Raw genomic sequence first — 52,990 nt, forward strand, 5'->3', positions numbered from 1 at the left:
CAGGCGGGCTCTGCCCTTCCCTCCGTTTACTCTGCAGGGACGAAAAGGCCTCTTGCTGGACTCGAAAATGGATGTCGGCAGAGGCCGAGTTGGACAGAGTCAAATATTTACCAAGAAGTGAAAAAAAAAAAAAAAAGAATGAAATGTGAATGTTTTAACCTATGCCGTTTTGTCTTTTGTTCTTGTCCCTGCAATCCCTACAGTTCGTTCCTCCTTCAAACTGGCCTCTGGCCTCTGCCCCAAGGAAGGAGCCCATTTTGAAGATACAAGGAGAAACACAAGTTACATCTTGGCTTCTGAATTTCTCTAGGTCTCAGTTTTCCTGTAAATAATAGTTACGGAAAATACTTAGACAGTTATTTATCCTATTGTGTGCCCCTGCCGCCTCTATCCAACAGGAAAGGTGTAACAGAGACTCTTGGGACCCCTTACTGGGGAGTACATGTGCCCTGCTTGCCACTGACCTCAGGGGGCTGCAGCTTCGCAGAGGTGCCCTTTGCCCACCGAGAGTAGAGGGAAGAGGCCAGGGCAGACTCATGACCCACGGAAACTCCCCAGGGCTGCTGGAGGGGTCCTGGAGGTCGAGAGCAGTGGACATGCAACGGATGGCGGGGTCATGTGCGCCAACAGTGGGAACCGTTCAGCTGGGGGTGCCGGAGGCTGAGGCCCCAGCTCAGTGAAAGGCACACGAAGGGGTGCTGGACGACAGCCCAGCGGGATGACTGCACTTTTGCAAAACTGATCACTTGGAGAATTGACTTTTACTCTTTTACTTTGAAAATCAACTTTATTGAGGTATAATTTAATATAATCAAATGCACCTATTTGATGAGTTTTGACAAATACATAAAACTGTGTAAATGGCATCACCACAAAGACATAGATCATTTCCATCACCCCCTGAATTGCTTCATAGCCCTTTGTCGTAAATCCGCCCCCTTTCCCCTGGGCCCCAGGGAACCACTGGTCTGTTTTCTGCTGCGGTAGATTAGAAGCGTCTTTTCTAGGGTTCACGTAAATGAAATCATAGTGTTCAGTCTTTTGTGGCTGACTTCTTTTATTTAATGAAAGATTTTTGAGATTTATCCACGTTGAGTTCATTCTTTTTTGTTGCTGTGTAGTATTCCATTGTAAAACTATTACAGTTTATCCATTCATCAGTTGAAGGAAAAATTTGTTTCTAATTTTTAGAAACAAAGAATAAAGCTGCTGTAAACAGTCAAGCATAGATTTTGTGTAAATGTAAGTTTTCATTCCTCCTGGGTGAATACCTATGAGTAGGATGGCTAGCTAGCTCTGCCTGATTTTTTTCAAAGTCACTCAGAGCTGAGAGTGATGTCAAACCTGGGCTCTCTGGCAATCCCAGTCCCCTGGACAGGAGCTCTGTCCTCGACCCTTCTCCCCTCTTCCTCCTTTCTCTCATTTTCTTTTCCTTTTCTCTCTTCATCCTACTCTTTCTCCTGTTAGTTTTTCTTTTGTCTTCCCATCCCACAGGCCTTTGCAGCTGAGTTTGAGGGAATCCACAGGGCAGGTGGGGGCAGGGGATTGAGCTCCTGGCTTTGGGCACAGAGGGGTAGTAGAAATGAAGCCCTCACTTTTCTTGGTCCAAGATTGGCTGACCAAGCACCCCCACCAAACTCTGCCAAGTCTTCTAACAGCTCCTTAGATGGGGCACCTGGGCATCTCCCAGCCTTCACAGGGAGATGGCCAGGGGGCTTCTACCAAGTTGAGCTCCCAGTACTATTGTTTTAAGAACTGTATCCAGTGGTTCTAGTCTACCCCACTTTCTGATGCTCTGTCTTTTGACTAAATTTGGTTCTAGAAGTTTTAAAGAGGAACATAATTCTCCACTGGTTCCATGTGTCTCAAGCCCCTGAGCCAAGGTTTGGTGAGAGCTCCTGAGAGCCCCTGTCCGTCATCTTGCAGGGCAGGGCGATGTTGGCCTGGGGTGGCCCATGAATTAGAGATGCCTTCATACCAAGTCTTGGATTTTGACAGGGACCAGCAGAGTTGAGGAATGTCCTGACTCCTTGTTGGTTTCAAGGTCAGTGACCACTCGTATTCAGGAAAGTACTGTGGGGCAGTGGGCAGAGCACTGGACTGGAAGCCAGGAGCCATGGGCTGCAGTTCTAACTCTGCCATAGGATATAAAACAAGTAGCTCCCCTTCTCTGGGATTCACTTCCCTCTTCCGTAAAGCGGGAGGTTGGATGAAGTCAGCACAGAACCCCGGCAGCAGGGCCTGGCCCCCGCATCTTTTCACTGTGTCAGGTGAGTCTGACGAGCCACAGAGAGACCATTGACCCGAGTGGCCTCAGAGTCTCTTCTGGCTGCTGACTTCTGGGGTCTGGCCTGTCCTGCTGCCCACAGAGGCCGCACCATGCTTGGGCACCTGCTCAGAACGACCTTCTCTGTAAGATGTGACTGGCGTCAAACTGTGAAAACAGGGCGCTTGATGCCAGAAAGGAGAAAAGGCTAAGAATCAGGTCAGGCAGACATTTGGTGAAGAGGACGGGAGATCTTATAAGGGGCACATTGGGGGGATTTGGAAGCAGAGCTTAAGGCCTGTCTTCAGCAGGATCCAGGGCGCGTGACTCCTTTTAACGACCCCGTCCCCGCACTGTGCGCCCATGTGTGAGTGTAAAAGCGTGTGTTTTGTGTGTGTGAGAGTATGTGTGTGAGTGTGTTTTGTGTCTGTGTGAGTGTGTGGTGTATGTACACCCACCCCTTGGAAGGAGGCACGTATGCTCTGTCTTACAGTGCAGACCTCTGGGAGGAAGAAGGGCCCTGAGCCCCAAATGGGGAATGAACTCCTGTTGCACCGAAGTCCGTTAGTGCATCAGCCCCTGTGGGCCCTAGAACATGACCCTGAAGACCCACTTCCAACTGTCCCCACAAACCTCAGCCCTGCTTACCCTGCTAGATTCTAGCTTCATGTAAGCCTTGAAACTGCTTCAGGCAAAATGCCCTGAGAGTTTTTTAGTTGCATGTGGTTTATCTTAAGGTACTGATGCAAGTTTGAGTTAAAGATTTTTCACTGAGGAAGTGGAAAGTGGCTGAGCTGGCTCTGACACAGTGGGAACTTCTGGGAGGCTGACGCCCACCTGGCTGGCTGCCCAGCCTCCTTACAGGCTCTGCCTGGTTGGTGGCGGGAGAGAACCAGTGCCAGGGCCTGGAAAGCAGAGCTGCCAGGAGGATGCACTGGGACAAAGGGCATCTTAGGGTGGTGTGCTGGGTGGGGCTGGCCCTTGGGACTGATTGTGTAATCAGGTTGCTTTAATCTGGGTGAGTCTGAAGACTCAGGTGACCTAAGCACAGCGGGCAGAGGGGGGCCTTTGACCTGTGGGGAGCAGAGAGGGGCTGGGGCCACTGCCTGCGGCCTGGCCCGGCCTGCCTCCGGCAGTGTGGGAAAGCTGCCTCCTGTGGGCCCTCCAGCTCTGTCCACAGTCGGCCCTAAAAGGGGCTGGGCTCAGGCCTTACATCCCTATGTGTGGGAGCTGAAGGCATTGTGACTATCCCCTACCAAGTTCAAGTGACATCTTCTCCTTCTAAACATGCAGTTGTAGGGGTGTGGTTAGCAGGAGTAGGGGGTTCTGGTCCTTTTTCTGGTGATGCAGATCTTTAGACAAAAGAACTCTGGTGTCCAAGAGTGCAGATCTGATGCCTCCCACCTCTCCGCTGCAATTGTCCTGGAGCCCTTAGCTCCCCTTGGCTGCAAACAGTAACTGAAGACTCATCTGAGGGTGACCAACCAACCCAGTTTGCACAGAATGAGGGACTTTCAGTGCTAAAACCAGAGTCCTGGGCAAATTAGAATGATTGGTTATTCTAGTCCTAACTTTCCTTCAAAATACATTTTGAAGTAGAGATTAAGGACCTGGTATGACAGACTGGGATTTATAATTGTTTATATTTAGGTGGCTTTGCCTCTTAAGAGCATGTCCACATCTTTTACTCTCCCCTTTTCATTCCCACCCCCAAGCACGTTACCTTTACCCTTCTCTCTCCTAAGACCTAAGGGCCCCCCTTTTGCCTCTGTAACCTGTTTCCTGAGCCCATGTCCTCCACGGCTCACTTCTTCTACCTCTGTGACTTTCTAAATAAACTTTCTCTTATAGTTTGAATATCATTATTTATATCTATTTATAATTACTTCTAAGCTTTATAATTATTTGAGTCAAACAATTATTGGATTGTTTTCTAATTTCATTTTGGAGTATATGAACAAAATCCACATGAGACAACTCCAAGTGTTAGGGTCAATTCTGAGGTTCAGGGATGAATGAGTCTTCATGTGGGATCCTGGTATAGTGGACATAATGATTCCCACTATCTCCTTCCCCTTTCTCTGATAAGAGAACACCCTTTTCCTTAAGGATGTTATAGAGCTGTCAGTCCTGGGGAATCTCACCACCTCTGCCTAAGGACAGCACCTGACCAATCTGGCCAATGGGCATTCCCATTCTTTTAGTCTCAATGATTTATACAGGAACAATTCAATCTCCTCTTCCCTCTCTTTAAAACTATATAGATGGATGTAGATCGTTGCTTTTTTTTTTTTTTTAATCACCTTGAATACTTCTTTCTAGCCCCTTCTGGCCTGCAAAGTTTTTGTTAAAAGATCAGCTGACGGTCTTATGGAAGCTCTCTTGTAGGTAACTAACTGCTTTTTCTCTTTCTGCTTTTTAAGATTCTCTCTTTGTTTTTAAACTTGTACATTTTAATTATGATGCGTCTTTGTGTGGGGCTCTTTGGGCTCATCTTGTTTGGGACCCTCTGCGCTTCTTGGACTTGTACATCTATCTCTTTCACTGAATTAGGGAAGTTTTCTGTCATTATTTTTTTCAAACAGGTTTTCAGTTTCTTGCTCTCTCTTCTCCTTCTAGCACTCCCATGATGTAAGTGTTGATATGCTTGAAGTTGTTCCAGAGGTTCCTTACACTATCTTCGTTTTTTTTAATTCCTTTTTCTTCTTGCTCTTCTAATTGGGCATTTTTCTTCCTTATATTCCAAATTGCTGATTTTATTCTCAGGTTCATATACTCTACTATTGATTTCCTGTAAATTATTCTTAATTCCAGTGATCCTTTTTCATGCTCTTGAGGTTTTCACTAATTTCCTTGAGCATCCTTATCACCATTGTTTTGAACCTAGTAACTTGTTTGCCTTCATTTAATTTAGTTATTTTTCTGGAGATTTCTCCCATCAGCTAGGTATGAGATTTGGGGGGGATGATCACTTAAGTTATATAATGTCTGATTAATTACCTGGGTGTACACCTGAAGCTAATATAATATTGTATGTCAACTATAATAGAAAAATAAAAAATGATTAAAAGGCAAAACACAAAAATTATATGGATGGAGAGAGAGAGAGAAGGATTATTCTTTTCTCTGGATTATGTGCTCTGAGGACACTGGTTGTCATCTTTGTCACCAGGTGGAAAGACTCAGCCTAAGAAACAAAGTTGTCATAGAAAAAAAAGCAAAGTTGATGGGGAGAGAAATAGAAAGTTCTGAGGACATGGTCTGAAACACTATATCCAGCTGTATCTAAAACCCACATAACATTTGGACTTTCCTGTTACATGAGACGATAAAGGCAGCTTTTCCTCTCTTACCTTTATTTGAATTTAGCTTTAGTTACTCTGTCACTTGTGACTGAAGGAGTTCTGACTAATACAGTTGGCTGTCACATCTGTGGCAGGTCTCCACTTGTGGTCCTCCAGCAGGGAGAGGAGAAGGGAGGATTACCCAGGATGTGTCCTCTCTTGTCTTCTCCAATGAGTCCCTACCACTTTTAGACTAGGGAAACCATATCTCCTCCAGGATACATCTTGGGTGGGAGGCAAGTATCTGTGCTTGTGCCTTTAGGAGCCTCTTCTGGGGATAATGGGGCAAGAGCTCTTCCAAGTCCTCTCTCTCATCTGCCCCAATAACTCCCCTGGATTTGCTGGGGTCTCTCTCTGGTCCCTGACTCTGGAAGTCAACCCAGTAATGTGTCTACCTCCCACTCACATACCTTCCTGCTTTTGTGACATTCCCAATATAGGAAAAGCCTGTTACAGTCATGGGAGGACCACCCATTGCCTGAATCATTCCATTGCAACATCTGGTAAGATGGGATGGCACAGAGCATTGGTTACTGCCCCTGCTAGAGCCAGGAGAGGGGGGGCTGCTCCCCGGTTGGAGGTGGATAGAGGCAGCCACCCTCTCCCTGTGAGTAAGGCTGCATTGAAGGAAGGGAAAGGCAGCCAGGATGGGACAGGCCCAGGAGATAAAGCACAGGAAGAAGCAGTAGTGGAAAGCCCACACGGAAATGTAAATCATATCCTATGCAATCGGGGTGAGAATTCACAAATGAACTCAACACTTGACCCTCAGGATGACTTCTTAACCTGAAGATATGCAGCAAGGAGAGAACGGGAGGAGAAGAGGGGTGGGGCAACTTGGGGGTCAAGAGATTGCTTTCCTACCCAGATAAAGCAGTCTCTCAGAAAAGAACACTTTCCCTGCTTAACTTCTAATTTGAATTTCTCCTTTTAAGAAACTATTAAGCAATATTTATGAAATATAAAATGTATAAAGAGTAATAAAATGAACATCCATGAACTTCAGCTTAAAAAATAAAACATTGGTAACAAAAGTTGAAGTCTCCTTGTCTGGTCACTTCATGTCTAGTCTCTCCTTACCTAGTCACTTCCTCTTTCCCTTCCTAGGAATAATCACAAACCTCAGTTCATAGCAGTCACTCATACGCACTTCTTTATGCTTTTTTCCTGCATAGGTATGTATTTCCATGCTTTACTTGGTATTATTTTGTATATTTTAAACTTTGGATGAGTAGTAGCATATAAAGGTTATATATTCTGTAGTAAGCTTTTCCCCCTACTAGATATTATGTACATTAGATTCATCTGTATTGATAAGCATAGATCTGGCTCATTCATTTTCAGAGCTGTGAATTATACCACAATTTATTTATTTACTTTCATGTGATGGACATTTAAGCTTCCACTTTTTTCTATCAATACTATATTTCATCAACTCTAAGGCACATGCTCTGCACCCCATTTAAAAATCTCTAAATTAAGGGATACTTCTTAAAAACGATGATGTGCAATCCTTTAAGCGGCAGTGTTTTTCCGTTAGTGATTGTACCTCGCATTTGATGAAGAATAGTACAAGCCATGCTATCGTACATGTCAGGCTTTCTTTACATGCCAGGTTTCTTTAGTGTATATAAATCGTTGGATTTAAGGTATATTATCACCAATTTTATTAGATACTGCCAAATTTTTCCCCAAGGTAATTTTTATTGATTTATACTTGCACCACTATGTAAAAGAATTTCCATTAAGGCATACCAAGGTGTATCACCTGCCTTTTTGAATTTTGCTAATTTGGTGAGTATAAAATAGTATCTCATTGTGATTTTAATGTTTTTCCCTGATTATTAATAATCTTGGACACCTTTTCAAGATCATTTACTTTCTCTAACTCATATTCTTGGGGCACTTCACCAACTCCCTTGTTTTAAGTCTCCTTACACTCTTTTACTTCAGTCAAACCCCAAATCCATCAATACTTATCAACACACTATAGCGGTAGCTATCAAAAGCTATTGATGCCCAAGTAATTTCACTCCAGGAAACTCACACTGAGAGAAAAAAAATGCTACTTAGCTTAAAAATGTTAAATGCATATAAAATTTTGATGGTTAAGAACCAAAAATCACCCAAATGCTCAATATTGGTAGATATATTAATAAATTACGGCATATTACTACAATGAAATTCTATGCAGTCATTAAAAAGAAAACTATAAAGACAATGTATCTATCAATCTATTTATCTGAATTTAGGACATAATAATACTCGCTGATTATAAAAATAAGTAAGCAAAAATCATAAGTAAGCTTTCCTATAAAAATTATAACCACAAAAGAAAATAAGATCCCATACATAATAGCAATTAAAAATAAACATATCTGGGTGGGGGGGGAATAAACAAGAAATTTACATGTGAAAATGACGGCCTTACAAATTAATAGGGAAAAGATGGATTATTTGACATTGAGTTGAAAAATTAAACATTTTCTAAAAAAAGCAATTTACCATTTGGAAAAAGAATAAATATTCCATACCTCACTCCTTATACTAAAATAAATTCCAGATGTAAATATAACCTACCTGGTTATTGTTTTATCATCACTAGTGAGGAAATAAGACACAAAACTTAGATGTGTAAAGAAAAACAAATGAATAACTCTGACTATATACAGCTCTATGTCAAAGCAGCTATAAATGATAATAAAAGACTAACTTGTAAAAATATTTGCCATATTTATGATGATGGGCTAATTTTCCCAATAAAAAAAGGTCTTTCAAATAAAAAGTGAACAACTCAGTAGAAAAATTGGCAAAAGATAAAAACAGGCATTTCATTGTGGTAATGGATATTTCTACTATTTCAACTGTTTCCCAATTTTGCTGAACATTGTAATCACCTATTGATCCTAAAACAAATATTAATGCCTGGCTTCCAGGTATTCTGATATAACTGATGCTGTGTATGACTTGGGTACTGGGATTTTTAAAAACTCCTCTGATGATTCTAATGTTCAACAAAGTTTGGAATCATTGGCATATGCAGTAAGCCTATAGAAGATTATCACTGATAATAAGAATGTAAATTAAAACAATAAAGAATATAAATTAAAAGAGTGTACATTAAAACAATGAAGAGATGTCATCTTCCATTGATCAGATTGGCAAGGATGAAAAGAGGGCAGTCCTCACTGTCGAGAGGGGTGTGAGGAAGTCGGCAAGACTATGTTGATGAGATATGAATTAGCACAAACTTTTTTGGGGGGGCAATTTGTTAATCTCTATTAATATGTAAAAACATTTCTAAAATTTATTGTACATAAACTCTTGCACAAATCCTCAAAGACATTCAATTTAGCTATTCCTGTAACTGCTTTTTATTCTTGTTGGTGTTGTTTGTTTATTTGGCTTAATGAGGGCTATGGCTTCAAAGTTGTTGGTGGATGGAGGTAGCAGTTACCCCCTCCCTAATATACCCATGGCATCTGGGCCTTGGATGTTGCTTGGTGGAACTGGATAGCACTCTCTCTTAGGAACATGGTGGCATCCATAAATTTACATAGGAACATAGAAGCCTCTTGAGGAGGAAAAAAGGAGGTTTGGACCTTGACATCTTCCTACTGGGAATTCAAGTTACTGAAATGTATATGATGAATCAAGAGATCATCAAGTAACTGTTGAGATTAAGTGGCCAAGAAACACAATGGAGTCCCAGAGAGCAAATTGACCATAAGGATGAGAGAAGGTTGTGCTAGTGGACTCTCAAACTCAGTACTAGGGTTCAGCTTGTTGGAAGCAAAGGTACAAGGATAATGCTGAAACTCCTCTGTACTTATTTACCTTGCTATCATGGGTCTATTTTGAGCAAACTAGCTCCCTGTGTGTGTAGGACTGAGGGAGCAGTATCATTACTGCTAACCAGGTAACCAGGTAACTTTGCTGGAGGACCCTCTTCACTGATCCTGACAGAGCAGGCGCATTCCTTAGCTGGGCAAATCAGAAAAGATGTTTTGGAGAGAAGTCTAGAGTCAGCGAACAGGTGATAAGAGGACTGACTGCCTCAGGGACAAGGGCACTAACTCAGGGAGTTCTCTGGGCTACTTGAAGGAAAATCATTGGGAAATATTATGTTCTCTGCCAACTTGGCAGAGAGGAATCACTGTGATTTGGATAGCATTGGAAACAACTCAGATCAGGGGTCCCAAATCCCCAGGCTGCGGACTGGTACCAGTTAGGAACTGGGCCACAAGGGAAGCTTGCCTAAGCAACACCTCCTGTCCCCCGACCACACGTCTGTGGAAAAACCGGTCCCAGGTGACTCAGCCCCCTATAGCCCAGATTTGGGCCCTATGACTTCTGGCTTTTCCCAAAACTAAAATCACCTTTGAAAGGGAAGAGATTTCAGACCACTCATAAGATTCAGGAAAATACAATGGGGCAGCTGATGTCGATTAGAACTGTGTGAGGTCCCAAGGTGTCTACTTTGAAGGGGTCTGAGGTGTCAGTGTCCCATGTACAATATTTCTTGTATCTTCTCAAATAAATGGCTCTATTTTTCATATTACATGGCTGGACACTTTCCGGACCAACTTCACGCTTTATAGTCCAACAACCAATTTAAAAAAATAAGATTATAAATTCTTCCTTTGAGAAAGAACTTGGTCACCTGGGAGGTAATACATTTTCACTGCTGCAATTATGCAAGGGATACCTGCCTAGGAGGCACAGAGCAGAGTCCACAACTGGGCAGGCGATTGCTCTGTTTCAGCTTTGAGATTTATCAGTCTGTGCAGCCATGCCCCCGATCCAGGAACAGTTTGCTAATACCAAGCTTGAAGCCCCTGTGGGAGACGCCTTCTGAAGGTCAGGCCAACGTTTGTTGCCTCATATATAAGTGACTCCAATGGTGGAATTTTTAGTAGGTAAAGAGGAGAAAGCAGGGCCGGGCCCGCCTGGCCTGGTGAGGTGGACGTTTGGGGAGTGGGTCTTGGGTCCCTGTAAGTCAGGCTCTGTGGAGAGCCATTCACCCTCCCTTCTCAGACCCAGGCCTGGAAATCACCTTGCAGAGCAACTTGGACACATGGAACCTTTTGTCCTGGTTCTCAGCCACCCACAGACAGCAGGTAGTTAGGAGGCACTTTCAGTGGTGGAAGATACCGGAAAAAACAAGAACAAGAACCAACCAGACCGCACATCAAAGAGGCCACCAGCAAAACACTTACTACAACAAAATTTCACAGGCTGGTCGGAGACAATACCCACATAGAAAATACAGAAGAGAGGAAAGCGTTTTGGAGTCTGAGACCTGAATTCCCATCTCGGTGGTGGTTCTTCCCAGCTGGGCAGCGTTAGGCAATTCCTTTCTCTCTCTGAGATTCACTTACCTAATCTGTGAAATGAGATTAATAGTATCTATTTTGCAGGACTATTGTAAAGATTAGAGATTATATACATGTGATTGGCATGCAGAGCCTAACATATATAAGAAACCTTAATAAATTATAGCTATTGCTGTTTTTATTATTTTTGCTAAAGGACAAACAAGTTGGGGAGAACTAACTATAAGTGAACATGGAAGGCAAAGAACCTAAAAGTAGTCTGAGTTGGTCAGGGCAAGTTTTGCTCACTGATGACAACTACCAAGTGCTAGGCACTGTGCTACAGTGGAGCTTCCAGTGAAGAACTGGTGGACAATGAACAAGTAAATAAAAAGCAGTTTTTAATCATTCATTGTGTCTAATCAAGGAGAAGAACTGGGTGCTGTAAAAGACACTAACGGAGGGTACCTGACTTAGATTGGGGGAGGAGTCACAGATGACTTCTGGAAGGAAGTAGCCTTTAAGCTAAACCTTAAAGAAAATTAGAGTTAGTTCTATGTGGGCTACTGGGAAGAGCCTCCCAGGCTGAGGGCACAGCATGTGCAAGGCACTGAGAGGTAGTGAAAGTTGGTGTGTGTTTAGGAGCTGAGCCCGTGTGTCTGAGGCATCACGAGTAGGGGGAATGAGGTGAGAACGGTGTGGGAAGGTGGGAAGTTGGCTGAATCTTATGAGGTTTTGAAAAAACCAGGGTGAGGATTCGATATTTTATCTTAAGAGATTGGATGCCACAGGCAGGTATTAAGCAGATAAGTGATGTGAATAAGATCACTCTTGGTCCTGTGAAGGGAATGGATGGGACAACTGGAGGTGGGGAGATGGTTTTAGTGGTTCAGATGGGAAACCAATGGTAACTCAGGACAGGGTGAGGGGCAGAGATGGTGGGAAGTAATGGGACTCAGGAAGCATTTCGGGGTAGAACCTACTCAGTACGATGGATTAGATATGAGGGCGAGGCGGGGATGTCCATGGGCTTTAGCAACCTGGTGGGAAAACGGTGTCATCCATAGGGTGGCCCTAAAGGGAAATCTATCAAGTACCGAAGTAGAGGGCAGATGGGAAGAGACTGGGGAACTGAGCCTTGAGCTGGGCCTGAGACGTGGGCCGGGCTAGGAAAGACGGGGAGTAGGGAAGATCACTCCAGGAGAGGAGCAGCAGAATCCAGCTGACAAGGTGGGAATGAGCTTGCCTCATACCACGTGGGTGGCACAGAGTAGGGTGAGTCCTGCCATGAGGAAAGGGTGGACGCTGGGCCAGAGGGTGTGCAATAGGACTAGGGAAGGAGCTGGGGTGAGGCCTGATTACTCCAGACCTCTGAAGCCAGAGAGAGGTATCAGCCTTGATTTCATAGATAATGGGAAGCTGCATGAGCTCTTAGACCAGCAGCCAGCCAGCTAGGCAGCCACCAACACCCAGCAGGCCGGGTCTGTGCCAGGGGCTGCAAAGACACTAATAAGCAACCACAAAGCTTGAAAGTATTTACTGACAACCTGCTCTGATAATAGTGTGGGGCATTTATAGAGAAAGCCTCTTGGCTCTCAAGACACCAGTAAATACCCTTGGCTTCTCCCTTGGTTTCTACTGACCTCACTGGCTATCCATCGCCTCTCCTGGCTCTTTTGCCTCCGTGAGGCATTGAGACGGTGGAGAGCAGGAGGGAACAGACCGTGCCTCTTCTCTTCGGCCTCTTCACCGCATCCTTTGGAGATCTCATCCAGTTTTGTGGCTTTAAAAACTGTCTATAATCTGCTTCATGTATTCAAACTGATTATATCCCCAACCTATCTCCTGAATCCCAGCGTGGCATCTTCAGCTGCTCACCTGACATCCCTTAGATATATAACAGGCAGCTCAAATTTAAAATGTCCAAGACAGAAACTTCCACTCCCCTCTACTCCAAACCATTTTTATGTTGCTGTTCCCCAGCTGATTACAGGGCACCTCCCAGTGATTAAAGAAAAAAAAAAACGAGGAAGCATCTTTGATTTCTCATTCTATACCCAATCGATTAGCAAGTCCCATAAATTCTGCCTCCAGAAAAATCCAGAATCTATCCACTTCTACCATCCATTAACAGCACCCTAGTCAAGCCACTGCCACTTACTCCCAGGCCGCAGCAGAAGCACCACTTGTCCCCTGTTTATGCTTTTGTGCCCCAGGCAGTCCGTTCTCCCCCCGACCAGCCAAAATGATCTGAGGAGAACGAATCAGACTTAAGTCCTCCGAAGGCTCCCCAGGCTGCAGCACAGGCCAGAGCTGCTTCCTGCAGTGCCCTGGCCAGCAGAGTCCGACTTCATTTTCTACCCCTGACTACTTCCTCCTGCTCTTTGCTCCCCAGACACATCGGTTTTCTCTCTGTTTCTAGAACAAATCTACCTGGTGCCCACCTCAGGACCTTTGCACTTAGGATTTGCTCTATCTGGAACTCTTTTCTATCAATCTTCTCCCAGTGCAGACCTTGGTTCAAACGTTACCATCTTCTCCGATGTCTCCTCCCTGCTATTCGGCTCTCTCTATCACGTATTTTGTCTCCATATCTTCGATGGAGATATTTATTCAATGTCTCCTCCATTGAAATGTGCGTTTCAAGGGAGCTGCGTCCTGTCTGACCTGCTCAGCGCTCTGTCTCCCACTCCTGCAGCAACACTAGGTGCGCAGTGGGAGCTCAGTAAATATTTGTCCAATGAATGAATAAATGCTTTGGGTGTGCTTCCTGGTCTTCTTGAAATGGAAGATATGTAACAAGACACAGGAAGCATTACCTAAGAATACAGTGCAGGAAATGGTAACTGAGCAGTGATTCACAGCTAATCTGAGAAACTCATTTTTACCCAAGTGCTGTCGATGGGTGACAATATACTGCCCGGTAATGCCAGCCTCCCATGGGGCCCTAGACAGATAAAGGTGTAACCCATAGGGTGGTCCTGGGAGGAAACCTCTCAAGGACCAAAGTGGGGGGCAGATGAGGAGCTATTTGAAGATTGGTAGGTCTTTGTGGTTCCCTCCAAGTTTTTCGTTAAAGTAGTCGAGGACTCACCAAGTACACACGCAACCTTCCTGATCAACCCCCATCCATACATACGTCCCCTCTAGCCGAGCTCGCTGTGATTCTTCTTATCTTGTTCATATTTCATAAAGGGCTTAGAGAATGACCAACTGGCCAGTTTCTGAGATTCCACAGAAGTTTGCAAAAATAAAGCACCTATAAAAACTCTGACGTTTCACCATAAATCTTAATAAATTATAGTAAAGGCACACAATGGAATATTATTTGGCCATGAAAATGACAATGATAAAGTTTAAATATCAATCTAGAAATCATTTGTGACTACAAGTTTAGGTTAAGAAAAAAGCCCGGGCATAGCCTGGTATGAATATTATGAGCACAACCATGTCAACATCATCTAAGGAGAAAAAAGACAGAAAGGGAATTGTTACTGTGTTGCATTAATGGGATTATCGTGGATTTTTCCTTTATGCTTCCGAGTAGTATTTTTTAAAATTACTTTTACATATATAAAAACAAAATGTAAGGATTAAATACAATGCCTTTATGTGGTTGCCTCTGTCCCAGCCATGTGGCCTTTCTGCTCTTCCCTCAGGCAGCTGGCACAAGTCAAGGAGCTGTGGGCACAGTTGCGTCCCCACACTGTGTCAGGCATCGGGATGGCGGGGGAAGAAGGGAAGAAGTGATCATAAAATCATAACAACAACAGCAGCAACAATGGCTGGCATTGTTCCAACTTCGTGAGCACCAGGCACTCTGCTAGGCGTGTTATTGATGAACTCCCATTCTCTCCCCCTTAGGTGAGGACGCTGAAGTGGGGAAGGAACTGGTCTGAGGTCATGGGGCTGGCAAAAGCCCCGTGATGGAGAAAGGTGTGGGCCCCTGGTCTGATTCCACAACCCAGGCTCTTAACAGCTCTAACAAGGACAACGCTGTCACAGATATTGATCCACTGTGTTTTAATGGCTCTTGTACCTCTGGGCCCGCCACCTCTAGTGAGAATCAGGAGCCTTCTGAAGGCAGGGCAGGCAAAGGCAGACCCCTGACCTCTCCGTCAGGACGAGGGCCAGGCATAGCACCCCCTGTGGCCTTTCAGGAACAGGCCTGGCCGACCGGACCACAGAGACTTCTGGACAGGAGGCAGACTCAGGAAGAGGAAGGAGAGGAGAGCCAGGTCACTGGGGGCTGGAGGGTTGCAGGAAGGGTGGGAAGGTGTGAGTACTAGGGTGGGGATCTTGATCACTGTTCTCCTGTGGCTCTCAGAGGGGTCACGGCAGAACCCTGGTGTTTCCATTTGGTGGTCTGGTCAAGGGGTGGGCAGTGACCTTGGGAGGGTTGGTCAGCCTCCAGCAGCCCTCAGTTACCTTGTGTGGTGGACAATAGGTTGACAGCCACACCATAAAGTGGGACCTACTGGAGCCAGGCAAGCTGACCTCGTGCTCGAGGCCCGGTATGGACCCACCAAGCCAAGGGTCCAGACAGAGGATGAGACAGAGACAGAGGGGTCTCTAGGAAGCTGAGGGGCCATGACCAGTGCTCCCTGTAAGGCTTAGGCTCACAGAAGGAAGCAAGGCAAGGCCCCTGCAGAACTCAGCCTGGTGGGGTCAGTGAGGCTGTAGTAACAGAGGGACACACGGATACTGCCCCCTCCTTAGTGGCTGGGAGCCTACGGGACGCTCACACACCACCCAGAGGAGAAGCTGGGGGAGGCAGATCTGGATACACCAATAATCACCTAAAGACACAGTTTTTGTAGCCCACTAGATTTACCAGATGGGACTTGTTTAAGGTTTTCTCTTCACTAACCAATAGGTGGAGGCCATGAGGAAGGCTCCCTCTGAGCTGCACACGATGACGTTTATGTCCCTGCCCTGCCACCATGCTAGAGCGCTCAGTTGGAGCCTCTGCTAGGTCTTCCACATACGGGATCTGGTCCACTCTTCTCTGGACCATATTAATAGAAATATCTTCAATCTCAGGTTTCCCATCAAGTAGCTGTGTGACCTAATCCCTCTGAGTCTCAGTGTCTTCATCAAATGGAGATGCCAATCCCTTCCTAGCTGAGTGTCAGGCACATAGAATACACTCAGTAAAAAGTCATTGTTTTAGTTAACAGTTTTTTGGGGCACAGAGGCAGGTAAAGACAGGTAGATGATGAGGGTGGGGGCTGAAGGAACTCTTCTGGGAAGGAAAGGAATTAATAAAAACACAACCTCTTAACTCTGCAACAGTGCAGGTGATTTTACTCAGAGTCAGGAAAATGGGGGTAAAATCTAAGATGTCAAAAGCCCTCTGCCCAGGAACGCAGACATACCTGATAGTCCCACGGGGCCTTGGGAAGGAAAGGTGGGAGACTGGGAGTCTCCGGGTCCTGCATGTGCTCAAACTCACCGACATTTCTTTCTGAATTGTCGCCTTCTTCACCCCTTTGTGGGCTCTGGGAAACAAATACATCAGCTCCCAGGCCAGGATGGCCTCCCAGGGCCTGGAGAGTCATCCCAGCCACACCCACTCCTCTGGGGCTGTGTGCAGTTAGCGCTGCTTCTTAATGGCGAAGTGTCCAAACATCCTCGGAAAATTTCAAGAGAGTTCTGCAAAAAAGTGAAGGCAATGGCATTGGATTCCTCCTGAAGTGAATGTCCTGATGAATTATTAAGAAGGTGGAGGAAGCTGGGGCTTAGCTCAAGGAGTCCCACGTCTCTGAATATTTTAAACAACCAGAGCCTACTTTGGTGGTGGACAGAACTTTCTTGTGCTAAATGAAAAGTAAGCAGAGAGGTAGAATTACACTCACATAGGGCAGCTCTTGGTCAAGGGAGGGCTGCATTTCCCTGCTGATATCCAGGCTCAGAGATACCTTCTTACTGGTCAGATGCTATTTTTAAAGTCATGAAACTCAATATATCAGTGGGGAGGGCTGGGGAGCAAGGGCTGGAGGTGACGTGGCTGAGGCGCCCAGGCCCCCGGGGAGACTCATTTTCCTGGGAAGATGAAGCCACTTGCCCAGCTCTTGGCCGACACTCCCAGATCTGTCTTTTGAGCCCTGAAAATAAATGCATAGTCTGGTGCTCAGAGCCAGAGGTGAGGCCGGGCACCAGAAGAGAATTTAGTAATTTACTCTGCCTCTCATTTCTAGTGCTTTCTTTGGTTTAATTGGTGCCATGTCTGATAGCTAAAGGAGAATGTGTGTGATAAAGCTATTTGTCTGTCGAGACTCACAAAATGGAGGCTGCCGGAGTGGCCCAGGCCACAGCACAAATCTAACCGGAAGTCAGCTGTGCTCACCGGAAACACCAGTCAAGGTGTGGTTGGCAGTTAGACAGACGGGAGCAGAGCAAGGGCAATGGGCCAACTACAAAGGGTCACCAGGCAGGAAGCCCTGGGTGCCCAGCAACGGGCAAAACTGGGAAAACAAGGACCTCACCCCGGGTAACCTTTCACCCTGCTAGCACATCACTGGTCATACGGCTCGGACCCTCCCCTGGCGTGTTGCTAGTCATGTTCCCCCCTCAGAGGGGCAATGAGCCAGAGAGCTGCAGACCAGCCCTGAAGCATTAAGCCCCCAGGACAATGAGGTTCTGACCTGCATCAGATACATCTAGACCTCGGTTGTGTTTCAGCTCCAGGCCCAAAAAAGCAGCAAAACCAGACAAAGTGAAGCCACAGCTGACGCTAGAACCAGCTGCACCGACTAAGGACCTCTTGCTTAGCACAGACCAATCAGTAGAGACCGCGACCCTGAAAGGACACACCTGGACACACCTGACGACTATTCGCTCAGGATCCTCCCCCTGAGACCTCCAGATAAATGCCCTTGAACCAGAGGACCCAGTGCGGCTTTCCCTACAAAACTCCTTGCCACGCATCCCTCTGGAACAGTGTGTCGTTGCTCGCGAGGCCCTTGCTCGCCCAGTCCACAGACTCTTTTTCCTCCAATGAAGGACATCAAACTTGCTTCTAAATTGTTCTAGTTTTGTCGTTTGACACATCATAGCTTCATGTTAAAGACAAAAATACAAAACCGAAAACAAACCCTGTTTGTGTGGTATTGGCAACTCTTTTAAAATGCACATTCAAAATGCACACCGTCTGTCCCTCTGTGTCAGCTCTGCATGCTCCAGTGTCCTCTCTGGATGGGGACACCCTGTCACCCCCATTTCAGGGCTCTTTTTCCTGAGCTTGTGGTTTTCCAGTGGTGACTATCTCTGGCCTAAACAGCCAGACCCCACAGTCCAACCCACTAGCTGGGGCGTCCAACCTTTTGGCATTTCTGGGCCACACTGGAAGAAGAGTTGTCTGGGCCACACATTAAATATACAAACACTAACAAAAACTGATAAAACAAAAGGTTTCAAGTAAATTTATAATTTTGTGTTGGGCTGCATTCATAGCCATCTTGGGCTGCATGTGGCCCATGGGCCATGGGTTGGACACCCTGGACTAGAGGCATGTGTTTGGGTGGGAGATGTGTGTAAAGTGTCTTTTTCCTAGTTGTGCTGAGGGGCAGCAGAATTTGTCCCCGCCTCCCCCCATTCCACTTAGTATAAGGATTATTTCAAGCAGAAGGCAATCCAGAAGAAGCAGATACCAGAAAATACCCTCCTCCTAATGGCTTGAAAGCAGGACATAAATTTACAAAGGGGTCCCTCCTCCCCTCTCTACCAGGAAGGACAAAAGGTAATGACTGGAGACAGCTCCTGACCCCATCAGTCCAGAGAAGCATCACAGGAGTCCACACACCAGGCTTTCCGAACTGTTTTTATCTTCCGGCAGCTCCCCCATATGTTCACTTTCCTACAATTTGTTGCCCAAAAAACTCAAAGTCATTGTCCTTCATCTTTTCACTTGTCTAAAAAAATGTATTGCCCCTTTGCTAAGATGCTATACAATCCCAAATGCTAACCACTAACTCAAAGAAGTTATTTACTCATCTCCAAGTGCTCCCTGTGTTAATACGTGTCTGTTTGCTTCCCAGTCAGTGTAGTTTACATGACCGGGGGCAGAGAACCTAAAATGAATCCTTTGAGGGGATAGGGGAGGAAACAAATCCTCTGTGACAGCTCCCTCTTCTCCGTGCCTGCTTCCCACAGCAGGTGTTTTCTCAGCTCTGGGAAGAAAGTGCTTAAACCCCTTTCTTTTCCTTAGAGAAGAAAGTTGAAGCGATTTTCAAACGACAAAAGCCCACTTGATTTTTCTCAAAAAAAGGGGGATGGGGCTCTGTCCAAAGGAGCTGATTTTTCTTCAGCCAGGGACACAGGGAGGTAACAGTCGATTAGAGTATCTCCTTACAGGTCTGTGGAAGAAGTGGGGGTGACATTGGGAAGACAGGAAAGGCTTGGTGCTTCTCCAGCAGTCCTCGATTCCAGACTGGCTGGAGCAAGACCATCAGGGAGTCGGCGTGGGCTTGTGGGGCGGGCGGTGTTTTCCTATAGCTGCGGTGCACACTACTGGCAAACCTGCTGGCCTGGGTTTCTTCATTTATAAAACAGGGATAATAAAGATGATGCCAGCCTCACAGGCGTGTCAGAATTCCTACCTGGCAATCAGTGCTAATCTGTTTTCTGCTCAATCCTCTATTACAGAAAGTGTGGCTTTAATAACCCAGCTAACTACCAGAATGGATGTCTATAACTACTACAGATCCAGTGCGACTTCCAAAATTATCCCAATATGACTATAATTTAAAAAATTATACTTGTATGTATAACTCAATACATTTAATTTAAAAATTATACCTATACTTTTTTCTTATTTCATGAAAGGAAGGGAGGCCGTTTCCCTAACTTCCCTTCAAGAACCAGCTTTAAGGGCCGTGCACTTAGCATCACTTCCCCACACCTGCCCCTTCCCATAACTCAGGGGTTCATCGCAGGACAGGGAATAACAGGGTTTGGCTTGACTTAAAATTTTCCTCATTCCAGGGGCCCGAATGCAGAAATTGGAAAAGGAAAGTAGCTCGGGGTCAGCATGTGGCCAAAGCTGCAAAGTAAAACCCTCCTGGACCCTGCCACCCGGCACCAGTGGGCCTTGGGGAAAGTGGCTGTGGGTTGGCACAAACATTAGGAGCCGAGGGGCCCAGGGTGGGTCCGAGCCCGGAAAATGGAAGACAAGGCCAAACCACCTGCTCCAGGGAAATGACTACTCTGGGTGCATGCTCCGCAAAAAGCCCCTTCATCCTCATTCCCCGAGGAGGGCGAAGGGCAAACCAGGCAGCAGATGCTGGCAGGGCCCACGGTCAGTCCTTGGTCAGCCCGACCAGCCGGATCAGTGGGCCAGGAGGACAACCTCAGAGCAGCTGGAGTTTTTGTTTCATCATCAGTGCCATGGACCATGGACGGAGAGCCAGGGGCAGTGACCAGGAGGTAAGGCTGCTTGCGCTTCAATAGCGACACCATGTGGCGATGAGAACACAAACAGCCAAAAAGTCAGCTGAAAAGTGATTGTTCAATTAGGAGATTGTTCAGTTTACTCTCCTTGGGTGGGCCAAGACCCATGTTTGGACTAAATGAGAAACCCTGGGGTGGGGGGAGGTGGGGCACGGTGTGTGTTTAACACTGACAGGAGAAATCCAAAAAGACATTTCTTTTTTCAAATTAACTTAACTTTTACTTTATTTTTTCCATTACCACACATCCCCCCATGCCCTCCCCCCGGGGGAGAGCGCCTTTCCCTTCCCGGATGGGAGGGACTCAGGACGCTCACGCTTTCTCCCAGAGCAAACGCTCCTCCACTTCCTCTGCCCACCATCCGCCCAGTTGCTCAATGCATTAGTCAGGGCTCTTTCATAAATAGTGTTTTGTTGCCTCATCTAGCCTAGAAAGACGCTAGATTAACTCACGAAATTGAGAAATGAAGATGCTGGGAAGCTGAGGAAAGGTAGAACCTGGGATTCGGAATAGCAAGACTCTTCCTCTGCTCGCTTATCCCTGACCTCCTTCTCTCCTAATGTAGATTGTCCCCTCCCACCTGCAGGGTTATAGCCATTGGTGGCCCAAGCTTAGCAAGCCTTGTCTCAGGAGGGAAGTTTTATTTTTCACCTTTATCCTAGGGAAGGGCTCTGATCCATTTGCTTGAGTTCAGTGTCTGCCCCTGAGCCAATCCCCAGGGCCCAAGAGCTGGCATAGATTACAAAGCTCTTGCCTGAGGCTCCTGGGCAGGGGTTGTTGACAAAGGAGCATGGGAAGACGGACACAAATTGAAGGCTACTACAGTCCACTATGCAAATGCTGGTATCTCTGCATTTTTAAATAAACTCTTCATTGAGGCTTAATGTACTTACAGCAAAGTGCACGAATCATTGTGCGCAGATCAAGGAATTTTCACTCTGGACTTCCGCCAAGATGGAGGCATAGGTGGATGTGCCGTGCCTTCTCACACAACCAAGTTTAGAGACGACTAAATATTAGCAACAGAAAACACAGCCAGAACACAGAAAATTGAACTTTTCGGAAGTCCGTTAACAACAAATTCTTCAGCCTGACCGGTAAGGGGGGAAGCCAGCAGCTGGCGGAGCGGGGTTGCACAGGAGGACTCGGTCAGACGGACTCAGGCGCACAGAATCCAGGCGCAGGGTTGGACCTAGTGAGAGACCCAGCGAGCGACCAAGCGAGCGACTGCGGGGAAACAGTGAGGGAGCAGGGCTGCGGGTTGACTATGGTGCGCGGATAGATGCGCGAGGGAGTGGGAGATTGGACGGGACACAGCGGGTCCCCTCAGCGGCAGCAGAAGGCGCCGCCATTTTCCCGCTCTGACCCCGCCTCCACATGCAGCGTCATAACCCAGCGACTCTGAGTGGCCCGGCCCTGGTGAACCACCTGAGGCTCTGCTCCTCACCCAGCTGTGAGAAACAGTAAAGGGGGCTGCCATTTCCCTGCTCTGACCACGCCCCCACATAAGCGTCACAACCCAGCGACCTGGGAGTCCAAAGCTCCGCTCCTCTACTTAACGGGCCTTAACGGGCGCGAACAGACCAAAAATGGCTCAAGAAGATCTCAAAGCCCCAGAGCCTATAAATCTAAGCGATGAAGAAATAGTAAAACTCTCAGACGCACAGTTTAAAACACTGGTGATCAGAATCCTCACAGAACTGGTTGATTATAGCCACAAATTAGACAAACATATGAAGGCGAAACTAATTGAAATGAATGGAATTGCACAGGAAACCAATAGCGATGAAAAGGAAACTGGGACTCAAATCAATGGAGAGGACCAGAAGAAAGCAAATAATGGCCAAACAGAAAAGAGTGAAGAAGCAAGAATTCAAAGAAATGAGGAGAGTGTTAGGAACCTCCAGGACATCTTTAAATGCTCCAACATCCGAATTATAGGGGTACCAGAAGGGGGAAAGGAACAGCCACCAGTGGAAAACTTATCTGAACAAATAATGAAGGAGAACTTCCCCAATCTGGCAAAGGAAATAGACTTCCAGGAAATCCAGGAAGCTCAGAGAGTCCCAAAGAAGTTGGACCCAAGAAGAAACACACCAAGGCACATCATCATTACATTAGCCAAGATTAAAATGAAGGAGAGAATCCTAGAATCAGCAAGAGATAAAGGTACAGTCACCTACAAAGGAGTGACCATCAGACTGTCAGCGGATTTCTCAAAAGAGACCTTCCAGGCAAGAAGGGGCTGGAAAGAGGTATTCCAAGTCATGAAATCCAAAGACCTACAACCAAGATTGCTCTATCCAGCAAAACTTTCATTTAGAATGGAAGGACAGATAAAGTGCTTCTCAGATAAGATCAAATTCAAGGAGTTCATCATCACCAAGCCCTTATTATATGAAATGTTAAAGGGACTTGCCTAAGAAAAAGAAGTTAAAAAAACATGAACAGTGAAAGGACAGCAAACTCACAGTTATTAAGAACCACAGGGGAGTGGGAGGAGGAGAAAGGGGGAGAAGGTACAGAAAATAAGTAGCACAGACAGTAGATAGAAAATAGATGGGGGGGCAAGAACAGTATGGGAAATACAGAATCTAAAGAACTTGAGACACATGATCATAAACTGAAGGGGGGTAATGGTGGGGGAGGGGGTGTACAGGGTGGAGGGGAATGAAGAGGGGAATAGAACAACTGTAATGGCATAATCAATAAAAAAATAAATTAAAAAATCAATAAGTAGGGGAAAAAAAAGGAATTTTCACTCTGAAACACACCTACAGAACCAGCACCCTGATTGAGACAGAAAGTGAGTCCTGGCAGGGTAGCTCAGTTGGTTAGAGCATTGTCCCAACACCCCAAAGCTGCGACAAGCAAGAACCAACCAACAAGTTCTTAAATAAGTGGAACAAATTAATGTTTTTTCCTCTCCCTTATTCTCTCTAAAATCAATAAATAATAAATTTAAAGAAATGAGAACGTTATTATTAGGATCCTAGAAACCCTCCTTATGCTTCATTTCAATCACTACTCCTGACCCCCAAAGGTCAACATTATTCTGATTCCTATCCCGTGAATCATCTCATCAATCTTGGAACTTTATATAACTGCAGTCACTCAGCATTATTCTTTTATGCCTGCTTTCTCACACTCAGCACTACGTTTATGAAGTCCATCCCCATAGTTGTGTGTAGACACAGTGTTCATTTTCACAGCTGTATAATACTCCATTGTGTATATGAGTGCACCAAGATTTATTTAGCTATTTTACTGTTGATGGGGATACAAGAAAGGGGGAAGTTCCTAGTGCTGTTGGATGGTGATACTAGACAGTGAGAGGCTTTATCCAGGCACTGATCTCTGAATTTTGCTCTGAATTATGTCCTAATTAATATTTGAGGTTGCTACGTGAGTTTTGAGGTGTATTTTGTGGAAAGGCGTACAGAGCGATGAGTATGTTCTGTGCACTCAGGGGCCCACTGTGCCACACCAGCCCCTGTCCTGCCAACTGTCGTGGCACCACACACCTCCTGATGGCAGCTGCCTGAACTGCAACCACGACTCCTAGAAGAAGCTAATTGCCGGTTTTTCAAACCAGGCATCATTTGCCAAGTGCTACAACCCAGAACATACTTTACACTTGAACCAGTGATCAGAGTCCATCAATTTAAATGTTAATCTCATTTAAAAAAACACCTTCATAGAAACATCTAGAATACTGTTTGACCAAATCTCTGGGCATTGTGGCCTGTCAAGTTGAGGCATAAAATTAACCATCACAAATAACTTACATTAAGTTAAGTAAATGTCCTTCTTTTTCTAGATTTTAAAGAGCTTTACATAAATTTTGAGCAATTACTTTTATATTAAGATCCTCATTTGGTCTTTGTATTGTTCAATAGACGTGTAAGTTTCATAATATAAAACCATTCTTACGCCGTTGAGATAAATCCAACCTGACCAGGAAGAAGAAGTGCCTCTCAGGCCCCCCCTTGCCCTCCATTCCCACTGCCACCACCTGTGTTGGGCAGAGAGCAGAGCGCCAGCCCCCTTCCAGGCACCCCGGCTCCGGCCTGGCCGGGAGGAGCCTTGTGCAATCCACACACGGAGCCCGTGGGTGGCGCCTGACAGCTGCGGGAGTCACAGTCCTCACCCAGATGGGAGTGGGGCTGCCAGGGCCTCCTAGCCCTGGGGGGTTCAGGGGGCCTGGGGTGACAGAAGCTAGTCAGAGGGTGCGGGAGAGACAGACAAACACACTCACGTGCACACTCATGCGTGTGGCCTTCGGCCTCAGCCCTGCCCACTCTGGGGCCATACAGTACTCTTGGGTTTATTGTATAGTACTCGGGCTTTATTGAAAATTTCCCAAATCAAATGAGTCATTTTTTCCTGCTTGTGCCCCCCTCAATCTTCATAGTACAGGTGACCCGAGTCTATTAAACTGCAAGGCTGAGGGCACAGTCCCCCAGACTGCCAGGTCTGCCCAGGACTTCTGTCCCCACCTTCTAGGGAACTTTCCAAATGGTGCAGTCTAGGGGAACAGCCCACTAGACGGCCCTCCCTCCAGGTACCAGCTGCAAGGTGAGGGGTCCCCAGGACCACCGTCACTTCACACCAGCTGGCTACAAATTGTGGACGTCCCCAGAACCACCCTTAGGTTTGATAATTTGCTAGAACAACTCACAGAACTCAGGAAGACTCTATACCTAATATTACAGCTTTGGTACACACACACACACACACACACACACACACACACACACACACACACACAGTAAAAGGGTACAAATTAAAAGCATCCAAAGGAAGTGATATACAGGGGTAGGATCCAGAAAGGGTGGAAGGGGTTTATTGTCAGATCTGGGTTTGTGTGAGGTGATTTACAGAATGCTCAAGGAAGCCAAGTGTTGGTCTGGACTGGGTGCTACCAGAAAGTGAGGGCAGTTCTGTGACTGGGTGTCTTCATTTTAATCCACATTCGGTATCGAAGCAGCACTCTCATGCTGAACAGGAGAGGGCAGAGCCCGGTCATTTGGGTGGTTTCACGGTGGTCTTGCTTTGTCTGTGCTCAGATGCGCCACGCAGGGGCTTCTTTCCGTCCCGCTGCATCACAGTGGTGTCGTGATGCCGTTGTCCGGCGCCGGGGCCTGTGGAAGTGTGCTCACCATGGCCCAGCAGCCAGGCTCAGGTCAGCTCCTCGCAGACCCGGGGGGGCTGACTTTTTTCCTCCACCCTGAGTTTCATCAGGGATATATAATTGGGGACAATAATTCTACTGAACATATTTGGGCAGCTGTGAGAATTAAGGGAAATAATGAAAAATGCCTGGCATAAAATAAAACACAATCGTTGTATAAAATAATAAGAAATATATGTTTGTTTTTGTCCCTGGTTGTTGACACAGTTCCTGAGACCCCTGTAAAAAGGGGTGCTGGGGGGCACTCGTTCCAGTGTCTACTCTCCGACCCCTCTTCTGACACAGGGTTCCCGAGACCCTTGTAATTCCCCGAGTGACAGGAGCATCTGACACCAAGTTCTGTGGAATTTCTTGGGTAACAGACTATCTTTTTTCTAATGAGATGACTCTTGGTGGGCTTCTGGTTAGGGGCTGGTCCCTGGAAAGAGCAAAGCCTCAGTGGGAAGCTTGGAGCTTTCAGCCCCACTCCCTACCCTCTGAAGAGGGGAGAGGGGCTGGAAATGGAGTTAATACTGGGTCTGGTGTACATGATAAAGCCTCCATCAACATCCTGTTAGTGTGTGGTTCAGGGAGCTTCTGGGCTGGTTAACACTTCCACGCCCGGAACACGATGTATCCCAGCTCCATGGGGACAGAAGTGCCTGCACTTGGGACCGACCCTTCTAGACCTCTCTCTATGTACGTGTTCGTCTGGCTGTCCATCTGTCTCCTTTATCATACCCTTTAATAAGCTGGTAAACAGCAGTAAGTGTTTCTCTGAGCTGTATGAATCATTCTAGCAAATTATTGAACCAGGGAGGGACCCCAATTTATAGCCAGTTCGTAAGAAGTACAGATGGCAGCCTGGGACTTGCGACTGGCATGTGAAGTGGGAGCGGTCTGGTGGGACTGATCTCTTAACTTGTGGGATCTGATGCTATCTCCAAGTAGATAGTCTCAGAATGTAACTGAATTACAGGACGTCCAGCTGGGGATTACTTGGCGTTGGAGAAAAGCTGCTCCCATAGTGGCCAGATGCGCCAAAGCTGTTCTGCGTGAGCAGTCAAGGACTACAGGAGTGTTTTTCCTGCTCCGGCCAGTTCATGCCATTAACATCATCGAAAAACAAGTGCTCCTGATAAAATGGAGAGAATGTAGACTCTGAATAAAGCCAAATACATAAGAGGCAGAGGGAATACGGTCCTGAGAAGGGGTCATCAGATGAGGACAGTCTCAGAACCAGGCTCTCACTGTGATACCCACTTGGGGTCAGGGCAGCCACAGTGTGAGTGTGCGTGTGTCCCTTTGAGTGTGAAGGATCATAAGTGAGTGTGGCAGCAACACATATAAAGGATTATATGGGTGGGGGCAAAAGTAGGTTTACAGTTTTTATATGGAAAATAATATAATAATTAATAAATAATAATAATAGAATCAACTCTGTGTTTTCACATACAACTATACACCTACTTTGGCCAACCCTTCCCCCACCCCCATGTGTCATAACCAAGCTGGATTTATCCCAGGAAGGCACCCCAAAACCAGTTATTTCAATATGTCACATTAATAGAATAAAGGGAAAAAACAGCACAGTTACATCAGGAGACACTAGAAAGCATTTGACAAAATTCAACACCTTTCATAATAAAAACACTCAGCAAACTAGGAAGAGATGAGAGCTTCCCCATCCTGCCGAAGAGCATCTAGGACAAAACCACAGCTGATGTCACCCTCGATGGCTCCAGACTGAATGCTTTTCTTCCAGTACTGGATCCAACAAGGATGTCTGCCACTCCTATTTGACATTATATGGAAGGTTCTGGCTACGACAAGAAAAGGAAATAAAAGGCATTTAGATGAAAAAGGAAGAAGTTAAACCATCTCTATTTGCAGGTGACATGATCTTATATTTAGACAATTCTAAGGAGTAAAAAAAAGCCTATTAGAGCTAATAAATAAGGTCAGCAAGACTATATGCTATAAGATCAACATAAAAGTTATATTTCTTTATAATAGCAATGAATAATCCAAAAGTAAAATTAAGAAAATTAATTTAATTTACAATAGCATCAAAGAAAATACTTAAGAATTTAATTAAAGACATTCAAGGTTTGTGCATTGTTGAAAGAAATTAAAGAAGACCTAAATAAATAGAAAGACATCACATGTTCATGAATCAGAAGATTTTCAATTGTTAAAATGGCAATACCCCCAAAATTCATCTATAGATTTAATCACCATTGAAATTCCAGCTGTCTTCTTTGCACAATTTGAAAAGCTAGTCTTTTAAAAAAATTTTTCAATAGTCTTTATTTATTTTTCTTTTTAAAAAAAAATTTATTTATTTTTCAAGTACATTTTTTGTCTATTTCTCCCATCCCTTGAAAAGCTAGTCTTAATATTGACATGGAAATTCAATAGCTAATACAATCTGGAAAATGAAGAACAAATTTGGAGGACTCATACTTCCTGATTTCAAAGCTTACTATAAAGCTACAGAAATCAAGACAATATGGTATCAGCAAAATGACAGACGAGTAGATCAATGAAACAGAATCAGAGTCCAGAAATAACCCTCACATTTACCGCTAATGGATTTTCAACAAGGGCCTCAGGACAACTCAGTGCAGACAGGAACAGCGTTTGCAACAAATGGCGCTGAAACAACTGGACATCCATGTGCAGAAGAATGAAGTCAAACCTATACCTCACATCACTTACAAAAGTTAACTCAAAATGGATCAAAGACCCAAATGTAAGACTAAAACTATAGGTGTAAATCTTCATGACCTTGAATTAGGAAGTGGTTTCTTAAATATGACAACAAAAGCACAAGCAACAGAAGAAAATATGGAGAACTTGGGTATCATCAAAGTAAAAAACTTCTGTGCTTCAAAGGATATCATCAACAAAGAAAAGGACAACCCACAGACAGAGAAAAGCTCTGCAAATCATGCATCAGATCTGGGATTTCTATGTAGAATATATAAAGAACTCTTACAATGTAACAATAAAAAGACAAATACCTCAATTAAAATGGTCAAAAAATTTGAATAGACACGTAAAATGTCATGTACCTCTAAAGAAGATATGTGAAAGGCCAATAAGTATGTGAAATGATTCTTAACATCATGAGTCACTAGAGAGACGCATAGGAGATACCACTTCATACTCTCTAGGTAATTATAATTAAAAAGACAGCCAATGACAAGTATGGCAAAGGTGGAGAAACTGGAACCCCCACACAGTGCTGACAGGAGTGCAAAATGGTGCAGCTGCTTTGGGAAACAGTCTGGTTCTCAGGATGCTGGGACCCCTGAGCAGCCTCGAGACTGCACCCCTGGAAGTCTGTCCCCCTGTGTCTGGCACTTCAGGACCGTCCTCAAGGCCTGTAGGATGGTGTCCTGGCTGTTCCGAACATTGTAATCACTGAGTCGCAGCAGGCGGTCAAAGTCTTCCTCCTTGTAGGTCATGTTGAACAGGGCGTAGGGTGAGGTGGCCCCGGTGAGGTCCACTTGGCCAGCTGGTAGCTCTGCAGGGCTGCGCTGGACACCTGCTCAGGGGAGGGAGGAGGTTAGGAGCAGCACCCAGAGGCCTCCTCAGCTGGGTAGAACTAAACCCCTGTGCACAGGGGTGGGGTCTCCCCACTGAAGGGGCTCCTTGCTTCTCTCCCAGCCCTCTATGTCCTTTGCCCAGAAACATACATGTGGAGAGTAGGATACTACTTTGAGATATAAAGAGTTTGCTGCTCCACATTTCCTCACAGTGTTCCACTTCTCCCACCACTCAGGTAACCTCATTTATCTATGGCACCTTCAGGGGCAAGCTGGAAGCAGCCAGAATGACAAAGTCAATAGGCTAGTGAATGAATTCTTACCAATGATGAAAACAAGAGACCGAAAACCACAGGACTCTTGCTTTGCAAAAACCAGTCTTTGCTGATAGAAGAACAGAATTCCAAGATATATATTGACCATGCTAGGAGTAAAGCTGGAAGATTGGGAGTTATGGTGGGAGGGAGAAAATGAGGAATAATGCAAAAAGGCAGAAATTTGGTTTTCCCACCAAAAGGAGAGAAAAGTCTGACCAGTTGGTGGAAAGCAAGGATTAAAAGAAATGTAAGAAGGGTTTAGATTTCAGGGGTCCCAGAAAGAGTCTCAGCTCCCTGAGAAAGGACCCTGGTCTGGGCCGGGGTAGGATGACAGAGGCCAGGTGAACACCCCTGGTGTGGGGGACTCTGAGAGAGTGGGCCCGGGCCTCGCACCCTGGCTGTCTAGCCTGGAGAGCGCTCATGAAGCCCTCTAGCCACCTGGTACCTGGGCAGCAGTGGAGGTGGCTGCAGATGGCGACAATGCAGGCTGCGTCTAGATGCAAGGGTCCTTCAAACTCCACCCCATGAAGCAAGAAAGCTGAGTGGCCCAGGTGTAGCTAGGGGAATTTGGGGGTGGGTGGGTAAAGGAGCCTGGGGTCATGACAGAGAGCACAGCAGCATGAAGACTTTGCAAACTGGGGGCCCCTGCAAATATGCGGGCATTAGGCGTCTGCAACAGACACCATGACACTATTTTGTCCAAAATTGGTGGGGAAGACTAACCTTAAGACTCTCCTCACCCTCTGCTAGCCACAGGGGTCTGGGGAGGGCCCAGGGCAGTGCCAAGAGGGGCCAGGCTGCCACGGTGTTCTGGAGGAAGGGGCTGCTTTACCTGGGGCCGAGTGGTCCTTGAAGGAGGCATTGACCAACGGGAAGTGCAGCAGGACAGGGGCATCGGGGCAGGTGGGGTCAGAGAAGAGGTGGCACTCCTTGGGCTGGCATTGGTCCTGTGGGCCAGGCTCCACGTGGGGGAACGGCAGCCCTCGGCCTCGGCAGTACACCTCAGTCTGCTGCAGCGTCTGGTGGGGGAGAGGGCGCCGGAGAGAAGCGCTACTTCCTGGCCATCCCAGGTCAGTGCTCTAGAAAATGCTGAGCACTGTGTCAACACAGCCCAGTGTCAACACAGCCCAGGTCCTGTCTGTGGCCCAGTTCAGCTTAGAGGGCAGCAAAGGATGCCACACTGTTCAGTTAAAGTCTTCAGGTTGGGTACCCACCTCACACCCCCCATCTGGGATTGCTGTTGCTGGATTACTCAAGTCCCAGAGCCTAGAGGACCTCAGTGGGGAACACTTCTGTATCATGGCCCTTCTCCCATACGTCCCTAGAGTCTCTAGGGAAGCTCTGGTGGGACAAATACAGACAGGCCAGGGGCTCCTCCCAGCTCTTATCAGCTGTTCCCCTGGGCCTCCAGCATCTCCACAGCCCTTTCCAATCAAGGACCCTGGCAGGAGCATGTGGGTCAGAGTCTGTCACCTCTCCCTCCCCTTGGGGACACAGGTGGTCTGGGCCAGTGGCCCAGTGGCCCTGTTGCTTGCTCCTGGAGCTCAGCCTGGCTAAGTAACCAGAAGTACCTCAAAAGGCGAGGATAGGCTGTAGTCGAAGGAGAGTATGAGGTCCAGCCTGCGGCCTGGCCGGAACATAGAGGGAGAGCTGGTGTTCAGGAAGTAGCCGGCATCCACCAGGCAGAGGTGGGGCTCCTGTGGGGTCAGCTGGCCAGGGCTGGAGTCCAGCTGGCTGTCTGATGGGGGGCAGAGATGGCTAGGGGCAGCCCCTCCACCACAGATCACCCACACACAGTGCCCCCCCCCCGCCTTCATATAGCATTTGCCTCCACGCCCCTTTGTACCTCTGGTGTCACTCCTGCATGCATGTGACACACGCGCTTCCCAAGACCTGCTCCAGGCCACACCCCAGTATTGAATGCTATGACCTTCAAGGCCTCTGCCAGTCCCAGCCATGGACCATTTCCACCCAGGAGTCTAACCCCGTTACGCAAGGATATACGGCAGTGGCTCTTACCCGCCCAGGTAGAGAAATCTTTCTGGTCAAAGTAGTCCTGGTGCAGCTGCAGGCCCTGGAGGAAGTTGGAGCTGTTCTGGGAGAGTGGCCTGCCTGTCAGAAAGCCCTTCAATGCCCGGGTCAGCGCTGTCCCAGGCTGCAGCCACAAGTCCTCCAGCCACGAGGAGGTCCTCAAGGAGGCAGGGGCGTCCTCTGGGCTCAGAGAAACAGACCTTGGTCCAGTGAGGGGCCTGGAGATGCCTGGTCCTGCCCCCCTCTGACAGCCCCCACCCCCTGCATCTGAAGGGGAAGTGGCCTCATCCTAGGCTTCCCTTGCTGCCTACCTTTCCTTTCTAGGTTCCTGATCTTGTCCTTGATTTGCTGCTTCCAGGATTCACTAGAGCTGGTGAGGTCATACCAGGCGTCCAGCAAGTTTAGGGAGAACACATTGCTCCAGATACCTGAAGGCCAAGCCCCCATGAAAGGTCAGCCTCCGGCCTCAACACCCCGTTCCTCTTGCTTAGAAGCCAGTGATCCCCACTCTCGGCGCAGGTGGAAAATGGGAGGTACAGCAGGCGGCCTCTGAAATGCCTGCTTCCTACAGCCCAGTGCCAGCCCTCACCCAGGGGCTCTGCCAGACCTGAGCACTGTACAGGAGTCACGCTGGTCAGACAGGCCTGGCACGAGCCTGGCCAGGGCCCTCAGAGTGACCACCTCTCACCTTCCAGGAAGCAGATGCGGGGCTCAGGCAGCCTGTTCATCAGCTGTCCCATGAAGAACTCAGAGCCGAAGAGCTCAGTAGGGACAAAGGCTCCGTACTTCAGGAATCCTACCTCATAGGGGGAGAACTCGACCCATTCTAAGGGGCAGGAGGGAGAGGTGGGAACGAGAGAAGAATGGGCATGGGAAGCCCCGGCTCTGATAGGAGCCAAAGATTCTGCCCCCAGCAGGCCTCAGCCTCCTGCCTGCCTGGCTGACTCCTGGGCTGACCACTCCCTCCCCTCCCCACCCCTTGACTACATCCCACCACCACCCCACCACCCCCAGCACCATCACCACCACCCCACCCCACCCACCTCCAGGACAGCGAGCTCCAGGGGCTGGCTCATCAGCCCACCAGGACCACCGCCCTTCCATCTATGCAGCAGTTTCCTGTCTGAATTTTCTAGGGACCCACAGGGTGCAGATCAGGTGTGCATATATGTTATATGTGTGTGTCCGTGTGTGCACATCTGCATGTACACTGACACGTGTCTGCTGGGGGGTGGAGTGGACAGGACTGAGGACTGTACCCTTGAAGTCGAGTGTCTCCAGATTGTTATCTTTGACGTTGAGGCTCAAGTAGAGGGGCAGAGGGTTCTGGCCCCGCTCCAGCGCAGCTCTCTGTCCTGACAGCTTCTGGTCCATCACCTGGGGGGAGGGGCATGGGGCCTCAGTGAGGTGAGGAGCGCCCTTGAGACAAGGGGCTCCATCAGGACAGAAGTGGGGGGAGACACAAGCTGGGGGTGAAGAGGCAGGTCCCCCTTAGGATTTGGGGGGTGTGGGTGGCTGTACACTTTCAGTGACCCCTCCTGCCTCACTGTTCACAAGGACTAGTGTCAACAGTGACACCCCACCCCTGCATCCTGTGGTTCCAGTCTCCCCATCTTTAGGGGCTGAAGGGTGCAGTGAATGCACCCGACGCACAGATCCACAGGTGCAGACGAACTGCTTCCTAGAAAGGACACAGGAATTCCCTCTTAGTCTGGAAGTTGAACTGACAGGAAGGCGAGGAGGGACATTGTGGGGAGGGATGGGAGATGGCTTGAGCTGAGAGGCAGGGGCCACGAGGTTGGAGAAGCACTGGAGGTGGAATCAGTACAGCCCGGCCTGGGTGGATGTGGGGCCTGCCACAGCTTCCGGTGCAGGGTGAAACTCCTGCAAAACCTTCTCAAAGATAGAAAGGCCACACAGATTTCACAGTCAGTCTTAATTAATTTAGGGTTAAAGGGTAGCAGTGGTTAGAGGAACAAGGAGAGGAGACCCCTGGTGCAGACCAGGGGAGCGGGGGAGCACATGGGAAATGTTCTCTGGGAGTAGTCAGGACAAAACATCTTATTCGATGTCATCGACTTTTACCTAAAGAGCCAGTGAGGAGCTCATCTACAAGGGAATTCGGACCTTCGTATGTTTTCCAGATAATTGTAAGAGTGAGGAAAATAAGTTGTTCTTTTAAGCTGGGGAATTTCTCCCAAAAGCATGTTTCTTACTACAAGTAGGAACTGTATATCGAATATGCAAGCTACCTGTATTAGCAGCTGTGCCCATTTAAAAGCCAGTTAAGATACAGCATAGCAATTTTACCTCAATACTAAATAAATAAATAATAAATGAAAAATACAAAAGGAATTCCCTTTAGCAGACGCGAGCTCGGCCAGGGGGTGGGGCTGCCCCTTGTAGGCTCACCTAAACGCAGGTCGGGTTTCAGCCCCTCCCAGATGCCCCCCCCCCCCCACACACACCCTCGCCTCCCCCTCAGCACTCCTTTGCCTTCTGTTTTTAACTTTCCCTCCAACAACCCTCTGGGCTCTGGCTGCGGTGGCGAGGAACGGGGCTCACCTCCTGGGGAGTTCTAGGGGCACAGAAAGTTCTCGTTCTATCCTGGACCAGAGCTGTAAACAGGGTTCATCTCAAGCACCAGCAAGGTGGTGGCTGCCTGGAGCCCCACCTTGGGAGGGATTTTTCTGCCACAGGCCCTGGACTGTGTCCCACGGAGCAGAGCCTGTACCACGAATGTGCCTTCCCTCTTTTAGGCTCTCTGCGCTAGAAGGCGCCTCCCTCAGGAGCTAGACCTGGGGGGTTCCCAAACTGCTGTATCAGCCCTTGTCCTCAGATTTACTTGGAAAGTATGTCAAATACACAGATTACTGGGTTTGTTCTGAGAATCAGCAGAGGCCACCTAGGAATCTGCCTTTTTGAAATCTCCCCAGGTGATTCCGAGGACCGGCCAGGTGTGTGCCCCAGGTTTCTAGCCCAGTCCATCCAGTGAGGACTGCCCCTCTCACTGCGGCAAAGCCTCAGCCCACCGGTGAACCTCCTCTTCCCTGTCAGCCCTCTGTCACTCCATGAGCACACTCGTGTCAACCAGTCATCCTCTCCCCCACTTCTTCGGTGACACCCAGTGTGACCTGAGTTAAAGGGAACCCACAGGGGAACCTCCCCTCCCCCATCTCACGCTGCAGGCCCAGAGGGTTGGTCCTGCCTGCACGTCAGTCCTGTGGGTGTGGATGCGAGTGTGTATTGAGAAACAAGGGGCTTGATTAGTATCTGCGTTTCCCATTCTCAAAATTCTTTCAGTTGGGAATCCTGTTTGCCTGGTTATGACATGTATAATGAGAGCAAATGCATCCTTTTACCGCAGATGCTCAATTTCTGCCCTGGGGAAAGGCTTGGAAAAGGCTCGGCGCAGCCCTCCATGGACTGAGACGGGCTTCTGTCCCTTTAACCTGACCAGGAAGTGGCGGCAGGCTCCGACCTCCAGCCCCAGCCCACCCCTTTCCCTTATGAGGACCCCTAAGCCAGCAGAGGGCACTCTGATGGGTTCCCGCCCAGCAAGGGTCCTGCTCAAGGGTCTCGCCTGAAGTGAGGGAGCCCGGGGGTCGTGTTGGCGGCTCCTCAATGTGGGCAGGGAGCCCTACAGGGTGGGACTAATGAGTGTGTAAAGCCTTCTGTCCAAAATTAAAGAAAACGATGTAAGACCTCAACTCAGGAAAAGATAAGAGAAAAATGAGTTTCTCCTTGTATGGTGAGCAGCTTCTAAGCATTTCAGTGCTTGCCAGCAAAAAGCTTCCAGTTAAAAGTTAAGAGACAAAAAGCTTCCAAGAGATAGTTTGAGAAGCACTGATTGTAACTAGTGTATTTTACCATTTTTTTTTTACAAAAACTGAAGCAATTATTATAGAGGTGAACTAATAAAGTTGTTTTGAGTGAAATTCAAGGTATAATAATTCTCTGGTAATTCTTAATGCTAATGAATTGTAATTTGTTACATGGCACTATATTTTCTGGCATTTGAAAAGGACTTTTGGTATCACAGATTAGTATAATGCAGAGATACTTATTTTTATCTAGAGACAAATTTAAAATCAATGCTAAATTTGTCTAGAGAATTATTTAAAATAATGGATGCTAGCTTTAAGAGATAAAGCATCAAAACAAAGGAAAAAGAAACAATGTGTGAGAAGCTCTCCTGCCTGGGAAGGCATTTTTAAAGCCAAGCGGGAGCTCACTGTAAAGAATACATTATCATTCAGTGACATTGCAAGAATCCTTATCATGGTGAACAGAACAAAATGAAGTTTGTCTTTTTGAAAAAGGATCATAATAAACTGAGTCATTGCTGGAGGACCAGATGGTAATTAAATTAAAGTCTTCTTTATGGCCTGGGGTCAAGCCGCATCTTCCAGCCCCTACACAGGGACCCGTTAACAAGCTGCTCCAGCTTTACGGTGACTGACTGGTACCACCAGCCAGAAAAGTCAGTTAATAAAACTAATGTCCTCAAAGGGAACATGGACTTAAACAGCAGATGCAAAGAACATATAGGATATATTCATAAAATAAACAATATTTCAAGTAATTATGTTGGTTTTGTAAATTCAGTGCCATTTCAATGAAAATCCCAGTAACATTTACCATGAAATTTGACCAGCTGATTCTATCATGTGTACAGAAGAGCAAGGAGCCAAAAATAGTCCAGATCATTCTGAAAAGCACCCAGGGGCAGAGGGGGATGAAGGTGCCCTGTCCGGTGCTGAGATATATTATAAAGGTAGAGTAACCAGCCAGTGCGGTGTGGGCACAGGGGTAGAGTACTGGTCCCACGGGACTGGACCAGGAGCTCAGGGAGAGGCGGCGGCTCCCGGAAAGCTGGCCTGCCACCGAAGTGGTAGGGCGGATCAGTGGAGAAAAAACAGCCAATAAGCGATATTGGGGAAGTTTGCTATCGACATGCAAAAAAATAAAACTAGATCCCGATTCATATAATACCTGAAGACTAACTCTGGGCAAATTAGAGGTCTAATTGTGAAAGATAAATCTTTAAAACTTTTATACAAATATGTAGGAAGATATTTTATAACTTTAGGAGGGAAAAAGATTTCTTAAGACCCTAAAAGCACAAACCGTGAAGGAAAAGAATGATACATTGAATTGTATTAAAATTATGCATTAAAATCTATTAGAACTGATAAAGGATTAATATACAAAATATATAAAGATTCCTATAGGATTTCCACCAAGATGGAGGTGTAGGTGGAAACATTGTGCCTCTCCCAGAACCAAATTTAAAAACAACAAAATTTTAGCAACAAAAATGCAGCCAAACCACAGAAAATTGAACTATATCGAAGTCTGACAACAACAAACCCTTCAGCCAAACCGATAAACCAGAGAAGGAGCGAGCAATAAGATGGACCAGGCAGGCCCCAGTGGTGGGAAGCAGCAGAGGGGACTGCTATTGTCCCTCTCTGACCCCTCCCCACATACAGCATCACAAACCAGCGACCTGGGTGGCCCTGCCCTGGTGAACACCTAAGGCTTTGCTCCTCATACATAACAGGTGCAAACAGAGCAAAACATTATGGCTCAGGAAGAACTCAAAGCCCCAGAGCCAATAACTCTAAGTGATGAAGAAATAGCCAAACTTTCAGATGCACAGTTCAAAACACTGGTGATCAGGATGCTCACAGAACTGGTTGATTTTAGTCACAAATTAGAAGAACATATGAAGGCTAAACTAATTGAAATGAAGGAAAATGTACAGGAAACCAACAGTAATGGAAAGGAAACTGGGACTCAAATCAATGAAGTGGACCAGAAAGAAGAAAAAAATGACCAAACAGAAAAGGATGAAGAAACAAGAATTCAGAAAAATGAGGAGAGGCTTAGGAACCTCCAGGACATCTTTAAATGCTCCAACATCCGAATTATAGGGGCACCAGAAGGGGAAGAGAAAGAGCAAGTGGAAAACTTATTTGAACAAATAATAAAGGAGAATTTCCCCAATCTGGCAAAGGCAATAGACTTCCAGGAAATCCAGGAAGCTCAGAGAGTCCCAAAGAAGTTAGACCCAAGAAGGAACACACCAAGGCACATCATAATTACATTAGCCAAGATTAAACTGAAGGAGAGAATCCTAGAAGCAGCAAGAGATAAGGGGACAGTCACCTACAAAGGAGTTCCCATCAGACTGTCATGTGATTTCTCAAAAGAGACCTTACAGGCAAGAAGGGGCTGGAAAGAGGTATTCCAAGTCATGAAAACCAAAGACCTACAACCAAGATTGCTCTGTCCAGTGAAGCTTTCATTTAGAATGAAAGGACAGATAAAGTGCTTCTCAGATAAAATCAAATTCAAGGAGTTCATCATCACCAAGCCCTTATTATATGAAATGTTACAGGAACTTATCTAAGAAAAAGAAGATAAAAAAGATGAACGGTGAAAGGACAGCAAACTCAGTTATTAAGAACCACACCTAAAACAAAAGCAAACTAAGAGGACAGCTAGATCAAGGGTGAACCATAGAAATGAAGATCACATGGAGGGTTAGCAACAGGGGAGTGGGAGAAGGAGAAGGGGGGAGAAGGTACAGAAAATAAGTAGCATAGACGGTAGGTAGAAAATAGATAGAGGGGAGGGCAAGAATAGTAGGGGAAATATAGAATCTAAAGAACTTGAGACACGTGGTCATAAACTAAAGGGGGGGATGGTGGGGGAGGGAGTGTGCAGGGTGAAGAGGAATGAAGGGGGGAAATAGAACAACTGTAATGGCATAATCAATAAAATATATTTTAAAAAGATTCCTATAAAATGATATAAAAAGATGAATTAAATAGAAAAATGTAGAAGAATTTGAGTAGGTAATCCACAAAAGGGGAAGTCTCTATGGCAAATATATTTGAAAATATGATCAATCTCACTAAAAACTGAGATGAAAAATTACAATGAAATTTCATTTCCCACCCATAAAATAAACAAAAATTTAAAAACCTGAAGAGTGTGTAGAGTGTGTATTACAGGTGGTGGGAGTGTGAACTGATACAACCCTTTGGGAGAACAACTTGACAACAGCTAGGAAAGTGGGGGGTACACACGCCCAGTGGCCTAACGAGAGCACTACTGGGCGCACAACTTCAAGGCACAGAGAATCTCTAACACGTGCGCATTGGGAGACTTGTACAAAACCATTTGTGTAAATAATGTATTTTTCTTAAGGATATATATTTTTAATAAAAGTACACATAGTAAAGGTATATATAATAATATATATAAGCCCTGGCTGGTGTAGCTCAGTGGACTGAGCACAGGCTTGTGAAGCAAAGGGTGTCCAGTTCGGTTCCCAGTCAGGGCACATGCCTGGGTTGTGGGCCAGGTCCCCAGTAGGGGGTGTGTGAGAGGCAACCACACACTGATGTTTTTCTCCCCTCTTTTTCTCTTCCCTTTCCCCTCTTTCTAAAAGTAAATAAATAAAATCTTTATAAAAATAAAGTATATAAGAAAGGTATATAAAATACATGTTATGTAATTATATATTATATAATATAATAAAGCATACAGATTGCAGACATGCGTGTGATCATAAACCTAAACTCAGAATAGTGGTTGCCTCTGGGGTGGGAGGGAAATGGGAGGGGGAGGGGTCCACTGGGGGCTTTACCTCTTTCTGTTACATTTCACTTCTTAGGCTGGTTGGTAAGCTCCTGAATATTCATCACATTATTCTTTATGCTTACACATTTTCTTATGTCTGAGGATTGTCATAATACTTAATAATATTAAGATTTTTTAAACAAATATTTTTAAATTAATAAATAAAAAAATAAGAATGGCTGGTAACGTCCAAGTAGCATTGTGTCTGCCAGCAAGAACAAAATATTTAAAAAAAATTCAGCCCTGGTTCGGTGTGACTCAGTGGATTAAGTGCCGGCCTAAGAACCAAAAGGTTGCTGGTTCGGTTCCCAGTTAGGGCACATGCTTGGGTTGCAGGCCAGGTCCCCAGCTGGGGGCATGTGAGAGGCAACAAATCGATGTATCTCTTGCATATTGATGTTTCTCTCCCTCTCTTTCTTCCTCCCTTCCCCTTTTTCTAAAAATAAATATATAAAATCTTTTTAAAAATTAACATACCACAACATATACCATATTGATAAAAATCTTTAGCCACAATTTCTAAAAAATTTAAAGCAAATTCATTTTTGGTTGGTTTACATACTATGCATTCTTGGCCAAACTCTTGATACCCAAACACTCAAAGATAAGAAAGATAAGACTTTTTTCTCTACTAATATATTTGATAGTTTACTTTTTGTTAGGCATGTTAAATGGACTTTTTGTATTTCAGTTGTTTTAAATGCTTTAAAAGAAACTTTGTTCAGATAATCATATGTGGTAAAAGAATAGCGTAAAAAATCACTGATTTTAACAATTGTATCAGTTGTTGTAAGATTCAGTAGTTAATTTGCTAAGCTTTCCTTAAAGAAGCAATGCATTAAAAATTTATATGTTCAGTTTTGTCTTAATGGTGTTAGGATAATAGTAAAGGAATATACCAGCTAACACAGAACGCTTTTTCTACGCGAGGTACCACTGAGCGATCACACTGATGCTGCTACGTAAACACCAGTCTCATTCCTATTGTACAGATGAGCAAATGGAGGCACAGGGAGCTTAAATAATATGCCTGAGGACACGTTGCTAGTAAGAGGCATAGGGAATAGAACCCAGGGAATCTGGTACTGGAGTCCGTGCTTTTAACATCACCATGAAGATGAAGAGAAAGATATATCTCCTATTGCAGTATAAATAAAATGAAGACTGTTGGAGCAATCTGACTCAAATACATGCAAAAGCTCTGTCTGCTCAACTGACTTTGGTGTCGTCTGGTCCCTAGCTGTTGGGAGATCCACAAATTTCAGTTTCATGGCAATTTAAATGAAGAATAGCCTGACTCACACAGGTGGCATCCCAAATTTGGGCAGACACTGAAACACGGCGGTTCCCACATTATTTAACCAAGGGGCCAGGACTCTAACCCTGCAGAAAATGAGCATGCGCGCCAGCTGGTTGCGAGGGCGCTCCGGCACTCACGCTCCAGCCCACACACGCGGGTGACCCACCTGGCTGTGTAGCATGGACTCCAGCACGAGAGCCCACAGGTCCACAAAGGTTGTGGGCCGCCCCTGCTCCGCTCGCACCTCCAGCTCCCGGTGGTAGCTTGTCAGGCGCTCTAGGGAGAAGGCTTCCAACTTGCTCTTGGCCAGGTGCTCCCGGGCGTGTTGGATAGGTCCCTCAAGGTCTGTCTGTGACCACTCAGGGTTCCCATATAGTTGGGCCATTGTCCTGGAGAACAAAGGGACAGTACAATAGGATCCTGAGGCCCAGCATGGGTCACTGCAACTCCGCCCTCCCACCCTCCACTTCTCCCAAAGCGTTGCTCCTGCAGCCAGAGCCACGCCTGTCTGGAAAATGTCTCAGGGCTTTCTCTCCTAGATCAGCGCTGTCCAATATAAGTATATGTGAATAACTATGTGATTTAAAATTCCCTAGTAACCACACTTTTAAAAAGTAAAAAGAGACAACATTAATCTTAAAAATTTTTAAGAGTAAAAATTAATTTTAATATTTAATTTAACATACTCCCAAATTATTTCAATATGTAATTAATATAAAAAATTAAGATACATTTATATTTTTCCAAACCTACTCTTCAAAATTATTGTGTATTTTATACTTATAACACATCTCAATTTGGACTAGGCACATTTCAAGTGGCCAATAACCACACGGCTAGCAGCTGCTGCTCGGTACAGCACCGCGCTCCACCCCACTCACGTCCCACAGGTCTGTCCTGCAGCCCTTTGGGACTGCTTGTCAACAGCTGTCACCTAAACTCCTCTGAGAAATGACTTCTCTTTTCCTCCTTTAAAGTCGCATTTCAGTAAGACTCAGAGGAATGTATCTCTTAACAGGGAGAAGTTCCAGCTCATTATGGGCAGGGTGGGGTGTAGGGAGGTAATTTTGTCTTTGGGTATAATAGCACCTCTTGATCTCAGTTTCCTCATCTGTACTATAGGGATTATAAGGGAAACTGCCCTAGAGAGTTTTGTGAGTATTAAATGAGTTAATAACAAGTAAAGAAAAAAGAGCTATCAATTTGGAGCTTGAGGAAAATGTCAGACCCATTAAGTGTTTTACTTGGGCTGTTCCACTCCAGTCCTGTGGAGGATGTACTATTGTTACCCCCGTTTTGGAGATGAGTCAACTGAGAATCAGAGGAAATAAGTTGGTGGAGAGCGCCCAGCCAGGAAGTGGTGTTGGAGAGACTCAGACCCGACGCCTTCTGAATCAGCTGCACACAGTGAACATCCTGTAATGCCCCACTCACGGCAGGACCTCTGTAATGTCCATTTCCTCCCTTTTGAGAAAACTGCTTGGCATCCATCAGATCTTACTGCTCACACCTACTCATCTTCCCCATATAGAGGGTCCCTCTAACCTCTACCCCACTCTCTTCTGGGGCCTGGTCACCCTCTGCTGCTCCAGGCCCCAGGTCTCTCACCATGTAGCTCCCGAGATGCCGCTGAAGTAGGTCACACAGTCCAGGAGTCCCAGCTTTTTCAGAGCCAGCAGATGGCCATATAGAGAGGTCATGGCCCGGGCACCCCCTCCCGTGGCCATGATGCCCACGACGGGGACCTGGACCACACAAAGACACAGGCTGGCCTAACAAGGGCAGGGATAGAGCTGCCTCCTGCCTCCAGGAAAGGGACCTGATCAGGACCGTGGTCAAGGCCCGATCGAGTCAGAACTACAGGCAGTGCCCAGACCCTCCCCAGGAAGTGACCACGCTCAGACATGGACAGAGCTCCAAAGGGAGTGAGAAGAATCTCAGGGCTTACCCACACCCCATATCTCCTCCCACATCCCCACTCCCAAGTCTCTGCTGACTGCAGTGTCTCAAGAGGGCATAGGAATCAGGTAGTCCCTTAAGGGCCAGTCCGAGATACCTGCAGCCCCAACCCCCTGTATTCCCCAAACCTCATCTTCCTGTAGGTCTCTGTCCAACTGTAAGGCCTCCTTCAGGGCCTTGGCCACCACCTGCTTCCTCCTGCTCAGGAAAGCTTTCTCCTCTGCACATAGATCGAAGTCCAGGCGCACGGCCAGGTCCTTAGGGCTGGGCAGCAGAGGATCCGAGGGTAAGGAGGCACCTGCAGAGCTCAGCCACTGGTTGGCCAAGCCCACAAGAGCTGCCAAATAACCTCCCTGCTCCCAACCCCCGCACTCTTTCCACAGCGCTCTCCTGCCCCACAACCACCCCTCACCATCCCCAACAGATATGAATGTCCCTTACCAGCTCTCAGCCTTGAGCTGTAGCCTCACTCCTGGGGCCTGAAACCAAAGCAAGAAACCTTGCTCAGAAGGTCCTAGACCCTGAAGGGGATGTGAGTACCCACTGGGGGTCTCGGGCTCCCCCATCTTCATTCTCACTTGCACGTCCCATTCAGTCGAGGCCACTCACCTCTGTCGCAGGAACATCAATGGCCAGCTCCTTCCCCACAGTCACCCGCCTTAGAGGCACAGCGACGTGCCCAGTTGAGCTGTCTGAGTTCCAGCCATCGCTTTTGGAGCTCTGAAGGGAAATATGCCTTCATTCACTCAGCAAATCCGTACTGAGCATCTAAACAGTGATCCAGGCAGACCTTCCCTCATGATACAAAAATAATTACAACAGTCATAATTATTAAAATTATAATAATTCTGATTACAAAAATAATAGCTACTATTTATTTAGTGTAACAATAGCTAATATTTAGTTATTGTTTTAAGTTGTATATGAATTTACAAATAATTTATAAAGAAACAGGTAAAGAACTGTTGTTAATAAGTGTAAAGGAAATGAGTAGTGTGATAAGACAGAGAAACCAGAGGAGGGATGTGTGGGGCCTATTTAAGACGAGGCATCAAGGAGGGCGCCTCTGATGAGGAGCCATTTGAGCTGATATCTAAAATAGGAGGAGGAGGAGGAAGAGGAGGAGGAGCAGGCAGTCTTGGAAGGGCCAGAGGAGGACAGGAAAGCGCTCGGCATGCTGGGAAAGCAAGAAGAGACAAGTTATGGCTGGAGCATCATAAATGAGGGGGGACGTGGATCAAAATGAGGCAGTGGACGTGGGCAGGGGCCAGGCTGTGCAGCATCTGTAGGCATCGACATAAGATTTCATTCTACGAGAATCACTGGAGAAGCCATTGAAGGTTTTAAGCAGAGACAGACATGGTGTTATAGCCCCACACTCTCTGCAGGCTCTGAGGGTCCTCCCGTCTGCCAAGGGCATGTGCCTAACTCAGGGAGGTTGACAAGGCCACAGGGGACTGGTTTGGTGGGAGGCAGGCTGGGAGGGGCCTGCAGCAGCTGGAGCTGGCCAAGGCTGGGGTGGCGGGAGAGCTCCAGGGTCAAGACCCAAAGACCTACCTTTAGGCGCCCACTCAGCTCTGCCTCCTGAGCTGCCAAGTAGTGAAAGCGGAAGGCAGAGGCTGCACCCAGGGTAGATGTCTGTGTGTCCTCATATGACCCTTTCAGAACCAGCTCCAGCTCCAGGTTGTCCTGATCTAGGGAGAGAGGTGGAAGGTTAACATAAGGGGAGCAAGAGACCCCACAGGGACCCAGAACCCCTGCCTGGACGGGTTGGAGGCCCTGGTGCCTGGACCATGCCCAAGAGGATTCTGGAGAGTCCCCCGCCCCAGCCTGCCAGCTCTCCAACCCCGTGGGACTCCCACCTCCTGTGACATGCCCTCCCCCAGGTTAGGGGGACCCTCCTGTCCAGAGGAGACCTATTGGCCTTCTGTGAGCAAGCAGGAAGTGGCAAGCTCTGTCCTGCTGCTCACCTGCCCTGTACTGGTTTCCCAGCCACCCTCATGTAACCCTCCCCGCCACATTCCAGGCAGAAGTCAGACCTGGTTCTGAGCAGGTCTCACCTGAGACCAGGACTGTGCTCTCCATGCTCTCCACACGGACATCCAGGCATGACAGCTCCCGGGCCTGAGGCAGATCATATCATGGGCAGGGGGCTCTGCTGGGGAAGCTGAGGTCCCCTCAACCTCATCCTCTGAGCCCCGAGGTCCCATATTCACCACACACAGAACAGAAAGTGGGGTCCAGAGTGGGCCTGGGTGCAGAAACCCCTCACCCCACCTCCACTGAGCTGCATCTGCTAAGCCAGGCATCCCAGAAAAGCCAGGAGAGCCCTGTCTCACCCACCTCAGAGCTTGCCTAGATTTGTCAAACTTCTGGAATCTCTGCAGGCCCCCGGCTGTCAGGTATGGGTTTTTCTTCTCTAGATTTCTCTACAGCCTCAACCTGGAGGATGCATTCATTCTACTACAACTGCTCCCAAAGAGTATTATACAAACCACTGGTCTACAGGATATCAGAATGGATCAGAGCAGCCCTCCACATTTTAGAAACTAGAGTACCACGTACCTCCTGGTTGTCTCCCACTGAACCGACTTGCCAAGTGGGCCTGCTGCATTCTCTCTGGAATGCTTGCCAGCTGATAGCTGCAGCCTACTCAGCTCTTGCTATTGACCCCGCCCTATAGAACTGCCGAGTTCATCAACATACCCCTGGTCTCCATCACCTCAGATAAGAGGCAGCTGCCATCAGTATGACTATTTTAATGTGCACAGGCATACCTTGAAGATATTACACATTGCCTTCCAGACCACCACAATAAAGTGAGTATCACAGTAAAGTGGGTTGTAATCTTTCTGCTGACAGGAAGTCTTGCCTTTAATTTGTAAAAAATGCAAGTGCAATAAAGTGAAGCCTAATAAAGTGAGGTATTGCCTGCATTTGCAGACATAATACTAGTCCATCAAACAGGCCCTCGCAGGACCCTGAGCTGGTGCCTCCTTCAATTAGGGGCTCTAGGCACCTTATTCGCCTCATGCCAGGCCTGGCCCTGCTCCCGGGTCAGCTTACTTGTCGGGGGATGACACTTTGAGTAAAAAACTTCTAATGTATCTCTGACCACCGTGCGTCCACTCCTACCCGCTGCAGCTTTGTGACCTTGCTGTGTTTTAGGAGAGCTGACCAGGACTCTCCACTGTCTCAAGGAAGAGCTGACTGACCCCCAACCATATCTCTGGGAAGCCCACCACCCTGGAAACTCCCTCTGAGCCTCATATTAACAACCTGAGACAGGCCTGGCCTGTACGACTCTGGCTTCCTCTTCCAGGGCTAAAAACTGTGAGTTCATCACAGGTGACCAAACGCATCATACAGACTTGGGCCAGACCCTTCTTGCAGCATAGCCTCAGCCTCCCCTCTCTTCATGTTCCCTTTAGCCCCAGGCCCCTCCAAGTCCCTTGCCTCTGACCACCTTCCTAGGTGACCACCTAGCTAAAAGGCCAGGGGTGGTCTTACCCTAAAGCCCTGTCCTTGCTTTATCCTTTCTGGCCCACTCCCACCTCAGCTCCCCCTCACGAGCTCAAGGAAGATAATGGTTACCACAAGGACGTTGTTGGTGATGAGGTCTTCTGGGCATTCTGACCTGGAAAAATCAAACCATCCACAGTCTGGCCTTGCAAAGGCAAAAGCTCTCCTACCCCCTTGTAGCCGAGGCTCCACCCATGTGGGGCTCCCTGGATGACACTGAGGGTTCTCTAAGTCCTGAATTCCATTCAGGGCACAGAGAGATGCTTCTGAAGAGTGAAGGGTGAGCAGGGCAGAGAAAACATTGACCTCCTCTCCTCATTTCTCTGAAAGGATCCCCACCTCCCAGACTGGCAGGAGTGGGGAGATGAGGGACAGGAAACCTGGGCTGGATGGACCAGTGGGAAGATCTAGGTCAGTGACATTTCCCTAAATAACGCCTGGGTCCTTAGACACTCCCTGGGCTGTGCGGGACTACTCACGTTTTTTCCATCAGGAACTCCACATCCAGTTCCTCCTGTCCCTGAAATCAGAGATGAGCAAGTCGTTAACCTTCGTGTAAGTCTTTGGAGCTGACGAAGTTCTTTTACAGTCATTATTTCATCATCTCAAGTCTCCAAGGGAGGCAAGGTCTTACAGTTCTTCCCATTTTACAGATGAGGAAATTGAGGCTTTAGGGAAAGGTGGGCTGCCTGCCCAGGTTACCACAGCTAGTAAGTCTGCAGAGACCAGGTCTGTGAGGGAGATGAGGAGCGCAAGCCCAAAGAGGCTTGAGGATGCCCAGGGCCCATTTCATCTTCCTCTGGAGGGGGATCTGACCCCAGAACTCTGGCCTCCCCCACCCCAGCCTTCACCTGCTGGAGAAAGAACACAGAGACCATCATAAAGCAGGCCCTGGGCACAGGGGAGGGTAGAGGCAGTGAGCAGGAGTGATGAAGCCACAAATGCCCGAAGGGTTAGTTACACTGAGCTGTGTTTTGAGGACATTAGGAAGTTCTCCACCACCCACAACTTCCTCCCACAGACAGTAAAGTTTCTCCACGGAATGATTCAGTTCTGTAACAGTCAAGTTAAGCCATTGCCTTTCCTATTAAAATGTAAATATCTCTGGGAGGGGTTTGCATCTCTGTATGAATGAGTTCAACTCAGCAGCATCTGAAAAGTTGGAAGAAACTGGGAAACCTCCTTGGCCTGGATCTGTGGGGACTCCTGAGGCACCTGGGGACCCAGGGAGAAGGTCTTCCGGAGCAGCTTGCCAGGGAGGACTTCTGCGATGTCGTAGAGAAACCTGAAGCAAAGATCATCCTCTGTGACTGAGTCCTCATCGTAGACGCTCAGCTCCAGAACATTCTAGGGACCCGAGAACAACAACTTAGCGTGTTATTTACTCAAAGCTGTAGCCCTCCTCTGTTGAGTCCTCACTCGATAATCAGAGCCAGAAAAGATTATTATGCCTTCACACTTCGCACTCAAAAATAAAAATAACAGTAAAACTTACAAGCAGTAAAAGAAAACCCAGGAAAGCTCCTAATTTCCCCCTGCTAATTTTGATTTTTATAAAAAATAAAATTCTACCAAAGAATTCTCCCTCCCACCACACCCCTGCTTTGCTGGCTCCCTGAGGCACTGTGTGTACCAGGCGCTGTACTAGGGGTGTATTATCTCGTTTAACCCCACAACAAGCCAAATCAGGACGGGATTTTTACTGTCTCCATGCCATAGAGGGGCGCAGAGAGGACCAGCCGCTTGCTGGAGGCCCACAGACAGCTGGGTTCATGTGTTCTCGGGCACATAGTACATCCAGATTGGGGTACGGAGACACCCACTCTTCACTTTCTAGAAGCCCTGGAGGATACTGTGCTCCACCCAAGAACCCTTCCTCTGCAAGGTACAGCCTGTCCTCAGGTGGGTGGCCTGACCCTTACTGCCACGTCCACTGCCGCGTCCACTGTTGGATCCCTCTCTCCGTGACAAGGTCCTGAGAGGGGGTGTAAGACTTCAAGGAAGCAGTTTCCAACCTGGTAGACGTGGCATGGAAGGCCTTGCAATACCTATTGTGATTGTGCTTGCTTTAGAGATCATGACCTTTTTGCTTTAATCATTATGAATACCCTGGCAGTGATTCAGATAGTGTGCCTGGACCTTTCCCGGCTCAATAAACAGAATAATAATATCATACTAGAACGTCAGGGAATATAGGCACAAGGAAACAATCAGAACAATCTGAGAATTCAAGCTTAATCAATAACAATCATTAGAAAAACACCCAAGATAAAATAGAATACTCTAGGAAATCAGGAGATAATCTCACTACTTTCTTAGAAGGAATTAAAGTACAAAACATGTTTATAAAAAGAACTCCTAGAGAAACTTAAAAGAAGTACCCTTGAAAGCCCCCTGCTACATAGGAACAGCCCCTCCTTTACCTTGAATAGGAATATATATCAACTAGACAGGCAAAGTAATAACAAAAGCTAGTTAGTTATTACAAACTGAACAGTCACTAGGGAGTCAGAATTTATGGTACACTGAAAAAACATTTTAAGCAAAAAGGGTAGATAGCTAAGTTAGACATCACAAGGGTCTTATAATAAATCTCCTATTTTCTCTACTCAGTCTAGCGTATCCTTATGCCCTATACCAAATTCTGAGAAACTTTGGTATACAATAAAATATTTTTAACTGTCTGATTAATGGCTCTCCTAGTTAAAATAATTTTTAACTGAATCTATGAGAACTTTTGTACTTTTACTGATTGTCTTTGTACTGATTTTTTCTGCTTAAATGATCATGTTATACTGCAAATATTAATCACTACCTGAAATGAGAATTATAAAAACCTGCTTGTACTTGCAATAAACGGAACAGAGCTTCGCTGTCCTTTGAGGCGTGTTGTCGTCTGTTACCCAGCGCCGACGCCTTGCCCTCACCTGTGGGACCCCCTGACCCGCTGCGGCTGGACCGCGGCACCTTACCTTGACCCGAGTCTGGATTAGGAAACTGAAGGTCTCATTCCATACAGGATGGCTAGAGTTGGTGATGGTTTTGGTCTTAAACTTTATTCCAGGTGCAGTTGGCAGCTGTAAAACCACATAGGGGTCTGCCTCGCTCACTGCCAATGTCAAGAGAACCATTGTGAGAGAGAATTCCTCATACCCCTCTCCAGGGACTTACCAGATTCCTACCAAGACCCCGGAGGCCACAGTTGCGGCCAAGCCCAGCCCAGTCCCAAGGCACTTGTCTGGGCCTTTCCCATAGGACCCAGTCATCCCCGTAGCCCTGAACCCCAGGAGACAGTTACTCACACACGTCAGCCCAGCCCAGGCCCCGTGCCTCCAGGACCCTCACGGTGAGCCGCCAGCAGGCAGAGGCCTTCCCCTGGAGAGAAATAGACCAGTGAGTCTCTCCTGCTCGCTCGTGAGCTCCACCAATCAGAGCCCAGGCTTCTCCCGAGATGCTTGGTGATGCCGCCAGGTGCCCTGGGGCCAAACAGCCTTTGCACACCCCTGACCTGGGCACAGTGGTTCTGGGCTGCAGCAGTCAGGGAACAGCTGATCACTTTGTGGCGGGGCTGGCTGGGGGGCGGGGGGTGGAATCTGTGGGACTCACTCCCCTTCAGAAACAGGATTGCACAGTGTAGTGGAGAAAGCAGGGAACTGAGGGCTAAGAACAGGTCAGTTTGGTGTCAGCCGCCCCAGCCCCCCAGAGCTCCTGAGGAGGGCAGCCCTTTGGTAAAGCGTGTGAACCTGCTGCCATCATCACCCTGTCCTCTGCACAGGAAGTGGACACATGACTCCAGGGAGGCTGGGCCTCAGGGAGCCCAGTGGTCTGTGATAGCCACAGGTATTCACCCTCTCTTGGGTGGAAATTTAGAAACTCCAAGAGCACCAGGCATTACTGTGAGCAGTGGGTGAAAGGTCACTGGGAATTAAGATGCTGGTGAGATCACAGCAGCCCACAGACAAGCTCAGTGAGGAGAAGGAAGAAACCGAGTAGACAGAAGCTGGGAGGGGCAGAGACGATGAGCAAAAGAAGGTGGCAGGAGGAAGAGCAGGGGCAGGTACGGGGCGGCTGAGGCTTGCTGAGGACAGGGCACTAGGAGTGTGTCCCAAAACTCCTAGAATGAGGTACTTGGCACTGCTGGGGTCAAGGTCTCTGTTCTTCCTGAGCTTGGCTGTGTGGCTTTCTCTGGGTGCCCCACACACGTGTCTTAGAATAAGCCCCTGTGGTCTGAGGCAGAGGCGGCACCATGCTCGCGAGGTGGACACTCGTTGTGGTGAAGTTGGGGGACAGTGTGTGAGGAAACCAAGACTGCCCCCTACCTTCACTCCCCCAGGACCTGTTTCAGTTTGGTGCTTGTGATCAAGACGTGTCTCTTCGCACCACAACCCGGTCTCTGCTCTGCGCAGAAGCTCCTTACCAGGGGCTGGCTCGGTGTCCATGGACGTAACTCTCCACCCGCCACAGAGAACCTCACAGGACAACGGGGCATAGCAAATACCTCAGGTATCGCGCCCTGCCCTCACCCTTCTCCCCTGGGTCCCTGCATTGTCCCTCTCCAGTGGCTCCATGCCGAGTGTCCTTATCATTCCTGTCATATTTCTGGCAGAGCACATGTAACCCCCCGTTAGGTAGACTTGTTTCTCCCTTCGTGGGGATCCACTCCAGTGGCACCAGCAACACGTCAGCTCTTAAGCCTGAGCTCGACACTGGCAGGGATTTAACGAGTGTTTATACACCTGGCTCCACTTCCCCCCTGCATCCAGCTTCCATCACTGCACACACAGAGAGGGGGCTGGCTGGGAGTCTGAGGTCCTGCGGGGGTTGTGCTTCAATGCCCACTTCAGAACGGAGCAGGGTGGGCAGAGGCAGCCCTCCCTCCAAAGCCTCTCAAAGCTACTAAGAAGTGCCCCCAAATGCTCAGTTTCCAATCCGGTCTCATTGCCCAATTTGAGCATTATTATCTCCAGTCACCAAGAGCCTCTCAACCTCAGGAAGCCCCCATTCCCTGGCAGGATATTTTTTCCCAGGACAAAACCCTGTTTCTCTTTACCGCTAAGCCCATCATTACATACGCTAAGCATATTACATTTACGAACTTGGTTTATCCTCCCAACAACCTCATAGGATAGTATTCTCATTTCCTCTCATTTTGCGATGAGAGAATTGAGGCTCAGAATGGTTACCTTGCCCTCAGCCTCAGAGTTAGTAGGTGACATCGTTAGGTTCCAACCCAGGTCTTTGGGACCAGAGCTCACACCCTGAGCTATTCTACCTTCCCAGGAGTTTGATTCTTTGTAAAACCATGCAAATTTTCCCCACTGATATCTAGACACTAGAATTTTATAGATTTGTTTTAGCTAAACATGATTATTGAACTAACAGGTTAACTAACAGCATTCTTTTTCCTCCTGAGGGCACCGGAGCTTCATTTTCCCTGCTGCAAGAATGTCTCACCTGAAATCCTGCCTTAATTAATGACCGACCCTGGATGCTCATGGAGTTCTCCAGCAGGGAGCCCCAGCCCAGCTGCCTGCGGGATCCTGGGAGTGCCTCCCTGCAGATAGTTCCAGCCGCCATCTCTCCCCCAGTACAGGGACCCCGGGACCCACTCTATCCTCCTCCACATGGAGAGGATCATGGGGGATGTGTTTCAAAGAAGTCCCCAGACCAAGGTCCAGAGCATCTGTGACCTTGGTGCCTTCAGCAGAAAGAGAAAATACCCCTGCTGGGACCGAGTGATCCACAGTGGGGCCGGGAGGAGGTAGAGAGGAGTGGAGGCTGCATTGCAGCACAGCCTCGGGGCCCTGCCCCTCCTAAGTCAGGCCGAGCACAGCAGGCTCAACCAAAGCAAGTCCCAGATGCCCAGCCTGCCCTGCCAGCCAAGCTCCTGCTGCCAGAGCAGGCTCCAGTCTTCCATTCCAGCAGGGAAGACCCTGGGTGAGGGCACAGCTGAGGCTCGCCTTGAAGGCTGGGCACCAGGAGCCTGGTCTCCGGAACTCAGCCAGTTCCAGGAACAGCGGTGGGAGTCAAGGTGCTTCCCAGGTGCGAGGGCAAACTTGGGCTCCCAGGGACACTGCAATGTCACCCTGCAGTGGAGGGGTTCCTCTCTATTATCCTCAGGGTTCCCTGGTATCTGGCCTGCCCCAGGGTACGTCTTCTCCAGGAGCACCAACCTGGAACAGCCTGTCTGGACCCAACTCAGGCCTGGATCTCAGGGCCAAGGCTCAGAAGCTGGGTAAGGTTTGCAAATAAGGTATACGGCTCAGGATCATGACCTCAGCATGCTTAGTCCCTTTCCTGGCCACCAACTGGAGTTCCAGAGGAGACCTGAGGAGCCAGTTGCTCTAGCCTTGGTCTCTGGCAGAGAAGGAGAAATCTGGGCTGAGGGGAAGCACCTGGCAAAGTTGGGGTGAGCAGTTTGTAAGCTTCCTTGGCCTGATCACTCTTGGGCACAGTACAAAATTGTCAGCGGAGGGGGATTTGGGTCGGCAGAGCTTTGAGAATCCAGGGTGATTGCTGGGCTCCAGCCAGTTCCAGGAAGTCCCCTGCCTGCAGTGGTGGGCTCTGGGCCTGGGGGCCTCCTTCTGTGACCTACAGCCACTGTGTTCCTTTGGGGGGGGAGGGGAAGGGTTACCTGAGGAAGGTGGCCAGCTGGTCCCCTAGGTGTCAGTCTCTCCATGCCAACTCTCTCAGCTCTGCTCCAGGCCGAACTCCTGCCAGGACGCCACCTCCCTGCCAGGCTCCCAGCAATGATTCCAGTGGGATGGGGCTGACTGTGAACCTGCCGCCTTCTGAGGTGTTGTGATCCTATAAATAGGTTGAGGCTCCACCCCCAGATCACTCCCTCAGCTCAGAACCTTCTTTCTTCCCCAAGAGGCTGGGTCAACCAGCATCTCCAGAATCCTCTGGCAGGGTTCCAGGACTGGCAGATGGAACACCAGTTGCAGATGTGGGGTGTCAAGACTGCAGCTACAGCGAGACACGGGGATGAGTCCCAGGAACGGTGGCAAGAACCCGCTCCCCTGAGGCAGCGAGCCGAGGGCCGTGGGCGGTGGCGGCAGGGAGCAGACCTGAGGAGATCCCTAGAGCACAGCCCCAGCCAG

The 52,990-nt window shown here is 47.6% G+C and overlaps 1 protein-coding gene across 2 annotated transcripts; it reads right to left on the bottom strand.

Moving 5' to 3' along the window:
• Positions 1-27,932: 27,932 nt before the first annotated feature.
• Positions 27,933-52,705, bottom strand: PLA2G4D (phospholipase A2 group IVD). Of its 2 annotated transcripts, none has more exons than XM_053665912.1 (20): positions 52,522-52,705; positions 49,190-49,262; positions 48,860-48,996; positions 47,103-47,234; positions 46,367-46,407; positions 45,960-46,002; positions 44,426-44,489; positions 43,923-44,059; positions 42,975-43,085; positions 42,807-42,844; positions 42,494-42,629; positions 42,015-42,151; positions 40,573-40,795; positions 32,710-32,827; positions 32,139-32,276; positions 31,762-31,878; positions 31,439-31,630; positions 30,991-31,046; positions 30,252-30,438; positions 27,933-29,101 (listed from the first exon to the last, which is right to left on the bottom strand). In XM_053665912.1, exons 1-20 carry the CDS (start codon positions 52,564-52,566, stop codon positions 28,848-28,850), a joined length of 2,379 nt encoding a protein of 792 aa, XP_053521887.1. In that variant the 5' UTR covers positions 52,567-52,705; the 3' UTR covers positions 27,933-28,847. The 2 variants fall into 2 exon arrangements, with proteins under 2 accessions (XP_053521887.1, XP_037017713.2); XM_037161818.2 differs by having other exon boundaries at positions 30,991-31,157.
• Positions 52,706-52,990: the final 285 nt, after the last annotated feature.

The sequence above is a fragment of the Artibeus jamaicensis genome, unplaced genomic scaffold, assembly GCF_021234435.1.
Source record: "Artibeus jamaicensis isolate MK-2021 breed Jamaican fruit bat unplaced genomic scaffold, CSHL_Jam_final contig_1132, whole genome shotgun sequence".
NCBI lineage: Eukaryota > Metazoa > Chordata > Mammalia > Chiroptera > Phyllostomidae > Artibeus > Artibeus jamaicensis.

Bases quoted from the DNA above. Each gene is read 5' to 3' on its own strand.
- PLA2G4D (XM_037161818.2), bottom strand. From the start codon at position 52,566: ATGGAGAGACTGACACCTAGGGGACCAGCTGGCCACCTTCCTCAG. The intron at 42,845-42,974 runs GTGAGTGGCCTC...CTTTGGTTTCAG, and splicing joins TTGATGTTCCTGCGACAGAG to GCCCCAGGAGTGAGGCTACA. The intron at 42,630-42,806 runs GTAAGGGACATT...TCTGCTGCCCAG, and splicing joins CAGCTCAAGGCTGAGAGCTG to CCCTAAGGACCTGGCCGTGC.